The sequence below is a fragment of the Dysidea avara genome, chromosome 2 (assembly GCF_963678975.1).
Source record: "Dysidea avara chromosome 2, odDysAvar1.4, whole genome shotgun sequence".
In the NCBI taxonomy this organism is placed as follows: Eukaryota; Metazoa; Porifera; class Demospongiae; order Dictyoceratida; family Dysideidae; genus Dysidea; species Dysidea avara.
In genome coordinates, this window is record NC_089273.1 from 24,389,368 (window position 1) to 24,450,315 (window position 60,948).

Here is a 60,948-nt window from a genome sequence, read left to right on the forward strand (position 1 = left end):
TGTATGTATGCATGTGTTGTTAACTTATCTTCACATAGTCTAACTATACATATTTCTAACCACTCTAGTCTACCACTATTTGGTGAATACCGTAATTAGCTTTTTTTTCCGTTGTAAAATATTTTTCCCATGCAAAACTTGTACAAAACTTTCTTACACGAAAATTTTACATAAGATTGAACTACTCTAATAGAGCAGTCATTCACATAAGTCATACAAAAATAGTTTTAAACAAAAATTTTTATCACAAATAAAGCGAATTGCAGTATGTGACTATAGTGCCACACAAAACAGTAACATTGTATAACTGGAGTTGAAGGTATTTCACACATAACCATGCATTTGAGCGTAAATCGGATGGCTGCAGGTTTGAGGCCACCTAGGTCCAGTCATGGATTTTTTCGCCCTTCTCCAACTTTTCAAACACACCTAATGTAGCTAAAGCCTTTGAGCAGGCTGTAGGACCAGGTGTCCTACAGACCTTCAGCACTTGTGCTGTAAAGCATTAATAAACTAGTGTCCATTTGGTTCTACTTTGGGTACTTAGAGATAATGAGTTACTCTCTAGAATTCCTATGGATATAATTACATGAAAATAACAAGGAGAAAACATCCTGACCACCTGGTAGACTCCTGTAAGCATTTGAGCGTAAATCGGATGGCTGCAGGTTCGAGGCCACCTAGGTCCAGTCATGGATTTTTTCTCCCTTCTCCAACTTTTCAAACACACCTAATGTAGCTAAAGTCTTTGAGCAGGCTGTAGGACCAGGTGTCCTACAGACCTTCAGCACTTGTGCTGTAAAGCATTAATAAATAAACTAGTGTCCATTTGGTTCTACTTTGGGTACTTAGAGATAATGAGTTACTCTCTAGAATTCCTATGGATATAATTACATGAAAATAACAAGGAGAAAACATCCTGACCACCTGGTAGACTCCTGTAAGCATTTGAGCGTAAATCGGATGGCTGCAGGTTCGAGGCCACCTAGGTCCAGTCATGGATTTTTTCTCCCTTCTCCAACTTTTCAAACACACCTAATGTAGCTAAAGTCTTTGAGCAGGCTGTAGGACCAGGTGTCCTACAGACCTTCAGCACTTGTGCTGTAAAGCATTAATAAATAAATAAAAAAGAATAAAATAAAATGCACAGTTCCAAAACAATTAAGATTCAACCATGTGTGCTGATGTGTGCTGATGTGTGCTTATATAAGGGCTCAGTATAGCTACAATTATTGTTTTCAGCAATGGTGATGTTTTTACATTGAAATTAAAACCATTCTGATAGTTAAAGGGAAGAAAAACTGCTGCATGATCCTAACCACATCTCTGAACTACATGATTATATCCTTGACTGACTGTGCATGGAGTGTGTGAAGAACTCAGGCTACCCCACGAAAGATGTAGACCATTTTCAAAGTATGTCATAAATCAAACAAGTAGAGGTGTACCAACCATCTGGTAGCCTTACTGAGCTCTTACATGTACATGTAGCACATGTTGCTGTCAGACCTTCAGTGCTGGTCACTGTAAAGGGTTAATAATAATAATAAAATCTATTTTAATGTAAACTTTTTCACAAATCCACACGTGTATGGACACATAGTTTACATAATGAAACTGAACAGATATACTCTAATAGAACACACACTAGTATAGCAACAAAATGCTCTGATTGAAGGTTCAATTTGTAATCTACCATATATCCGGAAATTTTTGAGGGTCAAAACTTTTGTGAATTTCATGAGTAAGTATAGCTTTATAAAAATATAATTGTAAAATATTTTAGGTTTATACAGTCAGCTATTACCTTACCAAAACTGTTTTCCTGACTTTCATGAGTTAAAAAAAACGTGAAAATCCAGTTTCGTGAAAGTTTCATCCCTAAAAAATTTCCCACTATCCCAGAAAATTATTATTCTTAAAACTGTGAGAAAAAAAACATGCAGCAATATTAAATTTTCTACACTAGGGACTTGTGAGAATTAAGGAACTGTTTTGATGATGTTCCAATAGCTAGTACAGAAAATTGTCTCCAGGTTGCATGGTGCTTATTGATTAAGAGTCTAATATTCTGCAACTATTGAGGATTGAACCTGTAATAATGAAATCAACTCTTGCCTTAAATGATGTGTATTGCATGATCAATGTGCATCAGAGAATACATGCTAATTCGAATTATCAACCAAACCTAGTATGTACGTACTAACAAAGCAGTTGGAAAAACCGTGACTGATATTTTAATTTTATTAGCTATGACAAGAATTAATAATAGAGGATTAAGTCTCGGCTATAATGCATGTATGCTGTTTTATATCTACTTTCCAAGTTTTTCTTCTATAATAGCAGATGGTATACATACATACATACAAAGAGGCAGAGCCTGTACTAGGTGATTGATAGTATCAATAAGCTGCAGAATAGCCACAACATGTGTTGCACGCACAGTTTAACAATGCCTAACTCTTTAAAGGAACATTTTGTTCATGCATATCTTCAACTGGCAGTTAGGAAAACACTCCAACCCTTCACCACCCCACTATATACAAGAAAACCTGGATATGTCCTCAAGGCTTATACGGCCCTGAAACTATAATAGGATTAGTAATCAACTATTAGGAGGCACACCCATCCTTTGGATGATATGGCTTCTGCATTGATATACTGTACACCTAAGTATTTGTTAAAGACTCTAGCAGATACAGTATAGTGTGCCAACATGCATTCACCAACATGAACAGTACTACGAAGTAGCCAACTACATCAGTTCTCTTTACCATCACATATAGCTATAGTGTCTCAATGTGATCACTGCCAAACTGCATACACACAGTACCTTAATTTCAATTGGCTATTCAACGCTATGTAAGTATGATTTCTAATTTAATTAGTATACTTGGTATAAATTCACCAGATGCATGCAGAGTAAACAGACGATCACATTCACAGTTTCCCTAAGCCAAGCCATTTACATAGAATTACATTCCCATAGGCAAACTTCAGGTGTGTAACATTATAATTACCCAAATGTTGGCCTTACCTCACATGCTTAAGGTCAGTCACCAGGACCCAATGAAGGTGTCCACCATGTTTAGGCCAAAGTATGAAGGAACTGTGCTTGAGATGATTGACCCATCAGACTGCCTCCAAGAAAGGACTATTATAAATGAATGGAATGCCGATTCCATTGGAAGGGAATGGTGAAATGGAATACTGGATCTAGAATTAACAGGCAGAAATACCTAGGTTTGATGTTAAACATTCATGTTACTGCTTTTCAACATACTATCACAGAGAGGTACATAGAATTCTCCATGCATACCCAATGCTTGAAATAAGCAGACAAAAATGCTAGGACATAGCACTTGATCAGAAATTTATAAAACTTGTTCAGACATTGAATACTTTTACCATGAAAAATTATTATATTAAGTCTGTCTGAGTAAAGTTTATACCAATTTTGGTTGGGCATGATGTCCGACCAAAATAGAACATGTTCGAAAGAACACTGCAACTAGCGCTATACCACCGGAAACACCTCCTCCATGCTCTGTCCACTTTCAACTACTACACTCTTGCAATACCCTTGGCTGTCTCCAAGCCACATTCAGTGCAAACTGAATTTTAATCCAGTTTACATCTTCACACTGATGACATTTCTGACTCAGGCACTACTTCAAAATGGACATATCAATCTGTATTAGTTGCTTGTGTAGCCAAGCATAGCATTAAAGGTAGCCATGGTGGATTTATTTAGTTCATGCCGAGTTCGTGTTAGAGAAAATGAACTGTGCCAGTGTGTACAGCATTTTGGATATGTGATATGCCGGCATTTATACCATTACAGTATGTTCCATTCTATTTCTATGATTCAGTGGTGATTCATAACGAACCTTCAACAAGTATGCAAAGGGGCACTGAATCACTATGGTAAATATGAGAGCGTTACAAATATGTTACACCAACTAGACTGGCCCACTCTCTACTGTAAGAAGAAACCAGCTAAAATTAATGATGTGTAAAATAATTAATGGTCTTGTGTATGTGCAGCATAGCTTACCCCTAACATATTCAAACTTACACAGTACCCTCCGTGGTCACTCTTACAAGCTTTCTCAGCCAGCAATCAGAGTTGACGCCTACAAATTCTCATTTTTTCCATCAACTATTACTACGTGGAACAGTTTACTATCATTGGTGGTTAAAGCTGAATCTTTTAATCAATTTAAGAACAACATTGTAAATTTGTACATATAATACTCAATCTGAGTTCTGTACTTAACACAATATAATAATAATAAACCATTTCATCCTACTCGAGATCCTACTCGACCCGTCACTAAATTGCCTGCGACTATGACTTTACTGATCAGCAATGTACACGCTCAATAATCCGAGTGCGTTGTCAGTAACTTGTCCTCGAGCTAGTCACTTATCTGCTCATCACTCCCACCATTACCCCCGCACGCCCTTTATGTGGTGCGCGTTAGATCAAATAGCAAACCAAGGTGGCGGCACACGTGTCTGAACTCTGAAGTGTTACTCGGAAGTGTTGCTGGTCGTTAGAAGTGTTGCTGGCCGTTAGAAGGTCGATTACGATGGCAACCAAGAAGCAGCTTCAGCGGCTAAAAGTCGCTGAGCTAAGGAGCCAATTGGAATCTTTAGGATTGTCCACAGACGGTACGTTAGTTATACGTTTTGATCGAGTTGTATGTAGCCTAACGTTTAACGCTAGTTTCGCTTACAATGTAATAGAAAGTGAAAGAACCAGTTTTGTAGGGTTTTAAACAGTTAACGGTAATATTTAAATGTGATGTTTTATTTAATGCCCACTCAGTCATGGAAACCGAACTCTTAGTGTGTTTATAGATTTGGTATACACAGGCTACACAAACACATTATTTGTAGACAAGTTTGGTTGCCATTTGATTTTGTCGGTTGTGCATAATTGAGGGGAATGGGTATGCAACTGGCTAAGGTTGGTATGCAAGCTGTTGACTTTTACTAGAAATACTGTTCTGACCATTTGCATAGATTCCATTTTTTTGCTGTGCTTTTATAGGCTATGTACTTGCTGTTTTCACTGCCATGAGAAAACAGCTTGACTAGTCAACTTTGTTTGTTGACCTTTGTTTTGGCTGTTCTCATATTATATTGACACCTCCTTGTTTACAGATACAGTAAGCTTGTAATCAACCAATCTTGGCATTTTTGTTCTACACCGCTGTAAGAAATGCATCGCATTTGCAAGAATTTAAAGTACTCTTAATACTTGTATTGATGTGATAGGCTAGCTAGGATAAGTCATGATAAAATGCGACTGTTTTGCACAATACAGTAAAGCTTGAGCGTCTCACGTGTTACATCAACTTGCAGTAATTTTATGGGATATGTAAGAATATTCACTATATTATATGTACTGTAATGGTACATCTCGTGTATGTTATGTACTGTATTTCCTCTTCTAAAAGCTTGGATTTTGTTTCTTTCCCAGCATTTTTGACCCAGCCTGTAAATGAATAGGACCTTATTTGAGGTGGATGTTTATTTTAGATAGGTAGAGGACCCATGTTCAATTGAATTCGAGCCATCGTTGTAGTACAAGCATAGGCAACCTTTATACACTGTGTTGACTACAAAAACAAGTGTAGTGAAGGCCTAAAATGACAGTTGTATGATAGACATCTGCGTGCATACAGACTGTTCACATGATCACTTGTAGCATCTTTCGTCTCAGATGGCACTAACAAGTTTGAAGAGAGATCAGCAGCAAAAGATAGAATTGTAATAGCCCAGGAATTTATTTTCCAGATGTGCTGGGCCCCTCATGCTTATATATAATCGAGACAGATGTTTATTCAATTGTGGCTATTATATAATTAGAAAATAAGGTATTTACTTAAGCACTTGCTAACAGTTTAAATTAGTACTACCATTTTATGTGTTGACAATACTTGTGTATCTGCAGGTATCAAGGAGGTATTGATTAAAAGAATATTGCAACATCAGAAAGTGAGTATTGTATCTTAGAGTACAGTACAACTATCATGCATGACTGTGCGTCCATGCACACACACAGACTACACAAACGTATGTAACATATGTGTGCGTACCAGAGTCTGCATGTATTTGCACTACACGGGCACGTGACCACGCGCGCGCGCGCAAACCACACACACACATAGAGGAGGCTATCACCGACTACTTGCATTTATTACAGGAAGAGGAGGAACAAAATCAACAACAACCAGAAGAGGAGCTACAGCAAGAACAGGAGCAGGAGGAGGCACCAGAGATTGATGTTGAAGTGAGTACTTAAAGTTATAACCTGCGAGTATGTTGTATATACCTGATGTTTTATTAGCTCCTGTTTTCATGGGGTAGTGTTAGCTGCATGGATGCCTGAAGTAGCACTTGTTTTAATAGGTCTACAGGCTGGTGTTTAAGGTTCACCATCAAACCATTGACACAACTTTCCTGAATATAGACCAACACCTTTAGCCCTCCTGCGGGCAAGTTGAAAAGAACTTGGAAGCCACTATCATGCGTACATAAGTTATTTTAGTGTTGGTCGATAATCTGTATTTATTGAATGTCTCTATCACTGGTGTAGGAAATCATGATGTACAGTGTGGTGTATGTATTGGTAGATCCACATATTGTAGACATAATAGTTGCATACATAATCAATGTAGTGACGGTAATAGTCATCTATGTGCGTGTATAACTGTAGTATGTCTACACGTATATGCACCTACATTTATGCACAAACTTGTATACCAGTTCATACTTACAATTACAAGATTAACATGCACACTTGTAATCGATTGATGTACTGTTTTATCACAGCAACAGAAATTGGAGCAACAACAACTGGAACAGCAAGACCAATTAGAACAAGAACAGTTAGAACAACAACGATTAGAGCAAGAACGCTTGGAGCAACAACGATTAGAGCAAGAACGCTTGGAGCAACAACAACTAGAGGAAGAACGCTTGAAGCAACAACGACTAGAGCAAGAACACTTGGAGCAACAACGACTGGAGCAACAACGATTAGAGCAAGAACGCTTGGAGCAACAACAACTGGAGCAAGAACGCTTGGAGCAACAACGATTAGAGCAACAACGCTTGGAGCAAGAACAACTGGAGCAAGAACGTTTAGAGAAGCAACAACTTGAACAAGAAAGGCTCGAGCAGGAGAGAATTGAGAAGCAACGACTAGAGCAAGAGAGACTTGAGAAGGAAAGACTCGAGCAGGAACGAATTGAGAAGGAAAGACTTGAGCAGGAGAGAATTGAAAAGCAACGACTTGAGCAGGAACGAATTGAGAGGGAAAGACTTGAGCAGGATAGACTTGAGAAGCAACGACTTGAACAGGAACGAATTGAGAAGCAACGACTTGAGCAGGAACGAATTGAGAAACAGCGACTTGAGCAGGAACAAATTGAGAAGCAAAGACTTGAGCAGGAGAGAATTGAGAAGCAACGACTCGAGCAAGAGAGACTTGAGAAGCAACGTCTTGAACAAGAGAGAATTGAGCGGCATCATCTTGAGCAAGAGAGAATTGAGAAGCAACGCCTTGAGCAAGAGAGAACTGAGAAACAACGTATTGAGCAAGAGAGAATTGAGAAGCAACGCCTTGAGCAAGAGAGACTTGAGAAACAACAACTTGAGCAGGAGAGAATAGAAAAACAACGACTCGAGCAAGTGAGAATTGAAAAACAACGACTCGAGCAGGAGAGGCTTGAGAAGCAAAGACTTGAGCAGGAGCGAATCGAAAAGCAGAAACTTGAACAGCAAAGAATTGAGAAGCAACGGCTAGAGAAGGAACGAAGTGAGAGGCAACGACGTGAACAGGAAAGGTTTGAGAAAGAGCGGCTGGAAAGACAAAGGCAACTAGAGAAGCAGCAGGTGACGTTAGTTAAAGTGAGTACATTTTGTGTTAGTAAACCAAAAGTTGATGCAAGTAATTCTATACAGACACCTCTCTGTACAGTAGCTTTACATTGTCTGTATAGCGCATTATGTTACTAAATGTTATAATGTTCCGCAGCAAGAACAACCAGAGCCATCAAATGATGATACTCCAATGGAAGTGGTTAGTATTGTACTACATCAAATGTGTGTTTATTATTATTTTGTACTGGTGTAGACTAAGAACAAGAAGAAGAAAAAGAAGAAGAGAAGGAAACACTTCCAGACACCTGAAGTGGACAGGGTTAGTAGTGTAGTGTGTGTTGTTTGGTTGGTCAGTATAAACAAGTAAATGGTAGTAATGCCACCTTGTGCATGTGTGCTACTCATGTGTTAAGTGTGTGTGTGAAGTGGCCTTAAAAGACATATACAGCCATGCAGTTATTCCTGATAGGTAAATTCCTTATAGTACGTACCAGGAGCTCATCGAGTCCGTAGGACGAGGGAGCATGTAACTCCGCATACTCACAACGTAAACAGCAAAATTCAAACATGGCGGACTTTTCTTAACATAGTATATTCCTTATATAGTAAAGGTTGTATCGTAGGGTAAAGAATTACGTAATAATCATGCCACAAATATGCAGCGCCTGGATTAATTCGTGAAAGAAAGGAATGGCAAGGAAGGAAACGTCGAGGAAAAGGCTTAACTAACGGAGTGAAATAGTGACAAGATGTTTTGGAGACTGCTAGGAAACATTCTTGCTTACCGCGTAGTGTAAGTGGGCCGGCTATCAGTCCACGGCGGCAGCACAGATTATCTGCAGTAAACACTGACGGAATCAAGTTTCATCGCTCACTGCTGGAGCAAGAAGACTACAGTATAACTATTGTGCCAGTAGTAATAGGTTTAGCGAGCATGCGCGGTATGTGTTTATCCTTATACGGTTATTGTTTAAATTACTATTAATAAATTGCGACGCCATGTTTGAATTTCGCCGTTTACGGAGTTACATGCTCCCTCGTCCTACGGACTCGATGAGCTCCTGTACGTACGTATCTTAAGTTTTGTTGTGGTGCATTATTTGAGGTTTTGTACAAGCATGTTGACTCTGTGTACACCCCCATTATAACATATATGATGCACTTAACATATGCTTAATTTGTTTTTTCCTGCAGAGACCTGCTCCCAGTGCCAATAACAATGTACAAATAGAGTGAGTTTATTGCTTAGTGTGTGTGTGTGTGTGGGCGCGTGCGTGTGTGTGTGGTATTGGTATGTATGTGAATTGTGTGAATAAATACAGTACCGCCCAAGTGGAATGTCGTGCTTACCTGTGCCTTGAGAGTGTGAGGGATTTAAAAAGTTCACTAATTAAAGGGCGTGGCACCCATTTTGCATTTGAGTCTTTATCCCTCTAATTGAAGGATAAAAACTTGCACACAAACAGGATGTCACACCTTTTAATTAGCAAGTTTTTTTAAATCTCGTATTCTCTAGGTGCTGGCGAGTGCAACATTGTACTTGGGCAGTACTGTACTGTTTGAACAGCATATGTGACCGTCTCAGCGGAAACCCGTCTGATTCGCACAAGCATGTGTTTAGAGAAAAACGGAATCTTAAAAAAAAATGGTGAAATTATGTGTGTTGCAAAGAAAATTTTATGCTAGTTTTGATCAAGCCATTACTCAGAGAAGGAAGACTCAAATCAATTAAACCTATACACCATCTTATTTGCCTACTCATGGACAAGTTCAAAAATCTTTGTTTAATTTCTGTAACTCCAATGGTTTGCATGTCACATGCGTTTGTTTATGATGCGGTAGATATAAATGAAATCATTGCCGTTTCTTCAATAAAACTGCATTCATACGCCTATGCGCAAGTAACTGCTGGGCGAAAACTAAACCTTGGTCGATCTGCCAATCCATGGTGAACATTGTAGGCCAAATCCCAATTCTGTAGACGAATCCGAACAATGCAGATAATGCTGAGAAAATAAAAAAAAAGAAATTTGGAAGTTGCGCAAACTCTACGGGTTTTTGTTGAGATGGTCACATTTACATAAGATGGAGGGAAGTGTTGTACAGTGAATACTTGATACTCTTGTCTGTGCTTTATTAGTATACACTTGTAGATACAGTAGTTGCTGTATAGAGCTATTCATGTTGTGTACAAACACACTGGTTTGAATGGGGGGAATTTTGTGATGGCCTGACACTTATGTATGACACATGCGAGTATTGTATTTTTTTATCAACAAATTTTCGTCCTGTGTGTGTAGTTTAGTTTACTTATAAACTGGTCAATAGCAGTGGTTATTGTAACAGTCAGCTTCGTAAAGTATAAGGCTGTTATATATGTGGAAACAGCTACTATTGGCTTTAAATTAGGTCCATTTTTTATGGGTGTACCAAGTAGCCTCCAGCATGTATAAATTTCAATCAGTTCTAGATCTGCTAGCCATGAACAAAATTCTGTATTGTAAAACTCTTTGGATACTGTGACAATATGATGAAAATTTGACGAAACATTGTTCAGATTTAATGCAACCTCGCACTTGCGAAGGCACATTTGCAAGCATGGGACCCCTCAATTGCGAACAATTTTGTGCCATACTGTTCAATGCTCTAGAGTTTTGCATTTGTGAATTGCAAGTTGAGTGATTTGAGCTCACAACACACAACCCAGCCCTTGATCATGTAGTGCCTAACTCATATTCCTACTGTACACACTGTGGAGGTATAACTAGACAGGTAATATAATTTGGGTACTTACTCCTGTTAATCCTTGTACGTATTCGTCTGTTTTGAAACTAGAATACCACCTGTAGCAAAAGTACAAGGGTTTAATTTTAGTTCATATAGAATACAGCTACATACTTGTTCAAGTGTTTGATCGGGTACTAGTTTATTGAATGCCACATGAGTGTTCAACAAAAAAAATCTAGTGGATTTACAGAGCTTTCAAGGAGAAACCCGCACTCGTGTGACATATCTGTACCCCTTTGGTTGATATTATAGTGTGATAACCAAAACCCACAATCAATTGTGTAACATGTGATTATAAAATTAAGGGGGCTAAGATCCTTTTTGACAGCCCAGTAATTGGAGAAGATTTCAATAATTTTTGCAAGGCCATTTTAAAGGCCTAGAATGTATACCCTTTAGTGCATGTGGCCACCCAGTGTACGGGCGTGTCACACTGGCTGGAACACAGGCCCATAGTTCCATAATATTGGATAGCTGATATCTTCTGTTGTAAGAATATCAAAGCATTGCAATGTTATCTCAAGTATTCTAGTCTGCTATAGACTAAATACCCTGTTAATAAATGTACATGTATTATGAACTCTTGCCACTACCAACATGTTACCAGAGTGTGATTGTCACAGGGTCTACAAGAAACACGGTAGGTAAATATGCATACTGTATTTACCTGAATTTTCTAATAAATAACTGACTGACTGACTGTTGCCTCCAGCCAAGCATGTTGAGATCAGTTTGGCCAGAAACGTTCCTATTTGCCAACCGCAGCAGCTACAATGCATGCATCTGTCCTCCTTTGTTTCCCATTTCTTCTCCATTGGTATTGATTCAATGTGGCTTCAGTAGCTACTTGTATAACCTATCATGAGAACCATCCGTAGTTTCCATGGTGGCTGGATTAATTGCAGAATGCAGAGACTCTTCTCGTACTGTTCTACATCTTTGTGTGTAACACTGCATGTGTGTAACTGGTGGAACATTGAGGCAGAACGGCTTTTCAGTCATTAATACAGTAATAGGGGCACGTGTTCAGTTTCCGTAGTCATTGGATTTATCGTAGAGGTGCTTCTTGTGCTTTTCCTCATTTATAATTTGAGAGAGAAATTTGAAATTTTAGGGATAATAGAAATAAAAAGCAAGTCATATACTGGTGAACATTTAATCCCTATTCCTATTCCTATTCCAACAATGGCTACACTATAGGTAACTTGTACGATTGCATCACACATTATGGGACACACCCATTTATGGTATCACGTAAAATAAAACTCCGTAGAAATGTATTGGAAATTATCACAGGCGCACGCTTCCACAGTAGTGTTGCCACGATATATCGATAGTATCGATATAACAAGATGGTAGTATGATATGATATGATATAGCCATCAGTTATATCAATAGTGGCGCCACTTAGTATAATGATGTGGGGGAGGCCAGACATATGGTATTTGGCATTTAACTAAGTTATGTGTTGATTGTGTAGTGTGGTAAACAAGCCAACCCCAAAGTAAACTGGGAGGTTTTAAGGTTTCTGTGTAGTGCCAGCCACTTGTCTCAACTGTAAAGCTGTAGCAAAATGCATTTACAACGTGATAAACAAGAGCAGCTTTTGCTTGTGGTATACATCCAACTTAAATTTCAACTTACAATTGAAGAGTATGTGTATGTTTGTCTTGCAAATGTTACAGTTAGCCGTGATATATGTATATGTTCATATCATGACATAAACCTAGGTGATATATGATATAAAGTTTTTCTATATGTGACTGGGCCTGCAAAAACAGGGCATGTGGACACAAACTACACCCCATCACTCTACAGGTAATAATATCACATTGTTGGAACAGAATATTATATTCTGTAACTTGCATCATAAAGCCAACTGAATGCTTACTAAATGCTCAAAATTGCATTGCCATAACATAATGGTACAAAAAGTTATCAGTGATGAAAGTGTGAAAAGGTAGGCAAAAATCATGTGCCCATATACCCTATTTTCGTAGGCCCAGTCACATATCGTGACAGCACTATTCCACAGCCATGAAAACTACATTCTACTGTATATTTGATAAAATTTCGTATGGTCAGAGCCATGTCATCAGGCTATACTGTGGTGAAAACTGCTCACGAATCGCAGCAGCTGAACTGGACTTGTGGCAGTTGATAGCGGGGGGAAACGGTACTGCAGGGTCAATAAAGACCACTGAAGAAGCTGTACTGTATGTAAAACTAAAGACCAGGGGAGGATGTACGTGCTTTGTACTGGATACTTGTTCCAGTTTTATGCAAGATTAGTAACATTTTAATGCACATTCATAAGAGACAAGACATTAGGCAACTGGGACAAAGATTGGCACTATATTTGAAGTAGCTGACAGTCGTTACGGCCATTGTTCATTGTGTACAGTGCCAAAACACTTCATCAAAAGACGACAGACCACTAGAAGTGATTCAAAATCCCAGCGTGTCACAGCCACGTGTTAAAACTGCCATATGTCCTGTCCTGTTAAAGTGGTTCGCAAGCAGTTTTCACCACAGTTTAGCCTGGTTACTTGGCTCCAACCATACGAAATATACGGTAGAATGTAGTCTTTATGACTCTGGAAGCATGTGCCTGTAATAATTTCTAATACATTTCTAGGGAATTTTATTTTACGTGATACCATAACTGGGCGTGTCCCGTAATGCGTGACGCAATCATGCAAGTTGCCTATTGATAAGCTATATGGAATTAAATTGGGAATTCTATGACTTCACATAATGTATTTCACATAGTGTCTGTATCAACTAGCCACATGAAGCTTATGTCTACATTATGTAAAGTTTCTCTTTGCTTAAATAATTCTGAGAATGGCATACAGTAATACAAAACTGAAGGCAACCTTCTTTGACAAGTTTCATTGTAGCCTTCTTGTAATAACAGTCTTTATACTTGATGTGCCTGTACTGTACAGTTGGCCATGCTTGCAGCTGCTTATGTTATAAATATCACTCTTGATCACCCTCTAATAGTGACCACCCTTGAATAGTAGCCGCACCAATTTTTGGCTACTTACGTAGGTTAATAGTAGTTGTGGTATTTAACCAAACAAATTTACAAATGGAACTATGTAATCACATACTTACGTATAATCTTCTATGGATTGAGTCAGGGTTTTGTAGAAAGGGGACTCATAAACGTGGTCTTGTCTGCTTTGCTCTAAATTGTTTTGGTATGGAAAAGGGAATGTATGATGGTAGCAAATTGACAGTATTGAATTGTGTTACTGTTATTTCTTAACTAAGTGTAATTGTTCTAGCAGCTGCAGCTTGTAAGGGTTTGAAGTTCAAAGTAGATAGGGAAATGACATTGCTGCGAAGTTGTCAGTTACTTGAAGTTCTTTAAAATGTTGCTAGTTTGGTCCCAGCTTAGCTCGCAACCTTAGTCAAGCACTTTGATGAAGTTACAAAATACAGTGTATCGTTGGCAACTTCTGTTGCAAAATATTGAAAGTTCTCTTCAGACACATGGACAAAAGTAGCAAAAGAGCTTCTTCTCCAATCTGTTGTTCGTAAAATACGAGAAAGCCAAAACCCACAATCACTTGTATGATATGTGGTTATAAAATGACTGGAGTGAACTTGTAGACATTCAATTTAGGGTCAGTGTTTTGCCATATTGTGAATAAAGTTCATAGATTTAGGAACTTTTTGCTTGGTTTGTGAACCTGAAATGATCTATGAATTTTCCATGAACATTTAAAAGTATTATGAACTTTTCACTGAGGAATGAAGTACTACACATATAATATAATCACATTAACCTGTACACAATGACTATCAATCACTGTCTGACGCTGATGATTCATAGAGTGTCTGTGATGACATAACTGTCTGGCTCCTGAAGTTGGGGTGAATTGTATACATCCTCCTGAGTCTCTTGCACCGTTCTTCACTTGTGAAATAGCACAGGGATTTTTCAGTTTTAGACGATTTCTTTTATAGCACTCACATCAGAAAATGTTCTCTTAGCATCTACATTGGAATGGGGCAAGCACAATAGGGTCTGCATGAACTTACACAATAAAACACCAGATGGTGGATTTCATGAAACCTTGCTTGGCCTATGGAAAAATGCTTCTGGATCCATATCTTCATAATTGAAAGGCAATGGCACAATTGCTAATTTACGCTACTCATCATCAAGTTGCTGCATTTTACTATCTGGTAAAAAAAATGGGGAATCTTTGTGCTAGAGGGACAAGTGAAGGTACTCAGAATGTTTGGTATTAGGATCAAGCACTTGAAGCATCTCTATTTATCGGATCACCAATAGGAAAATGTTTCTTTATCTGAGTAGCTGCTTCAATATATAATTCTTGCACATGTTTTAGAAAATACTGCATGTCAGGCATTCTGTTCTGGTATTCGCTATTAGGAAGACACAGTGCAATTTTGGTACACATATACATTTTTGTAAGTGGTAACGAGTTTACCTGTGAGGATGGATCAATATTCTGAAGTGGAGTGAGTTTCCAGTAAGATTCCTTTAAGTAACAGCTTAAAAATTCTTTGTAAGTTGCCGCAAAACTGGCATGCAGACAATGAATGGACACTTTTACATTCTGAAACATTAAATTCAGTCCTGTAAACTTTGGAAGCACAAAATCAAGAAACTTAGAATACAACTTCAATATTGGATTCTTCATTAAACACAGATATTTTTAGTGATGAGCAGGTTATCCCTCTGTGTAGCCATTTGAAAGTATTGCAACAGAGCGTCCCATTGCTCAATCAATCTTGAAACTCAAGAATGTAGAGATAGCCAGCGTGTTTGGCTAGCACATAAAAGTCTATGAGGTTCAGTGTCTGTAAAATACTGAAAATCCTTTAAATCTGCCTGCTGTTTTGTACTATGGCAAAAGTAGTTGTATACAGTGCCTGAAATTACTTTTTTGAAATGTTCTGACAAAGTGTCTGAACAAACCCAAAACTGTTCAGACATTCTTATATTTGGTCTGACATAATCAGTTGAGTTCAAGTACAAGTAATAAAAAAAATATACAGTTGAGTTGCGTTTGGAAACAGAGTAAAGTTAAAACAGTAAACCACATACACAAATGAAAAAAATTGTATAATTACAATACCCAATCATCCCAGTCTTCAAGCAGAAACTTCTCTTGTTGAAGTTCATCATCCTCTTCTTCATCACCATAATATTCAACCTCTTCAGCATCGCTATCATCATCGACAACCACCACATCAGGTGTTGAAATCATTGCTGATGCACTAGATAAATGACAATCTGATGTTGCTTCTTTATGTTTAGAGCTGCAGCGCTTTTTGTAATGTTTACGTGGGCCATGAGAGGGTCTTCTTTGCTTAGCACTGCACCACAAATCTATCGCAGAATCTGGTTTGAAGTCCCAAAGTGGAGATTTATCAATATTTAAAGCTACTAGGTTGCTCAAACTACTTTGGGCAAGGGAACTCCTCTTGTTGGTTTTGATAAGGTTTACTTGAGAAAAAGCTCTTTCCAGCTTACCGTTAGAAGCTGGCAAAGTAAACAATATTTTTGCTAAAAGAAGTGTGTTCTGCCATTCTGAAGAATTGGGGCAATTAAACAATCGCCACCATGCTGATTTGTAGTCCATGGTTGGAAGTGAAATAAACTGAATGGCATACTCAATCATTGACTTGAATTCTTCTCGAATTTCACTGATATCTGCACCTGCAATTTCTAATGGTACTTTGAAGTGCTTGGCCAACCTGTCAACAGCATCCAAGGAGTTTGACTGAGAACCATCATTGTTGTCATCAGCATCCCCATCAGCATCTTCAACATCAACAACATCATTTTGCTCATCTTGTAGTATTTTTTCCCATCCTTGAGTAGCCATCATGACTATCACATCTCAGAATAACTGCATGTCAGACCATTGTAAACGTGTACGTAACTTATTTACTACAAAGTGACAAAATTCCATGTAGTGACTTTCAAAGTAAGATTTTGCTTCAACAAATCTTTTCAATTCTTGCCCTTGGTACAGGTGTTTCCCATCTTCACGAACAACCTTTTTAACGATTGTAGAGTAAACTTCCCATTTGGATATTGGATTTTTCTTAAGTTTGTCTATTTCTTTCACAGTTTTAAGTAGGTATGTAAGTGCGCTAACTATATCTAGCTCATCAGCTTGCATGCTTTTAGAAAATATTGAACATGGTATTAAGATGTCAACAAATACGGCACATCCCAATAAATATTTCGCATCGGTCCATTTTTGTAAATAGCCAATGAACTTGCTGCGATCCACAGACTTGACTGATGAGTCTTCAGACAAAGTACAAAGGTGAGCAGTATATGCTCCAAATTTGGCTATAACCCTTTTCATAGCACTAACTTTATGGCACACCCATCGAGTGCCACAAGCTCGAATTGGCCTGGTTCCTCCCTGATCATCAAATAGGTAAACTTCTTTAAGATCAGAAACAATATTAGCCAATTCTCTATACTTTTTTGGTGATTTTTGGTATAGGTAATACAAACGCAGAAGCATATCATCTACAGCCTTAAAGCAAGGGGTACCTGAAAGGGCATCACTGATAGCTAGTTCGGTTCTATGTGCTAGGCACCACATCCACACAACCCAGGGGAGTTTTCCCTGAACCAATCCACGCAAACCATTAGCAGCAATGTTGGAAGATGCTCCATCAGTAGCAATTCCCACCAAACCACTGCACATTTCTTGTGTGACACATGATATACCTAACAACTGAACCCCTTGCTGAAGAGACTCAAAGAGACCTTCAGCATTTGTGTGAAGTGGTGTATGCATCGACAGGTAAGTCATTCTGGTATGTACAGTGTGGTCATTACTGTTTACATCACACCACATAACAAATACCATTTCATTTTCTGAATTTGATGCATCAGTAGACCCATCCATTAGGAGTGAAAAGAAAGATGAGCTCTGAACTGCTGACTGTACAGATTGCAGTTTTGATTCAGCTATATACTGTACAAATTCCTTTGCTGAATTTTCATTTAAGTATGAGGTACCTAGGTTTACACCGTGTCTTATCTGCAACTCACATAATTTGGGGTACTTCTGGTAGGCGATGTGCTCAGTTGCCACAAAATACGCAATGTCAAACTTCAGTTTTAATTTTTGCTGTTCTTCCTCGGAAATCATACTTAGTGACTGTACAATTGGCATCAATGTAGTAGTATCTCTCCCTCTGCTTTGGGCTTCCTCCAACTGTAGAAGTCTCATGGCATGAAGGTGTTTATCTGATTTAGCATGATCAACTACATTGGTGGTCCGCACGCTCTCTGCTCCTTCAATCCACTTTCCACTGAAATTCTTTTTACAAACAATTCTTTCTTTGTACTTACATACTTTACATTTTAGCTTCTCCACAACTTTTTCACCATTTTCCCAAGATGTATCTGAATCTAGCCAGGCTAAAGTCTTGTACTCACGGTCGTAGTCCATAAGCCATTTTCGAAAGGTGCCAAACTTTACTTTTCAACGCTTTGTGGAAGAGCTGCTGTCACCATCAGAGCTAGTACTGCAAGTTCTCTTAGACATTGATGTACAGTTATCCAATACCCGAAATACGTACCAACAACAGCGCGTAACCCAGGTAGTCACGAATAGTTACACGTGCTTTTGCTCGCCAAACTGCTTTCTGGGCCCATAAATTAGTTTACTGCTTTCAAAGTTCTTCTATTGACTAGCTACCAAAGTCCGGAAAGCACTATGCGTACATGAGGTACACTAGACTTGCTCGCCCCAGCACCCAATGAAGCAGTTTGGCGAGTATAAGTTACCAAACTTACTGAATATCGCTCGGCTCAAAAACTACAGTATACGTATACAGTAACGTATATACTAAAGTGAAACAACTGCTTTGCCACGAGGAGAAATTTTTCGTTCGTAAAATTGGCACATGCTCACATGTGCACACTTTTTTATTTGTCGATCAGTCGGACTGGTGCTAGCAAAGAAGACTTGTTCTCCCATTAATTTCGTCGGTGGATCTCGCTAATTGAAGGGCGTGGCACCCGTTTCGTTCATGAGTATTCATCCCGTTTCGTTTGGGATGAATAGTCGAGAATGAAATGGGTGCCACGCCCTTTTTTTAATCACTCGCACGAGACGACATTGCATTTGAGCGGTATCGTAATTAGTACTGTAAATTAAATACTATACTTGTTGGCAGTGTTCTTATCGCCTTTAATACTGGCTCGGACATTATGTCCGTACAAAATGATACTTGTTCAGACAAATACTAATAATGGTCGGAAATTGTCCGATGTCCGACCGTAATTTCAGGCTCTGTTGTATAGGTCATGTAGTAGATCTTCAACAGTTCTAGGAAGCTTTTCACACGCATGTGAAGCACAGAGATGAGGACTGTGACAGATGCACTTCATAAGATATATACGTGGGATTGTTACCTGTAATCGTGATGCTATGCTATTGTGTTGCCCAAACATCACATTGGTAGTGCCAGCTACAAACCCAATTATATTGTATAAAGGGATTGATTCCTTCTCAAAAGCATTGCAAATAGCTTCAAATAGTGTTTCAGCATCACTATGAGCTAGGTCATATAAGTTGCACTGTACAGTCTGAGTTTCATCATTGTATACTCTTGCAATAATTGTTAGCTGTTTACATGTAGAAACGTCAGTTGTTTCATCTATAATGATTGAAAAAAATGAGTTCAACTTTTCAACCAGTTTCTTATGGAAATATGGTGCTAGAACATTTTTGATAATACAGCTCATTTTTGTTCTCTTACACTTGAATTGTGCTTCTATTTTAGAATCAGGGAAAATGTTTTTGAGGATCCAGTTCAACGCGTACATGCTATACTAAAGTATAACTTAACTGGAAATAGAATAATATCAAAGCTGATATAATTTTGAGGGTATAGGTATGTATGCCTCAGAATAGCATCCATGTTATATAGCTACTTCACTTGAAACTCCATTGTAACTCTTATTGCCAAAGTTGGCTTCCCACTCTCTGGTCTTCTCTATCCCTGAAATAAAACACCGTTATTAAATACGTAGTGTATTTTGCTGATATTTGATAAAAGAAAGAAAAGATACAAGCAAAACTACAGAAAGCAGTGGGAAAAAAATACCCAGTTTTTCAAAGGATGGTTAGAACCGTTTAAGGGCAAAACACAGACAAGTAAAGTATGTAAAAAAGAATTAGCTGCAGTAGTAACTGCATTTAAAAAGTACAGCAAAACACAGTACCAGATTGAGTTAGCTAGTGAGTTGTATGATCCTACTCTAGTTCGAATCGACTCTGTTTTAGTTGATAACAGCATGACCAATATTGTTCGTGATACAGAGCTATGCATGGCTGCATTTTTAACTTAACACAAATTATCATTTAACTTAATTAATGGATCATATGAGTGATCTGTTACCGATTTTGTAATAACTCATAGATGCAATTACAGAAATTCGGCTCATTTGTAGTACTGCTTGACTCGCTAAAAGTATTGTTTCAAAATTTTTCCGTTCAAATGTCTGGCATAATATTTATTGCCAGTCAACGTTTTCACCATACATTTCCTATGGGAGGCCATTAAAGTGTGCAGTGTTTATTAAAGTGTGCAGTGTTTATTACAGCTAGCCCTTTCACGAACTTATAATGGAGCCAAACTGTACGCATCTGTTGTTGACACCTTTGCTGTCACCACTAATCATCTGGTTGGTGAAATTTTAACTCACTTGAGAAAAACTCCACTTTTAATTTTAGCAGGATCCAGCTCAACTTGTACATACTATAGTCAGTTATTAAACGTGAATGTCCTATAGGATGATTAACTGTTCTATTAACGTTTGCTTCAGTTACAATTAGAATCCAAAAAAGTGGGGGGAGGGGGGTGGGCCCTTCCATTTCCACCGCCTATGATTAGTTAAATACCATGACCTATTTATGCTCCCACACCACTACCCCTTGTAACCCCAACACATGCAGTTACCCCAACACAATTGGTTTGTGCCACCACTGGGGGTTGGCTGTCATTTTATCAACAACTGATTAGATGTACCAAAGAAAGTTGTATGAATAAAGATACAGGCCTAGGCTTTTGGAGACTCCCAGTCTGCTTTCTATGCTGTGTTTGATATAACCATCTTAGGCACTCTCTGACTTCCACCTCCCGTGCCTTTTGAAAAGGCGATCTGGCACCTTTGCATTAGCTGCCGCTGTTGCCCCACCTGCTCTTAGACTATGCAGGCCAAATTCACGTGCTGGAAATCCAAGAGCATCAAACTTCCTATTGAAAAGGTCCCTTAAGCAGGTATCACTGATTCTTCCAGCCTCCCTTAATTTCTCACCATTCTTGGTCTTTTGTATTGGCCTAAAGATGTATCTTTGGTCATCCTGTGGGATATTGTTTAAGGTCATGTAATGCTCCAACATAGCTACTGGACATGTACGCGACTTAGTCCTGGCCAGCAACCTTGTCTCAGCTGGTCTGTCTTACTGCCCGTGATGTGTACCTTCATCATCCCCTCTGACATCACACAATCGCATGGTCTGAGTTCCAGTACCTCAGCTGCACACATAAACCCTGCAAAACCCAGCAGGCATGCTGTGGCTAGCTGCAAGTCTGACAGTGAGCCTGACTTCTCTGCGTCATCCACAATGGCTTCCAGCATTTCAACAGTTGCCGGTTCCTTCCTATAACAAAGGATACTGTCGTGGTGGTGCAGTACAAGTTGACTGGATGTGGCCATACGCACCACAACGGAAACATGGCCCCAACACACGGGGTCTAAACTGCCGCTGAGGCATTGGTGGTTGCGAAGCAAACCGCTCCCTTCTACCAAAATCATTGTAAAGATCAAATCTGTAGTCCCGTTGGAGGTGGTCCTGCCTTGACCTCCTAAACTTTCCACCACCACCACCACGTTTAGCACCCTTCTTTGCCTGGGCCCACTCCTGTTCCTTCTGGGCCTCCTTTTCGGACCTGGCAATTTCCTTCTCATCATCGGGCCCATCTGCCAGCGGGTCTGCCATGTAGTGTTTCATGGTCGCCCAGCTCAAATCAGAGCGGTCGGCTATCTTAATATGCTTTTGCCTGGTGGTAAGGGCCTTCGTACCTTCATCAAGACTCATCTCCGCTCTCTTTACAGCCTCCTTTGTCTCCACGTCCGCAGGCTTGACCTTGGCAAGCTGGGACTTGGCATTGTCGATGGCGTTCTTGATGCCACAGTTAAAGTTAAATTGGTGCTCATTTCCTTTCCTCTTAAACTTGTAGGTGGATGAGCCGATTCTCTTCAAAAACTGCCGTACGGTTTTCTCCTGGGTTGCGTTCAACTCTCGCTTGAACTCATTCAGGGATGACGAGAACTTCTACTCCAGCTCCTTCTTAGTGTCGCGGAATTCCGCCATCATCGTGTCAAGCTTATCCTCCATATCTCAAACGATTAGTCGATGATAAGATTTCGGGAATGACAAATTCAGCCAACCTCCTTACGTCGTACACGTGGCATAGATTGAATTATTGCACACTACACAACACTTATACACTTCTTGCGTCACGTGATGACGTGTCACAATACCATAACCCCATTTATGTGGGAGCTTATTTTCCTGCTCTTTCACTACGTTCAGACACTAGAAAATACACTTTCTTGTATAAGACCGTAAAAGTCTGATATACCAACCTTTGGCTTTTTTGATGGCCCAGGAAGGATTTGACTATCGTCACTTTCTATTTCATCATCATCACTGGTATAATCTTCTTCACTATCTAAGTTATAACATGCACCAAATGCTGCCATGTTCACTCGTCACGTGAGAGTAGTAAACAGTGGAGTCACGTGATTGCATTTTGAATAATGGAGTGAACTTGTTGGATATCAATTTGGCATGGAAAGTGTACAGTAATCAATCATTTCTACCACAAGACTATTAATTAATAACCCCCTCACCACCAAATTTGTAGAGGCCTCCAATCTACTGCTTCTAAACTGCTATAACTTACACACCATACCATATAATCCTATAAAACTATATACCAAATTACTCGCTATAAAACAAGGAATTCGATTATCAAGTTGTTGTTTACACAAGAGCAACCACAAAGCCATTATATAACTTCGAAGTGCAAAAATCGATTAAAGTGAAACCAAACGTAAATTTTCACTACTTTACAGGCTAGCACTGTTTATAATAATACAATAAACATCGCTAACCTGTTTACAGTTGAAGCGATGATCACCAAGTCCAATTTTCCAGCATTTGAGCAAATGCACATGAACATAGAGACACGAGGTCACTGTTTCGACATGTAAAAAAATAGCAGCACGCCAGCCACTCCAACCTATATAATCCTTCTCCTTATTTTATAGTAGTGCCATTATCATATTGAAGAATCATTTACAATGCTTGTTATCAACATTCCAAAAGTACACAATTGCATCATTTAACCGCGTAATAGTGCACGAGAGAATTAGAGAAAACCATCTGGCAACATTGTTTAGGGTGTCCAGGAAGGAAATTAAATTTTGCAAGGCGATTTCAAAGCCTAGATGGTGAACAATTTAATCTGTATGAAACTTGTATCTTCACACTGTGTCAAAATGCTGTACATAGTTACAATGAGCTACAAGGGATTTGTGGATGCCATATTTGACTAGTTAATAGCCGTGGCAACTATGTGAAGGTGGCTACTATCCGAGGGCAGCTACTATGGGCTTGTGTAGCAGTCCGTTGTGTTCATACAGATTCACGAGAGACTGACCTTGTGTTTAATATACATATATTATTCATTTCAACTTCTCTCAAAAATGCTATTTTCCCGGCTTAAAACAACTCCTTTGTCCGGTTTCTGCTCAAACATGTCTTATCAACACTTTGAATCGGTATATTCAGATGCAAGCCACGGATCTTATGCAAGGGCAGCTCTTATGACTATAATTCTAAGCTGTGGAGCGGTTACTATCTGGGAGCGGGTATTATACGAGCAGCTACTATTAACCAGTCAAATATGCTATATACATCCTGGTCACTCAAGCCTGTCATCAGCCAATACCAGGCAGTTGTGGTGTAAGTGATATGTACTACTTGGGACGTGCTCACTGATAGGTCAAAGAACTAATGAGTACTCATCCCATTTGTTTTATGAACTAGTATGATTATCAGTCTTGCATGAGCTAATAGCTCAAATGATGTCATTCATACGTCATTATGCTTCAACACACAATGTTAGTGGAGTGGTGATTCTATGCATATTCTGTTATGCATGGTGTACATATCCATATGTACTTACTTGTTTTCATCACTTCATTTCTAGATACATTCAAGAAGATATTCTGCACCCCACTGACTCCTTCTACCATCACTTTAGCAAAGTGTTTGAAACTTTCAAGGTTACTAAATGATGAACTGCTTTGTGTTTATGGACAAATGTTTGATGTGTATACATGTCCTGTAGATTACTGAAGCTCCAAAAAAGGAACGGGGATCAGGAAGTCATTCTACTAAGAGTAGTAGTGAGGTATGTGTTTGTGTCTAATATCCTTTCATATGGTCACTTTAAACCAGGTTGAACCCACATTCAACCCGGGTTAACGTGTTCATATGATCACTTTAACCAGGTTGAACCCAGGTTGAACCTCAAAGTCATAACTAGTGCTCTGCGATATATCGGTAATACCGTTTATCATGATAAATTATCATAACCATTTATCATATCGTGACAGCGTTTGATAACCGATATATCGAAATACCGGTTTATTGATGAATACTGGCATAGGATTGCTTTTAACCCAGCCTTTGGTGTTTAATTATCCAATTTGTTGCTGGTTTAGCAGACACACCCTAAACAAAACCTTGAGGTTGTCACATTACAACACATGCTTACTTGTACTGAACTGTATACTTTTTGGTTTTTGGGGATGATACTGCTTCATACTAGGCCCAAGAAATGATGTAATTGTTACAATGACAAGTTAACTATATACCGATATACCGTGATATTTTCCTGTTACTAATACCGTGTATTCAAATTTCAATACCGCCAAGCTCTAGTCATAACTGAGTTCAACCCTACAAAGCAGTAGGGTTGAACTGAGGTTTAGCTCAGTTTATGGCTTCAAAAGCAAGTTGCAGTTTTTAATGAATACATAAAATGCAGAGAGGACAATTATCACTCAATGAATACCATCATGTAATGATTGCTTGTGAACAGAAACTGGGTTGAACCTGGGTTGAATGTGGGTTATTCAACCTGGGTTGAACCCACTTTGGGTGGCCATATGAAAAGGGTGTTACATAACAGGGAGAGTTCAGGTGGGAGTTTAGTTATCCAGACCTTCCATTTGTTTCAGTGTACAGCCTTCTGTGACCTACCCCAGGAAGATTTACCTGTACTCACTGAATAGTGCACAGGTGTCCCAGTGTTTTGAACGTGTACAAAATAGCTGTGTGTTGTGTGTGTGTGTGTGTGTGTGTGTGTGTGTGTGTGTGTGTGTGTGTGTGTGTGTGTTGAATTGATTATTCTTACTAATCCCATGGTGTCTAGGGAAGCAAGAGAATATTGAAAGATGATGATGATGATGACTCTTCTGATGAGGAAGAAAAGGTGTGTCTGTTTGTGTGTATGTGTGCACGCGTGTTTGTGCAGAGTGGTTTATCATACAGTACATATATAGGTCATGCTGTTAGAATATCTATTGCTATGTAATGTGTGCATGCAGCACTAGTATTTGAAAGAACAATCAAAAGTGTAAGTATTATTTAAAGGTAGAACATAATTGTAGATTATTAATGGCTTCCCACCCACGTAAATATATGTTCAGGAAATTTTGATAATACTCAAGTCCAAAAAAAATGGTTCATATGGCGACATGTTTATTGCTAGCACTGCTTTAAAAGTGAACCATTTATTTATCCATAATCTAAAATAATAGGGTGTTGTAAGGTGTTATGTAGAGCCAATGAGACACACATGTACATACGTATCTATAATGTTTAACCTAGTTTAGTACATGTATTATTACCAGTTGTTAGTATTCGTTTATTTGTGTACGCGTTATTATCAGATGGAAGAGGAGACTAAGTTGTCAAAGAAGAAGTTGAGGAAGAAACAACGTCCAAGTGTAGCACAACTAAAACAGGTACCGTATATGTTTTCTGTATTACGTAAGTGACTGTGGGGCTATCTCTATTAGGGATTATTACTTTGGATTATACTGTACACAATTATAACATAGTAGTATTGTAGTTTTAATGGTTGTGATATACCATAGATCGTAGTTGTAATAGATTTGTTCATATGTACTTAGTTTAGAATATTTTAATAGTGATAGACTGATAGTGCACGTGTGATAGTTATGTATGTATGTCTTAGTTACAATGTAATGATGGAAGCTGTTTATCATTTACTACGATTTCACTGTCCAATTGTCCATGAAATCATTGCATAACCAAAACTTTACATACTTTTACGGTAGACAAGAATGGAGATGAAGGATTCAGGCTTGCATGCTGATTAGCAATTAACCAGTTAACTATTTCTTGTAGTACTTTTTCAGTTCAACATTGTGACAGGTGATTAAACAAGCTGCTTTGAGGTGGTTGCTGCTGTGTAGCACACTGTTTGCATTTGTTTCTTATGGTATAACCAAGTGCCTGGATAAAATTATACATGGACACGGGTTATTGTGTAGCATTAATGATGTGCGGGTGCTATCTTGTTTATCTTTTACAATTCAAAATAACAAGGCTGAGCTGGTTTGTAAAAAACTTTTGCCCACTATATTATTGTTACACGTGTCATTCACTTACATCATAGTAATCTAGAAATCTTAAACAACATCCATGGTTGCTGTGTCTCTTTAAGTCTGAATCACATGTTGTTTTATTTCAGGTGGTGCCACGGCCTGACCTAGTTGAGATGCATGATGTAGCTGCTACTGACCCATTACTACTGATACATCTCAAAGTGAGAGACAATCGTGTGTTGTTCTACTATTATTACATGTACAGGATGTACATACTTGGGTCCTGCACTATACATCTTTGCTGGGATATAGTGTTGAACACATACGTAGGGCTCAGACAAATGCTAATCTTCCTTTGTTAACGTACAGCATTAACCAAGAAAATATTTTAACCATTTTATGCCAAGTGATGTTTGACGTTTCAATCAGAGTTTGGTATCCAAAAGCCCTAGTATGGAGGTCACCAAATATGGTCATCTTCTGTCATCCTTTAAATTTCAATATACACATATTCTTGGTACTGTGTTCAAGTTTCCTCATTAATAAATACAATAGGTATCCTGATTTCAGTATTCTTGATGGTATGGAGTTTACATATATAATAGAACTACAAGTGTCAACGTGTCTTTTTCTTGAGGTGTCCTTTTTGTAGAGTTGTCGGTTTTACATATTTACTTTTTCGAAATTGCAAATTACTAATAAATTCCAAATTACTCCTTATATGGCCATACACGTAATATAGGTGTGTACTAATGTATCTGTCTTACATGTAATACAAATGGGACCATTAACAAGTGTTTGATGATCATCTGTGTCCACATTTCAAGGTGTCCTTGAGTTATTCCATTGTACTAAGTACATAATTTTTACGTACTAACTTATACCCATACATGTACCCTACATTACCAACACTTGTGTACACTACAGTCTTCCAGGAACACTGTACCAGTCCCACGTCACTGGTGCTTTAAGAGGAAGTATCTACAAGGGAAGAGGGGAATAGAGAAGCCACCATTCCGACTACCTGACTTCATCAAGGCCACTGGTGTGATGGAGATGAGACAAGCTTTAGATGAGAAGGAGGACCAGAAATCTCTTAAAGCTAAAACTAGAGAAAGGGTGTGTAGTAGTTACTGTGTAGTAGTTACTGTGTACTGTATAGTAGGGATCATCAAGGTCTGGGCTTTCTTGTCCAAAAACTACCTACCCAAAAACCTGCCTTATTGTTCCTTCATGACAGTTTGGTACACCACTGTAGTATTGGCATAATCAAACCCAAGCACCTTCAGTGTGACGTGAAATACTTTCAGTAAATTAATTTAATTTTTCAACAGACTAACTAACTAACAAAACTAACTGTCTAAATACATACTGGGTTTTGCTGGGTTTAGTGGTACAATTTTTAGCCAATGTGTTAGCTTGGTGTGTTTCTGTACACTTGTGATCTTGCCCATACATGAAATCAGCATGGGATTAAATTTACACTTGAAAGGATAATCCCCACTTTTATTGTAATAATCCATACTGGCTTGTATAATTTTTCTTTCTTGTCTAGTGGTATATGTGTGTGTGTTTGTTTATGTAGTGTGTGTGTGTTTGTGTAGTGTGTGTTTGTTTATGTAGTGTGTGTTTGTTTGTTTGTGTAGTGTGTGCATGCGTGAGTGTTTAGAGCATATGTACATGCATGTGTATGTGCGTTTATGTTGTTCAAGTAGTTTCGGTGTGTACCTGGTGTGAACTGGCAAAGCTAACGCCAACTGACCTCACAGGTGATGATCAGATAGACACCTTCCCCTGTGAGACGCAACCAGTCAGTAATCACTGATCAACTCCTGTAGGTCTCTAATCTTGCCAACAAGGAAGGGTTTAGCTGCACTCAGTTCTAGTTGGAACAAGCCGACAAGGCTTCTAGAGACTTGAGGACAATCTGGATTAGAGGTAATTAGCAAGGCCAGAAAATTGATGTCAAAAATTTCCCTGGGCAAAGTGGTACAGAATGAGTGAAAGAAGGTGAACTGGAGCTGCTAGTATTGATGTCCTTTCTTATAAATAGTGGATATAAGCACCATTGTCACCTGTCTTGTCCAGAAAGTAAGCTAACAGTAAGCCTATTTCTCTGAGAGAAGCAGCTAAACAAAAATTGCAAAAGAAAGTGGGTAACTATGGCTGCAAGTAGAATTGATAGTATCAGAGAGGCTACACTGTGCATCATGTGCACTAGCGCTTGTCTGATTGAGAAAGTACGTACAGGAGAATCCCAACTATTCTTCTGTTGTAAGATTCTTCTTTCTTCTATTTTAAAGATAGCAGTAAGGCTGTTTCATTTTTGGCTTTGCCGATTTTCATTTGATCATTGTAGTATACAACCATGGGCTAAACCACAGGTCACTAACTAGTTAGTAACTCTTCAGCACATTTCTATTCTAGATAGTAACCTCATTCTACAGACATCAAGGGAAACATCGCCAGCATCAATAATGGTGGCTTTGCAATATCCATTTAGCTGTAACTCCTGTTCATATGTACCTGTAGCGATATCGTACCCAACTATAAAGGCAGTGAATAGGCCATGTATGGCAAGCACGCAAAAGATGTAGTATTTGCTTAATTTCTTAATTGGAAGATCAAGCTGTACTTTGTTGCTGTGGTACATCATGGCTGCAATGTGGGCTAAAACGCATACCGCTAACTCTTCAGGAATCATCAAGCTCTGCATGAATGTAAACAATACCCTGTAGCAAACTGGAAGTGAATAAATGATTTTGTCAAAACTATACCAAAGGCGTTCACAGATCAAACGATTAATGCACCATTGTAAAGGATCATTAGTACTCCAAAGAAAGTGCGTAAATCTTTTTTAATGAGATAAATTACAAGAATGATGCCACTCACCAAGATTGTTGATACTTGTAGGATTATCGGTACCCACACGAGTATGTGTAGTTCCGGTATGCAATAAAACTATTTGTTACTCTTATTAATGACCACCATGAGTGTTTGGTTACCTCTTTAGAGTGACCACAAGGAGGCTGTCAGTCGTGTAGATGATATCCAATTGCTGTCCAGTCTCATAATTCTCAATGGTACAGTCATCAATCACACAATATGGCATTGTAGTAACTTGTTGGAGATCAAGAGCACTGCTGCCACCAGCTGGTTGTTGAGTAGAACACTGCTGGGTTAATTCTGCTGATGATGCCTTACTAACTGTAAGAACCAGAAGGACAAACAGAGGACAGTAAACCATCTTGCTGACTACAACGAAACACACTGCCAACTCAATTGGATTAGTGTCGTTAACACTACACAACACAATTGTTGTGACTGTAGAGTAGTTGATGGCATAAAGTACAAAGAGAAATAGTGGCAATGAATTGACGTCATTTGCCAGCAATATACTTATTTGAATCCTTGGATGGCATTTTGTGCCTTTTCTGTGAGACAACAGATGTGCTATTACTTGTCATTTAGTATAGTTTGACATCAAATACTGTCTGTACATAGGGTATACAATTTAAAGTAATATTTTGTATCATGGCAGTGTTTCAATTTACAACAAAATACTTCAAAAAACAGAACACTTTATTAGGCAGGCAAAGTAGTGATGCATTGATTAATCAGTAAGTAATCAGAAATTGGCAAGTGTGTGTGGGGCAAAGTGTTTGAAATTATAATATGAAAGTGGTAGTTAGAAACTGCAGTGTAGCCATTTAGTGGCATCATAGCTCAATTAATGTTTAATTGAAGGAACCATTACAAGGAAACCAGGCACCGGAAGAAGAATAGTATTAACAGCTGAAGTGGCTGCGATCGTTGAAGGCTAGAGGGGGAAGGATGACGAGACAACAGCTTGCCAACTCCGTGTCCTTCTGGTGGGTATTCGGTCTAAGGATGATGTTTTGATGCAGGACTACAGTGGGATGGACCTTTAGAGGCAGCGCGCTTACTGCCAGCTCATACGAGATGCCAACAAAAAGAAGCAGTTAGACTATTTTGCCCAGGCTTACATTGGTGACAACTTTGCTAATGTGGTCTCCACTGATGAGTACAGCATCCACTGAAATGGATTAGCATAAAGTAAATGTTATTGAAGGACCGCTTCAAGACTGTACTGCCTAAGGTGGCTGAGACTGCCCCCACAAATACACAACATAATGCACACAGTGACCCAAAGCCACAGTTGTGCATCGTTTTGCCTGACGCTAAGGTGCAAGCCTGGATCAAAGTCCTCGGAGCCACATTGCTGCAACAACAGATGGCTAAGGCCAAGGCTTTGATAACGATTCTCCAAGCTCCCCCTGGCTTGCATAGTCAACATTAAACTAGGAGTGGCTAATCCCCCAGAGGACCTGGGACTGAGGTCCTTCTCAATATCTGGGACTACATCCTGATATTGGGCTATGATGGTACGTGTCATAGCCTTGGTCTTTTCTCTGCTTTGTCAGCATGTTAGTTCTCTGTGCTTGATTAGGATTTCAGTACGGGCTGTCCCACTGTTTCTCAAACATTGTCCTAGAGATCAGATCAGACAGATTGAGAATGGAAAGAGACCAACAGAAGACAAGAGAAAAGTACCAGCCAAAAAACCAAAAAACACCACACCCTCACCAAAGAGGATGTAACCAAGAACTGGAATACCAACACCCCATCACCACCACCAACACAAATACCAAGATGATAAAATCCAGACAACGTTATCTTAAAAGAATATATAACAATAATATTGTATATAATATCAACCATTATCCCCATTCTGACTGAATGACAGCTATGTAACAAACCTCTCTAGTATCCAACTATCCTCAGCTGAACCATCACTTCTGCCTTCAGCTCCATACCCACACTAGGGACCTAAGGTAGATATAATTGGTAGTTTTTATGAATTCACCACAAGACTATGTAAGTCAACCATACCCACACAAAAGAACAGGGATGGTGACAATAGTGGAATATAGTTCACACGTAACAAACGAACAGAACACAAACCTATTTATAAATCTCCAGGGTATCCCCTGTACCTTAGACAAATCAAAATGGGCCCTTATTAAAATCAACATGACAAACTGCTTGAGACCAAATCTTACCAAAGAAGAGTGGAAAGCATTGAAAGACCTTAGGACCTAGTCATATATTCCATGGACAAATCCTCAACAGTGAAAATAAATGTCACGGTATCCAAGGTAACTTGAACACCTTAGCAACCAAATAACATACACTATGACAGTCTGGTAGCATTGCATTGCGTTTGCGTTTCCCTTGGAATTACTCTAGTAGTGGTGTGTTTTGTATTAAATGCACCTTTTTATCGCTACTGTGTACTCTGAGGCATATGTATGTTTCAATTTAGCTTTGCTTACCAAAAGTGGTAAGACACTTTGACTTATTTGTAGTGTTGCACCGATAATCAGTTGGAAGTATTGGTAACAGCCGATATTAGCTAATTTTACAAGTATCGGTATCGGCTACGAAGTGGAAATAATTTGCCGATTAACCCAAACCCACAATCAATCGTTAATGACGGCAATGAACAGGTGAAAGTAAAGAAGGTGGTGGATGTAGCAGTAAGTGGTTTGCTGTAACTGTTTTGGATTGTTTGTTTGCACAAATATGGTTGCAAGGCTATAGTAGGCTGTGTATATTTATCGGCCGCCCACGCAATTAGTTGATCACTCTTCACAAAGGGTCTGGAGTCCCACTAAAAACACTGTTTGATAAGCTGGCTTAAATGTTTTATAACTACTTGGCTTCCTTTTCCATGAAAGGGGTTAGAGGCAAAAGTGTAGAAACATTGTAAAAGTCGGCCGCCCACGCAATTAAATACATTGATTACGTTATCATTACAATTGGATTACATTATGATTACAAAATGCAGTTTATACACAAACTTTAGGTGATTTTCTGCTCCTCCTCCCCTGTTCTGAAGAATTGAAGAACATCGGTAAATATCGGCATATCAGCTACAGGAATAGGCAAATAATCGGTATCGGTAAATGTGAAAAAATGTGTATCGGTGCAACACTACTTATTTGTCACATCTACTCTGATGTCTTTGCACTACGTACACACACGTACACACTGCACACAAACAAATACCCAGTGTTTTACTGTCTAAGTGTGACTGCTTGTTTTTCTGTAGTGTGTGTGTGTGTTTGTGTATATGCTATTTTGCTTTGCCTGAAGTATTTTAATGTGTAATTGTGTATGGCTCAGATTCTGACTTCTGTTATTAATAATGTTTCTTTTTTTTTTGTCCATGTTTCATTATATAATACAGGTCAGACCAAAGATGGGAAAGTTAACAATAGACTATCAGAAACTACACGATGCTTTCTTCAGGTACAAATAACAATTCAAATGTATAATAGAGTTTTTAATATATTTAAGAGAGGGAATGACTAAGACAGCATAAGATGCTGTCTGCTTGAGGGTTAGTTACATGCCATCAGTAATTTTAAACCATTTATAGTGGTGTACTGATAATCGGATCGGCTAAGATATCGGCCATCAATATGGTAATTTTTACCAATATTAGTACAGAACAGCAGGAGGACCAATATCACAACCGATATTTCTACAGTAGCAATAGTTTGCACATAAACGGATTATGCATTGGTTTTCTACGTTATTCATGTGGCTATTTAGTGCCAGTGGCTTACTGTTCACTCTGCAACAAGTGCCATGCTATGAGAAACCATATAAATGCATCCAATTCTGGTGTTTGTTGCTGGACAGCTTATCACAGTCTTTACAAATGAAGCAGTTATAGAGTATCTTAAGGGTCACAGGATAACCAAGGAAACTTGCTGTACCAGCTTTCTCACAAGCCATTAAAATGCGGAGCAAGCTGTACCAGCTTTCTCACAAGCCATTAAAATGCGGAGCAATGCAGAAATATCCATTTAAGGCTTCATGGGAGTATGCGTAAAAATGTTTGTTGGTGCCTAATTGTCTACCAAGCCACTATCACCACAGGGCATAGAGTGAGCAATGAAAACATCCACATGTTGTTGTAGAGTAGGTAATGTACACTTTTCCATAGATTATCTATGACTTTTGTTTGTAATGCAAATATCGGTTCGACTATTGCCTTTTTTTTTGGTGGCATCAATATTGGATATGCTACATTCCAAAAATTTATATCGGTACACCTCTAACCATTTATGTATCTGCTATTTTAAAATGCCTTTCAATTGAGTATTTTAAGTTTACGCATTGTAGTATTTGAATAAGATCTCTGCCTGAGACCAGTGGGGTAACTCCACTCTTCTACAGTATGATATATTCCTTTTTATCTTTCATGTTTCTATTCTCATTCATTGGTTAGTCCTTGTGATAGTACTGGTACATGTATATTGTTACTGCAGGTGGCAGACCAAACCAGACATGACCATTCATGGTGACCTCTATTATGAAGGCAAAGAATTTGAGACTCGTTTGAAGAACAAGAAACCTGGTGACTTGTCTGATGAACTAAGAGTTGCTCTTGGAATGCCAACTGGTCTGGTATGTTTGAGAATACAACAAAAAGTGGTATCTTGTTAATGGGCCATCTATTTAGACCAAAATGTGTTCACTATAATGAAGTGACCTTATTAATGAGCTAATGAAGGACACTTTGGGATTTGGTGACCGTAGTAGTTAAGTGACCATCATAGTGAAATGGTCATAGTAAAGAGGTAGCTGCCAAGTGAGGTTTCGCTGATAATGGATTCACTTGTGGTTGGTGAGATGTGCCTTTTACTCCAGATTTCAGTTTCTAATATTTTAACAGTATAACAAGTGAATTCCAATACTTGCACAATGGAGTAAATACTCTATCTTAACATACTTGTTTCAGTTCCACATTTTAGCAAAGTGAATTAAATGATTTGCATAAGATTTCAATTAGTGTATATAATAGTTAACACCATCAGGTTGTTATATTATTTATTGTTTTTCTCTTTTTGCCATTTAAGTTACTTAAATACCTGTAAGCCACACACTTGTTGGTTTGTAGTTTGCGTGTTAAGACTTGTAGAGGATGTTAACGTGTACTATATACACAGTTGTATGTAGGATTGTGATATTATTTGTCCATATAGTGGTTCTACATATTCTGTGTATTTACCACTATAGAACAAAAACCTGTTCCCTCCACCATGGCTGATTGCTATGCAGAGATACGGGCCACCACCATCTTATCCCAACCTCAGAATACCTGGACTGAATGCACCAATCCCTGAGGTATGTTACTGTGTGTGATGAGTTGGTGCTGTACAATGCAATGACTAAATAAAGATTCCATTTACAAAACATTGTTTGCAATTTTGTTTAACTTCATGGTGCTTAAAGAGTAAATTTCTTACCAGTAAGTGGCCGTTGTTTACACAACGTCAGAGAAAAGGTGCTCCATCCACCATTGGTCCATTGCAGTACCATTATTTGTGTGTATGAAAACCAGGTTTTCTCAGATCCAGTCACTAAATGCTTATATTATAGTAGCAGGGTTCTGAGTAGTTAGCGCCTAATACGTATAGTGGTTAGCCCCTAATAGTTAAACCATATTTTACCAGTTAATTGCTGTGGCTCACATAGCAGTCGCCCCCGGATAGTAGCCACAGTGTACCTTAGAATCATTGTCATAACAGCTCTGTCTTTTATCTGAATATCCCGATGGAAATGTTGGTACGTAGCATATTTTGGAAAGAGAAACTGAGTGAAGTTGTTGTTTTAAGTTTTAAATGAGGCCACACAAGCTGCCCTCGGATACTAGCCACCTTAACCACCTTTGCATAGTAGCTACATCATTTTCTGAAAGTTACTGTAGCTATGGATAGTAACTGGTAAGATTTTCAAGCTAAATGTGAATGATTGTTTATTGCCTAGTCTAGATGTATGTTCTATTAGAGTACAGTAGGGCCTCATGATCAATTATCTGAACCCTCAATTATCACAGTGTAAGTGACTGCTCTATTAGAGTATTTCATCATTTGGTGAATGTTCTATTAGAGTAGTTGAACAGAACTCTATAAATGAATGGACTTTAATTATTCGCTTATCTGAACACTTTTATAATTGAACAGACACACAGGTGTTCGGATAATGGAGGTCCTACTGTATTTGAATGAAAATTTGTATAAACATAAATAAATGATGTTATTTATCCAAGCAAATTCACTGATCCAAACATTATAGTGTAAATACAAGTCCTACTGGTGGTATGATGCTAACTGTAAAGCGTCACCTCATGAGCTTATATGCTGATGTGTACTGTATGTTCGTATTGTATAGTATCTACTGTGTTGTTTCCCACTCAATAGGGCTGTTCATTCGGTTATTTTGTTGGAGGATGGGGGAAGCCCCCAGTTGATGAAAGTGGTAGACCCTTATATGGAGATGTGTTTGGTGTTACCGGTGAAAGAGCAGTAAGTTATTGTCATTGTTTAGTGTTGTGTAGTACATGTGGTATTGTTGTGTAGCCTAAAGAAGTTGATACTAACATTGACCGGTCATTCTGGGGAGAACTTGAGTCAGAGGAAGAATCTGAAGAAGAAGATGAAGGGACAGACGAGGAGGAAGACAAGGTGACAGTTGTATGGAGGTGTTGTTTTTCCATTAAATAACATGAATTATTTAGCTATATGGGTATCAAGTATAGTCAGGCATGAAGTGGCATTTACAGTACTTTGTTTACAGCCCTATTACAAAATGAAAAAAATGTTAGTCTACACTTTTGTGCAAGAGTTTGGTGTAGAGACATTTATTTGTCTGGCAACTATTTAGTCAGTTAAGCTTAAGAGAGGGAAAGAGCCCAAAGTGTTGTATTCAGCTTATTTGATTAATAACAACAGTTTTGTAGTAAAGAGATGAATATGCTATACGTTTGGTACTACAGCTTATAAGTGTCTGTAAATATCTCACAAGAAGTTGATACACATTTCATTTGGTATCAGCCAACCACTGCACATTTGTACGTACGGAAGCAATATTTAGTGTAGTTGAAACAAAAGATCCTTTTGATATCATGTAATGCTTTAGTAACTGCATATAGGAATACATGTTTGGGGAACAATTATAAATATGTCTTTATTGTAGTTACTCTATGGTTGTGCTATTTGTCTATAGGATGAGGAAACTACAGAGCCCAAGAAGCCAGACGAGACGGGACTGATGACACCAATGGAAGGGTTAGTTGTGGCCTTTATTGCAAGTTTGGTGGACAAAACTTCTCAGATAATTTCAAATTTGGGCTAAATAAAGTGGGACCTTAAGTGTGTTTGACACATTTTGGAGTAGGCGTTATTTGGGAAAAGTTGTCAATTTTTGCTCAAATATGAAATGGTAAATTTGACTGTTCAGCCACAAATCAATCCGACAAATTAGAATTTATTCAAAGTAATGTCCATCCCAAAATGTATCGTGCAAGTCCTGATTTATTTTATTTACATTGGTCTATTATGTTTTGTGGATGTGCAACTGGAATTTTCACTCTATTTTAACGTTCATGAGTATTAACAGTTCAAACAAAAAAAAAAAATCAGGGTTTTTTCCTTGTCAACTTGTTACTACGCAGTTATAGTTAGCTGTTGTAGCTATGAATGGTTTTAATGCACTAAGGCTATATGGTAGGTAGCTATAGACAAAAAGTGTTAACGAGTGTTATACATATAATAAATAGCTGAGTACACTGTGTGTCCATGCGTATTTCTTTAAACTAGCTCATGGTATAAATACATATATTGGGAGGTCTCTTGAAACACTGTACACATGTTATTTCCTGAGTTGTGCTGTTTTCATGACAGGTACATGTCAATGTAGCATATAATAATTATTTCATTCTTGTAGTATTGCTACTCCAAGTGGGCTTACCTCAATACCAGCAGGATTAGAAACACCAGAATTGATTGAACTAAGGTGAGGTGGACTACTCTTGTACTAGTTGTAGTAATCAACTAATCATTTACCTTCACAGGAAGAAGAAAATAGAGGAGGCCATGGAACAAGGGTAAGTATTAATACATGTTGCTTGGAAACATATAATTCCAGCTAGACTGACAGTAATTGTTAGTGCTTGTATACTACACACATGCTGATGTGAAACGTGTCTAATTTACCATATTTACTTGGTTAAACACTGTGGTAACTATTGGCATAGTGTCACAAGTCAGTGCGGCTACTATTTTAGGGTGGTGTTTATAACTTAAGTAGGTCTTTCTTACTTCATGTTGTAGTACTGTACATTTCACTGTGATGTGCAATAAAAGGAATCAGCAGATATATGGTGTGGCCTCAAAGCACACGATATACTATATTATGACTATTGCTCTTTATCTTACTAAGAATACTACTGAATAATATTGCAGGATAGTTTACTTCACCTTACTAACCCTAGGATAAATAGAAAATAAATTGAAGCAATCAAGGAATATGGAGTCAAATAATAGCCATGGTATTAATTCAAGGGCAGAGTTTCTGATCTACAGTGCAGCCACTATTGAAATGTAGCAACTATTAAAGTTACTTTGTTTAACCAAGGAAATATAATAGTTGTTGTTTGAATACTTAGTTCCACAACAACTTTTAAGAGTACATGTTTACATATGTACATGTCAATGTCCCTATAGTGGAGACACTCCCATGTTATATACTATACTACCAGAGAAGACAGCAGCTACTGAAGGAGCAATGATGGGATCAGACCACGTGTATGAGATCAGTGCAGTAAGTTATTAGAATAGTACTGTACATCATGTCTATAGAACCACACAGTGTGTGAGTGGGTGTGTGTGTAATAACTTTTCGGGCATGTGTGCTGACAATTTATTGAATGTGAAAGTTGGGTTGACATTAAATGATTTGCCCAGAGTTGGATATTTTTCTGTTTTCTCTTCCCTCTGATCACCAATTGATATATTTTTTGTCTCCACTGTGTGTGTGTTTTGTGTATGGTGATGTGAGACATGCACTTGAGGCCATGTGTGTCTCTGTATTGTTGGCTGTTCAACTGGTGAACTAAATGCACAACTAACAAAGCTGCACAGGCTTCCTTCTCATTAACAACTCCACATCACAGCTGTGTGAATGTGAATTCTTTACTGTGTGATGTGTGTTCATCTGTTTGATCTGTAGAAGAATTGTGATGTGCAATAGCTAATTATCAGTCTGTATAATACCCCAATACTTTTGCTTCCTTTTGGTCGGATCAGGAGCGCATCAAATTCTATGGACAAGAGAGCATGTGGCTCCATAACCAGACTCGAATGCCATGAACTAACTTTTTAAGTCCTCATTAGGATATTATATGGAGGGCATACTCAAGTAGTCAAGTATGTCACATGACCGGCATGATGAAGCAAAGCTATGAAAGTGATGTTGAATGGCATGATGGAGGAATGGTAGCACAGGCATAGCAGGACAACCTGTCTACATTCGCTAGACTATGTTGCAAGGTTTTCCTTTGACTCAACGGCTTCCCTTCAAAGCAGTAGTTTTGTTGCCTTTACACAAGGTCCATTCTGTGTATCGATGTTGTATGACGTATCTAATGATTTACTTGTATGTCTCTAACATAATATGCCGTGTTTAAATTTTGCCTGTTACTGCCCATTATGTTAGTAGTGTAATGAAGCATATTCCTTTTTCCATAGTATTCAACACGTTCCTGGTCAGAGGTAACATAGCAAATTATGACAAAACTTTTTAAAAATGCTGTTTGTATAGTATAAGTAATACCTGTTGTTGTATGATAGTGATATTGATGATGACAAGTATCATGTACAGTAATACTCTTTTTTTTCTGTAGAAACGCAAGAAAACTACTTCAACAAGTGATAAAGCTGCAAAGAAGTTTAAGTTTTAACTTAGTCATTTAGTACAGTATTTAGTAATTACGTTAACACTGCATTGTAATTGTTAGATGCACTTTTACACATGTACATGAAATGTTGCTTTGTAATATTGTGGTGGTGTGATGACTAAATAAACCATGATGATGAGTTTTTAGGAGTGTAATGTGTTTTTGTAAATGGATGCATGCAACAAGGCTGTTGATACACAATATTTTGTTTTACTGCCAGACAATGTGTGCATACATGATACATTATGTAGTTGCTTCTTATGTTTATTCATGCAATATACTTTTTATTATTTTTTCTAGGGCTGGGGGATAGTTTTATCATATCGGAATATTGGGATAGTATCACTATACTATCATGTATTGCCTATCGTTTGAAAAATTACTATCAGACAGTAACTAAAATGTAAAAATATTATATGCAAATATTCATGCAAGACACTTGGAAAAATAATATTTGGGAACAAAAATTAGTCTTAAAAGGTTGTTTAGGCTCTTGGTCAAAAACATATCCATAATAAGTATGCATATCTCTGTGAAGGTAATAAGTAGATTTTCACTATTGTTATACTATCGTCTATCGTGAACAGTGCCTTACTATCGTTTGGACATTGAAAGATTCGCTGTCGCCCAGCCCTAGTTTTTGTACAAGTGTCATGTTTAGTTTGTCTCCTTAATTCATCAAACATTGAGTGAAGGCTGCTCCTCTGCCTCATATTTGTTACCGGTCATTCAAAGAAGGAAAAAAACTTAGTTGGTCATGGGTACTTCCATTGTATTGAAAGGGAGACTACTAGATTGCCTGACAACTTATCTAACTTTTCCAGGATAAGGGTTATGTAGCTACAAATACACCTCATAATGTACTTTTAAAATTGTATAGCCATAAAACCTAAATTTTATACATTGTATGGTGATTCAGTATTGACAGTATATATACTGGTAAGATTCATGCTGTTAACATGGCCATAACTGTGGACTACGCAGCACTAGTGATAGAGATCAAAAATATTAGTATTTCTGTTCAGGGATGGCACATAATTTAAAAGGGCTCTAAATAGCTACATCCGTTGCAGTAGTAACTTTTATCAGCATCCTTGTGATGTAAGGTACTTTTAGTTTTAAACAATCAAACACAGCTTTATATAGTAGGGACCACGAAGGTGTAGGTATGGCCCATAAACAAACATCACCCAAAAACCAGCCTCACTTTCCCTGGCAACAATAAAGCAGTATTGGTTAGGTAAAACTAAACTCGAACAAGCCTTCAGATGCTTTCAACAACTGGTTGCTATAATTTTTTTATTTTTCAAAATTATTAAACAATTTTCTACTGACTGATTCCTTCACACATGCGTAACTGAATAATGGCGAAGGCTACGGGCTTGAGTTTTTCACTGCTCTGGTTCTGCGTCACTTCGGCCTGAGAGGTGCCTTTTGGCATACTGCAGTACATACAATACATTCTTCATGGACTTACCAGTGTCCTCCTGTGTGTCCCATTCATCTGTGCTGATAACCAGTAGCATGTGATTAGGCATGAGGCTATTATGTAGGGCTGGGCGGTTTCTCGGTATTATAGTAATACCGCGGTATTGCAATGAAACGATATCTGTATCGCGTAGATTTCGGTGAAACGATAATATCACGATATCGATATTATTACGATTTTTAGTGTTTGTGACAGCTTTTTAAGCCCTTAAGGTTGTTATAATGCACACGTGATACTACTGCAAACAAGGACCTAGTACTAGCTAGTCAATTTTTTTTTACAAAGATCGAGATACTCTAATAGAACAGTCAGCTAGGATCGAGATACCCTAATAAAGCAGTCAGCTACTCTAATATAGCAGTCATCTTTAATAACTGCGATAAATAGTAATATCGTGATATATTTCTGCACGATATATCATGAAGCAAAACTCCATACCACCCAGCCCTACTATTATGCTCCAAAAGTTGAGCATTATGCTTTTGAGCAGTGCTCAAAAAATCCCCTATTATGCTTTTGAAAATTGCCCATTATTCTCAAAATTATGCCACCATAATTAGCTAATAATGCCAGTTTATTGCTGTATCACACCATTTTCATTGATATTTAAGCTTCAGATAGTCTTAAAATTCTTAATCTGGTTGCTGTATTAGAGCATTTCCTTTCAATGTGACTGTTTTATTAGAGTAAATAGTATTCAGCGACTGTTCTATTAGAGTTTCTGACTGCTCTATTAGAGTATCTCGATCTTTTTAACGGAATTGTGCAATCTGCAGATTTTCCTACTGTTAAAGTTTTATAATCACCTCAAAATGCCAGCATAATTCCTGATTCCCACACATGCCTATTATGCCCGAAATTATGCTGGCATAATCGCCGCATCCCTACATGTGATGACTTCCCGGAAATCATCTGTATTTTTTTATTGTGACTACTTTGATTGCAGAGGTGCTTTTCAAACAGTTCTAGATTCGTAATAGTGTAACAGGTTGAACATAGCATAATGAATACTTCACTTTTCAGATGATGATAGCTAGAGTACACGGCGCCACTTCTTTCTTTTGATGCGGTATCAGGGTGATTATAATTTTTCAGTGTTGATCCAATGATCTGACATATGTCAGACCAGCTTGATGGTTGATCTAACATCCCTGCCAGCTAATCAGCCAACGACACTATTTGCCTCAAAATGCTTGTTTACACTATGGTGTACAGTGGCCCCACCTGGCTTGTAAATTTCTTATCAACAGAACATTGTTATTATGTCAACTAGAATAAGTATGCAGGTGATAATCACAGCCTACACCCAACCTTACTTGACCTGACAAACCAATCAAGGAAATGGGTGGCAATCTTGCTAATTGGTTGGTAAATAGCAGATGGCTGACTGTTATAATCTGGACATTGAAAACAGTGGAAATTGAAAACTGGAAATGAAAAACTGAAACTGTTCACTTAGGAAATAGTTAGTAGTACTCAACTCTTTACCTCTATGATAAGACTATAGTGACTGCATTTGATTTCAAAAAAAGTTGTGGTGTATTTCATGAATTTGTGTACGAGGTCATATTTTCATCTCATTTTACTTTTGTGTAACCAAGATATATGAGACTAACAAAAATAATTATATATGATTTAGTATTAATGAGACGTTAACTCAAAAGTAGCTACACCATATAGACTAGCTAGACTTAGCTTTTTGGGGCCAAGGTTTATAATGAAGTGACTTTATTAATCAGGTTAGTTACAACCTAAATCTATGAGCCTGCATGTGGCCTGGGCTGAGCCTACAGCTTCTGTTGGTTATTATATGTGACCGGATTTGCGAAAAGGTACCTTTTTCACACACAAAATTTGACCAACTTTTTGAACTTTAAAGTTTCATAACTTTTGTATCATTGCTTATAATTGCCTGAAATGTTACATGAGTGCAGCTAAAGTATCAGGCTACATTTTGAAACTAAGAACAAGTTAATCAGTGTAAAGAGTCAAGCATTACATCATTTTGTTCGCTGGCATGTAAAATGTGTGGAAAAGGTACCTTTTTGCAAATCCGGTCACATATAGTGCATAATATGTTGGTCTTGGCTGCTACTATTAGGTTGCTTTTAGACAATTTGGTTGCTACAAGTTAGAACAAAGTCATTAAAATGTGAATTAAAATGAATTTGTATTCTTCCCTCTTGCTACTTTATGGCAAATAATTATGAAATTGCACAAGTAATTTGCATAAATGTATAGATAATACGTACTATATATCCATAGCTATGATCAGCCATACATACTATAAATAACTACTAAGTATATTTACACATGCATTAATGTGCAGTAAGAAATCCTTGCAGTTTTAAGAAATTCTACTCTAGTAATTGACTATTGTTTATAATGGTTGCAAAGCGTTATTATTTCATTGACATTGATGACATGATGTGCACGTGCATGCATAGCCCTGTATGTATCCTGTACTACAGTACATGGCCATGTGTTATAATTATTTGCAATCACACAGACTTCCCTTGTTTCATTTCTACGTACGATTCCTACTCAAATGTATCCCTACTTGATATACATCGGAAGGTATAGGGTCCCCAATGAAAAAATCAACTTTTACCAAATAATTTCACTTAGCTATTACTGCAGGATACTTAGCTTGTTGTACTGATATTTAAACCGCTACAAACAAGGCCACTCCAATTGGTTCTGGTCATTTCAAAATCAGTTTTAGGTGAGGGCGGGCAGAATTCAGCAACAAAGTAACAATGAATTGACTGCTCAATTAGAGTATTTTTTGTGATTTACTGACTGTTCTATTAAAGTATATTGATCTCTACTATGCACTCTTGCCCATTTCTTGCAGGTTTTCACTGATAAAATACAAATTATGGCATTTAGATAGTTAGATTTGGCATACTTGTTGCAACCCAATATTTGTTTCTGAAATCCAGGTTTTTCAAAAAGCTGATGCAAGCATTTTACCCATGCATTTCTGAAATTTCACATTCTCCAAAAAAGGATGCGGGCAGTGGACCAGAAACATAATTACCAATTGGAGTGGCCTAAGCCGCGAGTCATTTAGATTGAGAAATTGGCACATCGTATTTCACTGTTAAAAATGAAATGCTATGATGGTAGTCTTGTGCCCAGACCGCTTTTTTTTTTCTTTGTGTTGGGGCTTTTTTCTCCGCCCCCACACACAAAAAAGAAAAAAAGTGGTCTGGGCACGAGACTACTATAATGGCACCTAAAAATGTTACGGTAGCACCTTAAAATGTTAAATTTTGACTGCTGCAGTCAAAAAATAGCACCTCTAGGTGCTACCATAGCACAACATGTTTAACAGTGTTCGTGATTTGCAGTAAAAACATGGAATTGTAAGTGCAGCTTCTTGCAAAGAACTGAGTCGAACTTTCTTATTAGCTATGTTATCTTAAGTTGTGCTATGCAAGCATGCAGTAATGGTAAACATCTAGCTGGGTGGCTTACAATGGCTCGTTTTTGTGTTTGCAAAATCATGAAAAATGTTTGAGTTGCTCTGGCTCCTATCACGAGAGAAGCCAAATCTTCCTCATTGCATCAGGGGCGTAGCTAGCTTTCAGGGCACAAGGCCCGACTGTCCCCACGCAAACCATTTGGCCTGAATAAATGGGAGCCCATCTCTCTGGGACTCTTTATTACACATTTGCTTTCGAAAAACTGTTTATAAGTGCACTACTGGTATACATGTACCTAGCTAGCGACTATGATACACTGCTGTTTGTGCAGCTTATTAGACTGCGATACTACTGCATGAATAATATAGAAGCTAAAACTAAACAAGGATGGACTAACTTAGCCTCCAGCCCCAATATTGGACTTCTTTTTCACTTCTCCGCCCGTCTGCCCGTGATACAGCATTTTATAAGCATCATAATACTCGAGGATAATACTTCATCAGTGACAATGGACAAATTCCATAATAAGGATTTATAGCATATAATAATAACTGTTGCCCCTAGCAACCTGAATTTTCCATTATTTTTAGGTGATAATGTCTAAAGTAACTTCTCCAAATTTAGAAAGGATAGCATATATATGTCATAAGATATGACAATTTGAAATTTGTGGCTTTCCCATACATATCTATGTGAGAGGGCTACAGTTGCCCCTTCTGGGCAATCACAAAAATCAGATAGCTATTTCAACGCATGCAAAAACCAAAAATTCAAAAGTACATATATCTCAATTTTACATAATTTGTATACACAGGTGTGAATGCCAACAATAATCTCTCCAAGTTTTAAATGGATAGTGTGTATAGGTCATAAGATATGACATTCTTTAAATCCCACGATTTGTGTGATTACCGAGAAGGAGCAACTGTTGCCCCTCTCATTGACATGTATGGGAAAATTGCAACTTCAAAATGTTACATCTCATGACTTATATATGTTATCCGTTTAAAACTTGGAGAGGTGACTTAAAACATTGACACCTACAAATAATGTAAAATTTAGGTTGCTAGGGGCAATGGTTAATTTTTTGTTATGAAATTTGTCCATTCCAGCCTAGTCTCGCGTGGCCAGACTGCTTTTTTCCCTTTGTCATTTTCTCCCTACCCAATGACAAAGAGAAAAAAGCGGTCTGGCCACGCGAGACTAATTCCAGCTCTGGCCATCATTGACTCCTTTTTCACTCTTCTGTCTCTTCTACTTGCACCAAGGAATCGACTTGTACTCACTGAGCGTTTTTACATAACAAGCTTTAGCTAAACAATGCCACGGATCCTCTTGAGTCCTGCTTCAAGTAAGATCATGATGGCCACCACAACCGACTGGGAATTGGCTGTTGTCCGTCTTTCATCAGTCTGCACTATTAGACATCTAACTACTTTATATCTGAGTAGTGTTGTTCACTGAGTGGTTTGGCTCTCGACCCGCGCTCAAAATTTAAAGTGTTATTACATGATGGTGGGCATTACATAGAAAAGTACTAAATTGACGGAGGAATCTTGGCAAACTCAAGTATACGCGATTTATTTTTTGATGATACTATTATGGAAAGTATTAAAAGTCGCTCCAAAAAAATAGCGAGTGCGTATTTAGTGTGTATTAATTACTTGCGCGCCCAGGCGGGCGCCGCTATCATCAGGTTTGCTACCCGGGCACTTAGCAATGATTGCCCTGGCCTGTGCCCATGCAGGCCGGGGTGTAATTACGCCCCTGCACAGCATGGTAATGCAACTGGATGTTCCCTCAGTCTATAATGCAAGTTTGAAAAGAATTCTAAATTGTATGCTATCTGGCTGGTGACGACGAAATATTACGGCGATTTTACGAAAAATAATGCAGCCCACTTCTTGTGCAATTGAAACTACTTTACTAATTTTGGGTTAATTGCAACACTAACCACTTGCCCTTTAAATATGTCAAACAGGATGGCACGAAGCTGCAGCTGCTTTGGTGGCAGAGATCGCCGCGACATCCCAAATTGGTGATAAAATATTTCAACATCACCAGCCAAATAGCATACATCCTTGGATTCCTTCCATCTTTGCAGTATAGACTAAGTAAGCATCCAATCGTGTCACCATGCGGTGAGGAATATCTGGCTTCTCTCGTCGTAGATGGCAGTGCACTCAAAACAGTTTTTTTACGATGCTGCTTTGAAGAAAGCAACCTTGTGCAAGCGATAAAGCCAGACATTTGTCAATAACTATGCACGTTTGGAGAGCATGGCAAGCCTAGATAACATCTAGCAAATAAAAAAACTCGAACCATTTCTCTGAGAATAGCTAGAAATCGGGGCTATAGAAACTGACCAAGCTAGGCCTAGGTCAGTTTCTAGCTACTGTCAAAGAAATGGTTTTAGCTTTTTTATTTCCTAGGTGTTATCTAGGCTTGCTATGCTCTCCAAACGTGCATAGTTATTGACAATGTCTGGCTGTATTGCTTGCATAAGGTTGCTTTCTTCAAAGCAGCATTGTAAAAAAATGGTTTGAGTGCACGACAAGAGAAACCAGATATTCCATACCACATGGTGAAACGGTTGGATGCTTACTTAGTTTATACTGCAAAGATGGAAGGAATCCAAGGATGTATGCTATCTGGCTGGTGATGCTGAAAATCCTGAAATATTTTATCGCCAATTTGGGACGTCGGCTATCTCTGCCATCAAAGCAGCTGCAGCTTCTTGCCATCCGGTTTAATATATTTAAAGTGCATAATTAGTAAAGTAGTTTCAATTGCACAAGCAGTGGGTTGCATTATTTTTCGTAAAATCACCATAATAATTATTATTTCGTCGTCACCAGCCAGATAGCATATTAGGATTCTTTTTAAACTTGCGTTATAGACTGAGGGAACATCCAGTTACATGACCATGCTGTGAGCAAGATCTGGCTTCTCTTGTGGTAGGAACCAGAGCAACTCAAACACATTTTTCATGATTTTGCAGAAACAAAAACGAGCCATCCAGTTAGACGTTAATCCATTATTTATTTATTTATTAATTAGCAATCACCTGACAGGGTTTTAACGCTAATGTACATGGTATGTACACATAAGCGCCTAGTTTAATTTACAATAACAAAATGTCTATTCTATGTTACTGAATAATGATTAGCACTAAGTTACAATAAGTGCTATAGGTGTAAGGTTACAGTGAGTGCTAAATTACAGTAAGTCAGTATGTGGTAAGTTACAATAGCTAAGTGCTAGATTACAATGAGTACTCAATTACAGTGAGTGATAAGTTACAATAAATACTAAGTTACAATAAGTGCTAAGTTACAATAAGTGCTAAGTTACAACTATAAAGTAGGATGGGAGTAGTTAATTATTTAAATGTTTCAAGATCAATCATGATGGTAGATAGATTTGGGATACATAGATTGTTACAATGGGGAATAGTTCTGGGTAAGAATGAATAGAGATAAATGTTTACTGAAGATTGTATATGATTAAATTTCTGATCGTGATGGGCTTGGGTAGCATTTTGATTTAATGATAGCAGACAGTGATTTGGTACCAGTAATAAATGATTAACTATCTTGTACAATAGGATGAGGCATGCTTGCTTTCTACGCGTTTGTAAAGTTGGCCAATTTAGTTTATTTAACATGCCCTGTGATACTGTCACGGTGGTCTGTTCCAAGGCTTATTTAAGATAAAATGAGCAGCTTGATGTTGAATCATTTCAAGTTTACAGATGTCATTTTGGTGGTGTGGATCCCAGATGGCACCACAATATTCAATAGATGGCAGTAGAAATTGTTTGTAGGCATATTCTTTAAAGTGTTTATGACAGGAATGTAAATTTTTCCTTAGGAAACCAAGTTACTATGCATGTTTGCACAGCACAACTTAAGATAACACACAGCTAATAAGAAAGTTCGACTCAGTCCTTTGCAAGAAGCTGCACTTACAATTCCATGTTTTTACTGCAAATCACGAAATACGCAAAAATCTGATGTGCCAATTTCTCAATCCGCTAAGACTCGCGGCTTCTTTTATCATCGTTTTACTTTTATTTATTAACACTTCACAGCACAAGTGCTGAAGGTCTGTAGGACACCTGGTCCTACACCTTGCTCAAAGACTTTAGCTACATAAGGTGTGTTTGTAATTTGTAGTGGTTCAAATATCAGTACAAGCTAAGTATCCTGCAGTAGTAAAGAAAGTGTTTGGAGAAAGTCGATGTTTTTCATTGGGGACCCTACTGAAGATGAACACGTTGATTACTTCGTCACTAATGACAACCAACAAGAACCCACAATCGATCCTTAAATTGTTTCTATTTTTTTTGGGTACGTTTGATTACCTGCTAGAGGTGTCACCGATAACTTGTACAGCATTTGTAGTTAATGTAATTGCATGTATGTAAGTGGTTAGTTAATCATTTACGAGTGTATTTGATTTTTTCTTGGGGCTGGTCCCCCTGGACACATCAGTAATTACTGGCTGTCCAGTATAAGGCCAATGAAACTTGATTACCAGTTTCTCGCTCAGATTTTTGAAAATTTGATGCGGGCGGGCGGTTATTATTCATTATTCATTATTTTTCCAAAGGCACAACACACATCCATGCATGACGATTTCTGTCAAAAAAAAACAGTGAGATCTACACTGATTATTCTTGCATTAAATAGCTAAAGTACGTTACTAATCTATAACAAGTGATTTTTCCATTAGAGTATAGCTGATTGCTCTATTAGAGTAAAAGTGACTGTTCTATTAGAGTATTTCGATCTGAAATACCAATAATGAAATTCCATGCGGGTGTATCAAAAGCATGCGGGCGATGACGCGAAACTGCTAATCAAGTTTCATTGGCCTAATTAAAATAAAATAAAATAAAGCATTGGTAAGCTGCAAGCTTCAATTTGAGAAAGTATTCCGTTCCGTCGTTGTTATTATTGTTATTATTGTTGTTATTATCTACTTTACCAGTTAGGCACTGGAGGGTGTACACAGAAGGCAGAGCCTGTTCGAGGTGTTTGCCCATAGCCTAGGAGCCTAAGCGAAAATCGTTTAGTACATCATTCCGTTCCTTTCCGTTCCGTAGAATAGACCCCACCGGCTAAACTCTCCAGCGATATTTCACTACTAACTCCTACCATTAGACTGCAGTTGAAACCTTTAATGCAAGGACGATGATTATTTTCAGAGGCGCTTATTGCGTACGAATATGAGTGGTATTTGTACTATGCAGGATGATATTTTGTACTAGCCGCAGCTGCAGTCAAGTGTATGGCAACAGACAGGTTGTGGTATTATCTAAACTGAAACTGAAATAAATTTGCTGAATAAACTGATATTGTGTGGTTGAAAGTGAAACTGAAGTAGTACCAACATCAGCAGAAAAAAATCCCCACTAATTTACACATTGTCTTAAGTTTGTGTTTCCATGTGCATAAGAAACTGCATTGTAAATTTTAGCTTACGTATAGCTAGCAGTAATGGCTGCTACCAACAAGGATGTTGTGTTGATAGTTAGTTTAGTACTATCACTACTTAGTTTAGTCCTATTGTTTGGTGTGACTTGGTATTTCCAGTCATCACTGGATCTACTACAACAACAAGTAGAGTATGACAGGGAACTGTTGTTGAAGTTACAGGAACAAGTTAATGTGAGGCAAAATGAATTGCATAGCTAGTTAGCTGATTTGTACTGTGACAAGCATGCAAGCACACCACATGTTTTTGCAGTCCTTGCTTGAAGCATGAATCAGTGCAACAGTAAATAGATCAATGGCTATAGCTACATCCAGCGTGCACGAACAGCTGCACTGTAGTATAGTGCTACTCAGTTACCTAATGTACAGTAGCTACTCTAGTTCTGTCTTCGTTGCTCTCGAGTAAGAAAAAGTGGGTGTGGCTGCACCGGCAGCTTTTCTCTCACTTTAATGGCAGGCTGTAGACTACTGACACCGGTAGCCGTCACCACAGACTGTTTTTGAGTTTTCTACATTAATCTAACATACATGTTCATATTTCTATAGACATTGGCTACATCGTTTTGCTTGTTAATTCTTAATAGAGTTATGTATGTAACTCTGTTGAAGTTAGTGTCTTGGGTCACTACCTTCCTGATTCAGTCAATGCACTTAAAGATGCCGGTTTTTTTCATGGATCAAGATTTTTGTTTTCAAAAGCCAGTGTTAGAGCTGTTTTGAATGAAATGGCTGGGGCATCAATTTCTGCATCTCAGAGGATCTTTTTTGGGAGGAACTGTAAAGAATGGACTATCGACCCAGACTGATTGAACTAGATTTTGTAGTTACCTTATAGGGCTTTAGTTTTTCTTATTGCATGTATGTATGTACGTATGCATGTAGTTACACTTTTTTTTCCTTGCCATGCCCACAACTGACTACTGTGTAGATCAGATCTGTGGTCGCATGTTAGTCCGAGGATTCACATACTTGTGTCTTTTTTGCTTGTTGTTGTTATTGTTGTACACATTCACCATAATCATGATGGTCTTCTCTCTTGCCTTTGGTTCCGAATATAGCTAGCTACAGGCGCAATTGGTAGCTATTATTTTAACCCACTGCTGTTGCATGCAGCTTGCTGTTGCATAGCTACTGATATTGGTTTTCTCCATGCTGCTGCTGTCTGATTGTACCGCTGTTGCAGGTATATTTTTGCAATATAGTGTAGTGTTGCTAGTCCTGCTATACTGCTGCTGCTTCTTTGCACTGGTGCTTGTGCTGCTGCTGTAGTAGGCTACTATTACTGCTATGCTGCATGCAGCTGCATGGTGCTGTTATGTGAAGGCTAGCCGGCTAGCTGTTGCAAGCCTTATGGAACATTTAACTATTGCTGATGCTTTGCTTCTGTGCAGATGCTGTTGCTACTGCTCCTGCTGCATGCCACATTACTACTCAAGTTCTTGTTGCCAGTTCTTGCTGATGGAACCATGATTAGCACAACAGTTATGTACAATCCTTTGTTTCTTGAAGCCCATGCATGTGCTGGAAGCTGCATGCAGTTGTAGCTATAGTTGCTCTGAAAAAGCATTGGGAATTTTATGCCTGTGTATAACTGCCTTTCCACAGTGGCATATACATTGCATCCAATGGGTCTCCTAGGCCCTAGATCTATACCACTGTGGATCAGGCTTGTAATTACTTACCAGATTTAATCATTACAATTACAATTACCCAAAATTTGGTAATGATTAGTAAGTAATTACCTGTTTAATTACAATTTCTAACAGTAATTATACTTGAAAAAATGGTAATGATTAGTAATTAAGTACAATTACCATTACAATTACAACAAGCCTGCTATGGATACACGTGTAATACAATGCTACAACTAGCTATTTGCATACTTATGCTGTCCACAATGCACATCTTATTCCCCTATGCAAAAATATACATCTCAGGTCCAAATAACATGGATGTGTCAAATAATTTAGTCAGTGTCATGCGCCCCTTTAATATCTGTGACTACTTATTGACTATGATGTCAACTTGCTTGAAGTAATGCTTATAACTATAGGATGTAGTTAATCAGTCAGTTCAGAAATTCACTGATTCAGAATTAGCTAAGGATAATAAAATTGGAATTGATATAAGCATTCTTGGCATGTATTTAGATTGTTTAAGGGGTTTGATTCCGTATTATACTTAACCAAAACCTTGTCACCTCCAAATTGTCATGCAGGGATGGTTTAGGCTAAAGTTACTAACTTTATGATTATACTGTCGCTAGTGTACTTAATTGTGTACAAAGATCACATAAAATATAAATTATAATGTTTTATTATAAGTAATATAGAGCATTAAAATACCACATAAACATTGCCCTTCTTCTTTCAGTTGCCAGCAGGAAATAAGTATGATACTACCAGTCAAAGTGTGAAAAGACAAACACAGCCACGGTGCTACTGTCGAGGCAAGCCAGGTCCACCTGGTATAAAAGGGGATGAGGGAACACCTGGAGTGTTAGGACCAAAGGGAGATACTGGGGTGAGAGGAGACCCTGGTGATAGGGGACCGAGAGGAGAAATAGGTTAGGTATAACATGATGCACTTAAACAATGGTAACTGGATCCCTATGGATATTTCAAACTAGTGAAATTATGAAAAAAGAATAATATAGATATAACTGACTGACTGCTGTTTTAAGCTGCGGGGGAGGTAAAGCAAAGCTGTTGAAGGCATACAAAATGTCACTGTGATGATTAATATTGGATAGTTGCATGTTTGTGTCTGTTTCAAAATTGATAGTGCAGCAATACGTGACTCTATTCTGGTGAAAATTCTTAATTCTTCACCACTATAACATGCGTAATCAATAACTGTTCTTTGCCACATTTTCAGTGCAAAAACATAAGTAATTAAGTTGATGCTAAAATGCATTGCTTTTCTATAAAAAGTGGATTGAATATTCCTTTGTGGCTTTCACAGTTTACATGGAAGCTTTATACAGTTTAAAAATTAGCAGCTTTAATTAACACTAGTATACTTCATGTATTAATGCAACATGTATCTATTTCCCTGAGTCTAATTTAGAACAATACCTGTAATATTAAATGCATGTAGCCATGATTGTACAGATGTTCAGTGCAAATTTTTTTTATTAGTGCTTTTTTATTAGTGCATGAGCACCATGTTCCTTAGTAAGTTATTTCAATCCAAGTACACTCTGCATAGTAAGCTGTATCAGATAGTTGAGCAGTAGTACACTATGCTGTAAATTAAATACTGAAGTATTGCACTGCAAAGCATGCTTCACAGACAAGTGAATAAATATTGCATACAGGGGCTTGTTGCCAGGGTTTTCAGGCGGATTTCCAACAAGAATACAAAGTTATAAATATAACAGCAGCAGGGATCTGGGGGCAGCTGTTGAGAGGTCATGACTATTAATGGCCCAAAACTCACCAGTTTGCTATATTCGTGCGTGGATGAGTAAATGTGATAGTTAATCATACAATTTGTATATATACAGTATAACAACCTTGGGACTCAGCTATGTAGCTGGCTAGTGCAAATGGTGCACACAGACATGAACCCAGTGAAATGACTTGTATACAACCAAAGCAATATTTCGAGCATACTGAAGACATGTCTTGTACACCCACACAAGTACATGATATTTATTCTCATGCATATAATAGTCTGCACTCTAGTATCCACATATGGAAGAAACTCATACTCAGTTTTGCATTACTCACAGTATTATGCTGCAATTATGTGCTCTAGAAATATTCTTTCCTCAATTTAAAACTCTGAAATTCTTAGCATATGTATGAATGTTCTATTAGAATATATACTTGATTGCTTTATTAGAGTTTCTCAATCTTTTAATTAACTTTCAAGAGGGTTATCTCTAGAACCTTCCCTGTGAGATGAATGTAAGTGCTAAAAAGGGAGATGCCTGTTGTGCACTGTTACTTTTAAGTGTAGTATTTTAGCTAGTTTCTGCATATAGGAATCTAAATCTAAAAGGGGAATTTTTGAAGCCCTTGTAAACCCCCTCTGGCTATATCTCTGACATCCAATATGACTTTTAAAAATCTTTACTGTGTTACTGACTCACTTTCAAAGTTGTACAGTAGAAATGTTGTGTAGTACATGTATAGCCATTTGCACATGTTCAAGTGTATGAAAATCCCGTAAGCTGAGAGTCAATTATTAATGTTGTAATGTATTTCATGTTAAAGCTGTAAGAAGACCTTAATTACAATTTGAATAGATAGCTAATCACACACAATTGAGTGCAATTAGGGAATAATTGTATGAGTAACAGTCAAAATCGCATGAGGCGAAGCCAAGTGCAATTTTGGCTGTTACGAGTATAATTATTCCATAATTGCACGAAAATGTGTGTGATTGCCTACTAATCACACAGTGACCACGCTTCATGGTTTGTAGTACACATCTATCCAGTTCTATGCAGCCATTAACTTCTACCAGGTGATTGCATCATTCTTCTTTATAGTACATCATTTCTTGTTGCAATTAAAAGGCTTCACATGTCAGCAATTTTGATTGGTCACTCAAAATATCTACATATTTTGCACTTGAAAGGCCTTTTTTGTCGGCATATTTGATTGGCTATTCATTGTATCACTTTCTTGTTGCATTTAAAAGGCTTCTATTATTCTGCTATTTTATTTACAGTGCAATTACAGAAACAAGGCCGTGCGATTTGTGATTAATTGCACTCCTACTATTGAGACTAATGTATGGCAAACCAAATCACTATGTGATTAGAATGACAAGTAGAAAATGTTGTGTACTTATGCAAATAATAAAAATTCTGGATTGAATTAACATTTTTGTACAAGCCATGCATGCATTGCACAAAATTAATACAGTTAATGTGATAGTACACAACTACCAGTTGGCACCACAACTTTTACTGCCAGCTTGATGATAACCATTTGTAAAACACTCAGTCAAGTTCCAGAGAGAACTACTGGTTTCATACAACTTAATTTTAGGTAACAATGCAATTTACAGGTAGCATTAGCATAGCCAATTGTTTATTTATTCCTCTGATGATCCGTTACTCTATAATTCCATGCCAACCATGCAATATATTTAATACTGTGTATACTATGTATGTAGTGTTGTATAGTAAGTAAATTAGCTCTCTGTATACAAAAGTATAGTAAGCAAACTTGCTGCATGATGCTGGGATTGAGTTATGAAAACAGCAATGAAGAAATATTTATCTTTATAAATTTCCAAAATTTATGGTAAAAATTCACAGCACACAATTTCCTGTTGTATTTGTCACATAGGAGACCCAGGATTGCCAGGACCAAAAGGACCAAACGGAGAGAATGGTAAAAAAGGAGATGCTGGATTAAGAGGAGACCCTGGTGATAGGGGACTGAGAGGACTAACAGGTTACACTATCACATATATATATACACATCATTGTTTAGTTATCTTATTACACAGGAGACACTGGATTACGTGGACCAATAGGGCAAACTGGTGAACCTGGAACTAAGGGTGAAAAGGAAATACATACTTACAGTGAATGTTATCAAGTGTGTTAATAGGGGATAAGGGAGATCCAGGACCAAGAGGACCAACACAGCCGGCATCTAAAGGAATGAAAGGAGTAAAGGGGGATGATGGCTTACCAGGACCAATGGGTCTTAAAGGAGAACAAGGTGATACATTGATATTCTCACCAATTACATAGTAGTGGACCAACAGGGCTAAATGGTGCTAAAGGAGCTACAGGACAGAAGGGAGTGCAAGGTGACATAGAAGAGAGGAATGGAGGAACTGTGTATGTTAGATGGGGACATAGTCAATGCCCATACACTGCTGAACTGGTGTATAGTGGAAGAGCTGGTGGATCAGACCGCAGAGATGGTGGTGCTAGTAATCCACAATGTCTACCGCTAGACCCTAATTTTCTCACTTCATTTAGTGGGAGGTACAGAGGTTATATGTATGGAGCTGAATACAAAACACATATTAGCAGTTATAGACATGACTATGATGTACTATGCGCAGTTTGCTATGTCACTCAACGTTCTACAATGTATATGGTCCCTGCCAAGTACACTTGTCCTAGAGGATGGACCAGAGAATACTACGGGTATCTGATGTCTCAGCGTAGTACTCATTCTTCTTCTCAGTTCACTTGTGTGGATAGAGCATTTAAAGCAGTAACTGGATCGTCAGCAAATCGGAATGGTTTACTATTCTACTTTGTGGAGGGAAGATGTGGATCACTTCCTTGTCCTCCATATGATAACAGTAGAGAATTATCATGCTCAGTTTGCACCAAGTAATCAGTAGCTACAGTGTTGATACTATGACATTTTTAGATAAATTAGATTTATAGTTCACCCATCCTGGGTGTATGTAATATTATGACTGCACATTGCTGCACACATAATTATTATATACTGCATTTCTACAAGTATACGGGTGATTTATGTATTAAGTGGTAACCATGTGCAATATAGAGGTCTTAAGAAGAATCTGAGAACCTGTATATTCATGGGACACCATTATTCCATGGTTATGTCAAGTGTTCATGGCCATGATAAATTATGAGAAATATCAGAAAACATGTGAAAATGTTAAGACTCTGGACGTACTCATATATTATTATAACATTACCTCACTTGAGGCCGTTAAAAGAAACAGTGAAGGATGGATGTTTATTAGCGTCGTAGCTAAACAAAAACTATCCAGTGCTATATTTCAAAGAAAGTCAGTGAGTGAGTGTGCTTTAGTAGCCAAGACATTTTAGGCCAAATATGAAATTTTCCTTATAAGCTGCAATTAAACAACTTCAGTAACAATACTCTGCAAACAATATGGAATAACTTAACAGCCAAACTTCTCCATTGTGTAATGCATGACTACCATTCTTTTTGTCATGGCATTTAAATTGTACAGTGTCTGTGTAGTATCAAGACACACGATAGTGTGTCGTGCGGCCCAAGAAGCCGGCGCGCCACACCGTGAGTATATTAACAGGAAGAAAGAAAACGCAATTTTCACACCTATGTAGCTCTGTGATTCCTTATCCGATTGGAACCACATTTGCTAGAGACGTGCCGCCCAGTTAGGGGAGTCTACATACCAAATTTGAAGAAAATCGCTCCAGCCATTTTCGAGATACGAGCGAACAAAATTTCGTTTTAATTTCTTCGTTTTCTTCTTCTTCTTCTTCTACTTCTTCTTCATTTCGCACACTTCGCAAAATCCGCCATAAAACACGAATGCGTGCTCGGATCGGGCTGAAATTTGGCACACTTAAAGGGCTCATTAAGGCGGATCTCTGTACCAACTTTGGTAGGAATCCGATGAACATTCACGGAGTTATGACCGATTATTTGCGTAAAATAAGGTTGAAGGTCTGTCACGCCTACAGGGTAAACCCCTTGGAGGAATCAGTTGGAAATTGATATGTAGATGGAGCAACCATCGTAGGAGTGCCTTTTTGTGGTTTGAAAGGAATCGGAATAAAGACCATGGAGATATGACACAAAACCCAACCTGTGTCAAAATTACGCGATCGATTTTTATGAATAAAAAAACTATTAGTTTTCGTGTCTACCAGGCAAACCGCTTAGAGCAACGAGCTGAAAATCAGTACGTAACTGGAATAATCATCATGGAAAGTTCTTGTAGTAGTACAGAAGAATCGGATTACAAATCACTGAGTTATGATTCGAAAGGCAACTATGTGCAGCAAATGCGAGATCGAGATACTCTAATAGAACAGTCACCCTAATAAAGCATTCAGCTGCATGTATAATTTACTCAGTTATATTACATTGTAAGTTATTCTGTAGGGAATTCAGCTACAAACTAGTCACCCTGTAGTCAGATCAGCTAGAAGAAGGTACCTAATAGAGAGTTCAGCTACAAAGAAGCCATCATGTAGAGAGTTCAGCTGAAATAAATCAACCTGTAGAGAATTTAGCTACAAACAAATTGCCCTGTAGAGAGATCAGCTAGAAGAAGTTACCTTGTAGAGAGTTCAGTTACAAAGAAACAATCATGCAAAGAGTTTAGATGCAAACAAATCACCCAGTACTCAGAAAGTTCCGCTATGAACAGATCACACTATAGAAAGTTCAGTTAGAAACAAGTCATCCTGTAGAGAGATCAGCTAGAAGAAGTCACATTGTAGAGAGTTCAGTTACAAAGAAACAATCATGCAAAGAGTTTAGCTGCAAACAAATCACCCAGTAAAAAGTTCTACTATGAACAGATCACACTGTAGAGAGTTCAGTTAGAAACAAGTCATCTGGTAGAGAGATCAGCTAGAAGAAGTTACCTTGTAGAGAGTTCAGTTACAAAGAAACAATCATGCAAAGAGTTTAGCTGCAAACAAATCACCCAGTAAAAAGTTCCACTATGAACAGATCACACTGTAGAGAGTTCGGTTAGAAACAAGTCATTCTGTAGATAGATCAGCTAGAAGAAGTCACTTTGTAGAGAGTTCAGCTACAAAGAAACCACCATGTAAGAGAGTTCAGCTGCAAACAAATCACCTGTAGAGAGTTCAGCTAGGAACAAGTCACCCTGTAGAGAGATCAGCTAGAAACAAGTCATCCTGTAGAGAGTTCAGCTAGAAGAAGTTACATTGTAGAGAGTTCAGCTACAAACAAATCACCCTGTAGATAGTTCAGCTAGAAACAAGTCACCCTGTAGAGAGATCAGCTAGAAACAAGTCACCCGTAGAGAGTTCAGCTAGAAGAAGTTACATTGTAGAGAGTTCAGCTACAAGCAAATCACCCTGTAGAGAGTTCATCTGCAAACAAATCACCCTGTAGAAGAAACTACCATGTAGAGAGTTCAGCAGCAAACAAATCGCCCTGTAGAGAATTCAGCTAGAAACAAATCACCCTGTAGAAAGATCAGCTAGAAGAAGTTACCTTGTAGAGAGTTCAGTTCAGTAAAGCAGTAACTGGATCATCAGCAAATCGGAATGGTTTACTATTCTACTTTGTGGAGGGAAGATGTGGATCACTTCCTTGTCCTCCGTATGATAACAGTAGAGAATTATCATGCTCAGTTTGCACCAAGTGACCAGTAGCTACAGTGTTGATACTATGACATTTTTAGATAAATTAGATTTATAGTTCACCCATCCTGTAATATTATGACTGCACATTGCTGCACACATAATTATTATATACTGCATTTCTACAAGTATACGGGTGATTTATGTATTAAGTGGTAACCATGTGCAATATAGAGGTCTTAAGAAGAATCTGAGAACCTGTATATTCATGGGACACCATTATTCCGTGGTTATGTCAAGTGTTCATGGCCATGATAAATTATAAAAAATATCAGAAAACATGTATAATGTTAAGACTCTGGACGTACTTATATATTATTATAACATTACCTCACTAGGGACCGTTAAAGGAAATAGTGAAGGATGGATGCTTATTAGCATCGTAGCTAAACAAAAACTATCCAGTGCTATATTTCAAAGAAAGTCAGTGAGTGAGTGTGCTTTTGTAGCCAAGAAATTTTAGGCCAAATATGAAATTTTCCCTATAAGCTGCTATTAAACAACTTCAGTAACAATACTCTGCAAACAATATGGAATAACCTAACAGCCAAACTTCTCCATTGTGGAATGCATGACTACGTACCATTCTTTTTGTCATGGCGTTTAAATTGTACAGTATCTGTGTAGTATACAGGGGCGTAGGGAGGGGGGGTTCCGGAGGGTTCAGGAAACCCCCTGTAAAATTTAGACTTCTGCAAGCAGGATTCTAACACACCATTTAGTGTGGCAGGACAAAATGAGTGAGCAATATAGTGTAATGGCACAGCACAACAATTGATAAAACTTACATTCATCTCTCAGGGAAGGATTTACAGAGGTAACATGAGCCCTCTTCAAAACTTGTTAAAAAGATCGATATACTCTAATAGAGCAGTCAGGCATACTCTAATAGAACATGCATGTAAATATCCATGTCCATATGAAGTTTTTCAGACATTCAAACATTAAATGCATGACCTTATACTGCTATAGCTTTGGTGTGCAGTGTTTAAAGATATAGAGCTCCAGTTATTTATCACTTGTGTTATGCAAAATGAATTCATGCTATGCATATTTGTATAGTTATATTGTTTTGATTGTCATTTGTATCAATGGATTCATGGCTCCAATACCATAGTGAGATATAACCATCACTTACAGATTACTATATGTGTCTCTATGTGTTATGCTGTCTGTTTCCACTAGGTGACTTTATCTAGTACTACCTTCATCCCAGGGGCGCTTAATGCATCATAATTAATGTACTTTTTGCATAAAATATAGCAATTTGCTGAGTTTTGATTTATTAAAATATTGAAAGTCTCTCAGCGGCTGGGGGCGCAAGACCCCTGCTTCTAGTAACTCAATGCTGGTGCTGGAACCTCCCTTCAAAAAATCCTGGCTATGCCCCTGGTATAGTAGCAACCATGAATCTTAATACAAGTGTTGGTCATCCAAGTTAGCAAATTAAGTGGTAACAGTCAACCATCTTACTTTCATCTGGTGGTATACCTAATAGGTAGTTGCATTGGGACTAACTGCAGAGACTTTTTTGAATAATTAGTCTGCTAGTTGTTTCAATACTGACTAAAGATGGAGTTCGTATAGGTACTATTGGAACACTATTTTTGCTGTATAGCCATTTAATTTCCTGCTATCAGGATACATGTAGGTGGTACAATTTCCCATGTCTGCAGGGATGGTACAGAATACCATAATTCGCTTTATTTTCATACAAATAAATTCAAAATAAATATTATTTTGTGTAAAAACATTTTCATATGATTTACATACAGTTCAATCTTATATAAAAATTGTTGTGCAAGAAATTTTTGTAAAAATTTTGCATTTTTACATTTTTACAGTAAAAAAAGCAAATTATGGTAGGTCAATATGTATGTCCAACACATTTCCTGCACGCAGTATCTATGGAGTATGGTGGACAAAGTGTATATTCACCCAGTTCAAGATTCATGACATTCCTTATGTTCTCATCTAACATACACAGTTCCTCTATTCCTCTCTTCTTTGTCACCTTTCACACCTTTCTGTCCTGCTACTCTTGTAGCTCCCTTAGGACCATATAATGAGAGACAACCAATCACCCTAGAACGATCTACCTCCTAAACTTACTAACACTCTTGATTCAAACCTGAAGAGTTCAGTTTGAAATCCACACAACCACTGGACTTCCTAACCGAAC

General features: G+C 38.0%; 2 protein-coding genes across 2 annotated transcripts; both read left to right on the plus strand.

Annotated features, from left to right (window-relative positions):
- The first annotated feature begins 4,471 nt into the window (after window positions 1–4,471).
- LOC136246912 (splicing factor 3B subunit 2-like) lies at window positions 4,472–39,365 on the plus strand. The gene is made up of 23 exons (XM_066038507.1): window positions 4,472–4,677; window positions 5,966–6,009; window positions 6,218–6,304; window positions 6,847–7,926; window positions 8,054–8,098; window positions 8,153–8,218; window positions 9,094–9,131; window positions 24,001–24,076; window positions 24,142–24,204; window positions 25,231–25,290; window positions 25,751–25,825; window positions 26,578–26,652; window positions 27,359–27,550; window positions 32,706–32,767; window positions 33,796–33,934; window positions 34,547–34,654; window positions 35,731–35,835; window positions 35,890–35,994; window positions 36,536–36,597; window positions 37,256–37,324; window positions 37,383–37,415; window positions 38,035–38,131; window positions 39,213–39,365. Exons 1-23 carry the CDS (start codon window positions 4,596–4,598, stop codon window positions 39,267–39,269), a joined length of 2,820 nt encoding a protein of 939 aa, XP_065894579.1. The 5' UTR covers window positions 4,472–4,595; the 3' UTR covers window positions 39,270–39,365.
- A 10,267-nt stretch (window positions 39,366–49,632) lies between these two features.
- Window positions 49,633–56,199, plus strand: LOC136243784 (short-chain collagen C4-like). Its single transcript, XM_066035391.1, has 6 exons — window positions 49,633–49,861; window positions 52,061–52,253; window positions 54,997–55,104; window positions 55,160–55,213; window positions 55,264–55,377; window positions 55,424–56,199. Exons 1-6 carry the CDS (start codon window positions 49,691–49,693, stop codon window positions 56,008–56,010), a joined length of 1,227 nt encoding a protein of 408 aa, XP_065891463.1. The 5' UTR covers window positions 49,633–49,690; the 3' UTR covers window positions 56,011–56,199.
- Window positions 56,200–60,948: the final 4,749 nt, after the last annotated feature.

Coding starts and splice junctions, on each gene's coding strand:
- LOC136246912 (XM_066038507.1), top strand. CDS start 4,596: ATGGCAACCAAGAAGCAGCTTCAGCGGCTAAAAGTCGCTGAGCTAAGG. Junction 7,927..8,053: donor AGCAGGTGACGTTAGTTAAA/GTGAGTACATTT, acceptor AATGTTCCGCAG/CAAGAACAACCAGAGCCATC. Junction 35,836..35,889: donor GTGTTACCGGTGAAAGAGCA/GTAAGTTATTGT, acceptor ATTGTTGTGTAG/CCTAAAGAAGTTGATACTAA.
- LOC136243784 (XM_066035391.1), top strand. CDS start 49,691: ATGGCTGCTACCAACAAGGATGTTGTGTTGATAGTTAGTTTAGTACTA. Junction 55,105..55,159: donor GGGACTGAGAGGACTAACAG/GTTACACTATCA, acceptor CTTATTACACAG/GAGACACTGGATTACGTGGA. Junction 55,378..55,423: donor GGGTCTTAAAGGAGAACAAG/GTGATACATTGA, acceptor GTGGACCAACAG/GGCTAAATGGTGCTAAAGGA.